This window comes from Lycium barbarum, chromosome 10 (genome assembly GCF_019175385.1).
Source record: "Lycium barbarum isolate Lr01 chromosome 10, ASM1917538v2, whole genome shotgun sequence".
NCBI lineage: Eukaryota > Viridiplantae > Streptophyta > Magnoliopsida > Solanales > Solanaceae > Lycium > Lycium barbarum.
Genome location: NC_083346.1, coordinates 89,218,475 through 89,290,563, shown reverse-complemented (window position 1 = coordinate 89,290,563; position 72,089 = coordinate 89,218,475). Strand labels below are relative to the sequence as shown.

The window sequence follows — 72,089 nt, the reverse complement described above, 5'->3', positions numbered from 1 at the left end:
GTGTCATGTAATAGTGGTGATGTGTGTCATGTAGATAGTCATGTGAACGAAAACTGCATTGAAAGATGACATTGGTTCTTTTGAGAGTGAAATGACATGCTTTGACTCCTCATTGTTCATGGATTACTCTCTTGTAAAGGATAATGTTTTATTTGAGGATGACATGACTATTGAGAGTGAAGTACCTAGTGGAATGTTTTGTAACGTTGAAAGTGTGGCCAGTTTTGGTGACTACATGGTATTTGAAAATCCACTATGGGATGATAACACTCTTCCCTATGATGGAGATCCTCCCTTGAGGAATTGTGATCTACTTATTGGGAGGGGAAGTGTTCAAAAGGAAGGTGAAACTTGTCTGCAAATTGCTAATTCTTCCTTGGGTGTTCCGAATAGTAGTAGTATGATTGACCATACTCTTGAGTTTAATAGTGAAACTAAATTTGAGGACACCCTAGATGAAGTTATTTTGCGTGACACCTTTCTTTACTATCTATTTGCATATGATGACATTCATGATCTTTTTGGGAGTGCATCTTGTGGAGGGCGGGGTCCTATTGGGGTACATAGTTGTTGCCTTGCCCGTGATATGTGGGTATCTTTTCCCTTTGACCCCGGTGAAGTCTTAACTTGGTGTGAATGGTATCATTTTGCAATTGAGGATCATTTGTATGTCCTACCAGCTTGGTGTCTTGAAACCCTTGGCTCTTTTAGAATATCCTCATTTCTTAATCTTTGGGTTAGCCAAGTTCTTAGTGCTCTACTTGAGAGCTTATTTTGCTTGAAAATGGTTGATACTTGGCTATATCACAAATTTGTACTTACTTGGCGTGGTGGTAGGTTAGTCGACCCTAACACTAACCCTGATCCGTTGAGGACTTGGTTTTTGTTTGTCTCCCTTATGGTTTTGCAAGGTTTAGATTCGAGGACGAATCCTTTTCAAGAAGTGGAGAATGATACAAGACCAACTCCATCGAGCTTCATGAAGATGGAGTCTTTGAAGATCATGGGAGGCACACATAGGATGGCCTTCAAGATATGGGAGATAGCTTGGATGGAAGACTTCAAGAACGTCACATTCAAGATATGGAAGATAGCTTGGGAGGCTATTTGGAGAATGAGGCTATTCATGCAAAAGGGACTAGTACTTAAATGCAAGCCTTTTCAAGTTTCACTTCCATGGAAGACATTCAAACAAGGCCCTTACTTCATTAAGGGTATAATTGCTAATAATGTAGTGTCTTCTTTATTTCATTAGTATAAATAGTAGACTAAACATTTCAATACTTGGCTTTTTGATGAATTATGAATATATTGAGTGTTTTAGGGTTATCTCTAGAGAGAGAAACTTGTGAGAGGCCTTTGGTAGGCTCTTGTTGAATCTTGCATTGTTGAGAGGTTGGTTGCTTGGGAATTCAATTCCCTTAAGGTCAACTTAAGAATTTGGTGTTTCTTTTGATGATAATTTAGAGGTCTTAGTTTTATATAACTTTGGTTGCTAAATTGAATCTTAAGTTGTGTCAAATTATCTATCTTTTCTTTTCTTTTTGTTTATCTTCTTAATTTCTCATTTCCACGTATCCGTTCTTGTATCATATAAGTTGGTGGATATATTTATCAACCATGTTTAACAACTCATGTTCAATTTTAAAGAGTAGTTATACTACGACTCATGTTCAATACCATGTGGAAGGATTATATTAAAGAGTAGTTATACTATAACTCACGTTCAATTTTTCTTTTTATTGAACTAAAGTTCGATTAATAGATGTTGTATATTTTAAAAAGGTCTTCTAGTAGCGTATTAACTTTGTTATGAACTATGATTTGCTCATTTGGTAAAATTCTAAAAGAATTAGGGAAGTTTTGATGGTTTTCACAACTTGTGAGGTTTTATGTTTATGAAAAAAATACAACTTAAGAAATCCAAATTGCATGTTCAAATAAAACTTCAACTTCAAATCACCTTAATTTCAAAACATTGATTTCATATCATGATTTCAAATCACTGATTTCAAATCATGTCCAAACGGGTCTTAAACCTTTACACTCAATCAAGTGTATCCTTAAAAGACAAATTTCATACTTAAAGTAGAAGTATAATAACTTCTTTGGTTCCAATTTATATGTTAATATTATCATTTAGAGATCAATAAGTTGTTACAAATTTCACAAACATTTTCTAAATATTTCAATTTTAATAATAAGAAATTGTGATTTATAGTACTTCAATGTCTCTTGGGTTTAGAAAAATAGCTAAAGGATTGATGTCTAAATTTATAAGTTGACGCTATCACACTTTGAATCTTATTACGACGCTATCACAAATCTTATTATCCTTTTTGAGATGAATAGAATATAAATAGACCTCGTGCTAATAAATTTGAATTAGCTAAGTCCCTTAAAAAAAATACACTGCAAGACGAAATAGAACCCTGAAATAGTAGGGATCTAGTAGCTTAGTTGGTTGCAGGGGCGGAGCCACCCATGCCCAAGGGATGTCAAGCGACACCCCTTCGCCGGAAAATTACATTGTACAGATAGGTGAAATTTTAATTTTATAGGTATGTATACCAGTGTTGACACCCCTTGACACAAGTTGATGGTTTAGCTCAACAATTAAGGGGTTGCAAAATTTCCCTACTATCGCGTGGTCGAACCTGGGTAACGATATAACTATATTTTTTGACACCCCTTAATGTATATCCTAGCTCTACCACTGATTTGGTTGGCTACCTGAACTTTCACCTTATTGGTGAGGGTTCGAATTCCCGCCCCCATTTCCCCTTTTCCTATCCCCTATATAATAAAAAAAAATGAAAAAGTTAAAAAAATAAAATGAAATACTATTTTTATATAGAGACTTTCGAATTATTATCCAACTTAATACTTCCTTTGTCCCAATTTATGTGATACACTTTCCTTTTTATCCGTCTAAAAAACAATGATGCATTCCCTTATTTGACAATAATTTAACTTTAAACTTTACTTTTGATGATTTATAACCACACAAATATCTTCAACTTGTTTTAGACCACAAGATTCAAAAGTCTTTATTTATTTCTTAAATTCCGTGTCCAGTCAAACTATATCACATAAATTGGGACGGAGGGAGTAATAGTTAGCATTTTATAAAGGGATAATTTCAGAGACCTCCCCTCAGGTTTAACTCTATCACACTGACCTCCCTTGTGGTTTACGATATTATGGTGACCTCCCTTATTTAGATTTTTTTGTAACAATTCCTTTAAACCATTTATCATAAATAAAAATTAATACAATATGACAGATTTGCCCTTTTAGATATTACTGTAATATCGTAAACCACGAGGGAGACCAATTAGAATATGAGAAAGAGATATAGAAGAATTCCGGGAGGTCTTTGAAATTATCCCTTTCATAAATTCAAGCCAACTATTCTATTCCAATTTTAGTAAAAACTTATCTTACCCAATCTTTCTGTTCCTCCAATAATTCTTCCGTATCTCTTTCTCCCTATCACACATCTCTCAATTTTTGTTCGTGAATTTGCTTTGATCATTGAATGTTCTTAATTTGAAATGCAGCTAGATCAAGGAAGAAGAGAAAAATTAAGACAGAGAGTTTTGAGGGAAGAATTAGATGAATGGTAGGGGATCTAAAGGTTCTGAATACACTTATGCAACCAATATACAATGGTACCAAATTGGTGTTGCTTGATCTTGTTGGAAACATTTTGGAGGAGTTGATTATGAAGTTTGGTTTCATTTAGAACTGATTCGAATCGATTTTGATATATAAAAAGATTTTTGAAGTCGAATTTTGCAAAAGGAAAAATAAGACAATGGTGTATGTTACAATATATCATTGTATGTTTATATTTATGTATATCCTACGTCTGTCGTTTATGTTATTATATACATAACATACATATAATACACAATTGACATACGTGTCACATACATATGATATACAAGTGACATTCATGGGATTGTTCTTCAATCTCACAGTTCAATATGAAATTTGATTCAAAACCTCACAAAATCTATATTAAACAGGTCAGACTTGAGATATTAGCTCCTCACTCAAGATGTTCTCAAACTTTTGGAGCAACAGCCAATTGAGAATGATTCCGATTTTGCAAACCTTAATTTAGCTCGATGCTTCAAAGTTTCATAGAAAATGGCTGACTTCGGTTCTTCATGTCTTAATCACCAAAGCAATAGTCAATCAAAATTTCAACTTTATTCAATATTTTTCAGGAACTGTTTTTACAAGTGAACTCAATTTTCCAAAAAGAGAAAAAATCAATCATGATTTCAAACCAACAACATCCAGCCGTTTCGGTTCGAGAATCATATCGACCGTAACCAACTCAAACAAGCAACAACTGTCCGCACTATTTGAAAGTTCAAATCTTTTAAATTCCTAATATTATAGATTTTATTGGAGATTGTACATATTAACGTAAACTTTTTGTTGTAATATTTTGAAAATAACAGTATTGTGAGTTAATTCTATTTTGCATATTTCTATAAAAATCACAAAAAAGAAACACCTAAGCCTGACCCAATCTTTCCCCCCCGGCCAGTGGCCTCAAAGTAGACAAGATTAGACTTCAATTTTTTCTTTAGAAAAATAAGTTATTTAAAAAAAAAAAAAAAACTGATTTTTCTAATGGGAGTACGAAAACAAATTTTATAAGTAGCATTTCAAGTTCATTGTCTCCTTCACTCTCCCCCGACCCCCGCACTCCCACCCTACCTTATCCCTTTAGTGTTTTCTTAAATTATATATAAATACTCTTGAAATAATATTTATTTTCTTAATTATCAAACACTAAAATATAAATAAAAGATTCATATATTTTTCAGGATAACATTTTCCTTCCTACCAAACACACCCTAATTAGTCAAAGTCTTTTCCTAACAAACTGCACTATTTCATATTGCATTACATTCATAGTGTCCTCTCATAAACCTTTCTACCATCATAGCCAACAAAACAATTGGCCAGCTTTTTAAAAATGATACTATGGTGTTTGCTTCAAAATTTGAAAAATCGAACCCTTTTTTCTTGTTCCAACCGAACACCAAAAAAGTAAAAAAATCAGTTTTTGCAGAAATTAATATCTTTATTGCCTCTTCTTTGGGATTAGAAGGTTTTAAAAAAGTAGAGTCACATCAACGCAAGGCTGGTTTGCTTAATAATAACGTAATGTGCATATGGCATAGGTCCAATTAATTCATGACATGTTGAAGAAGAACAAAGATTTTCTTTTACATCAATCACCTTTATTTCCACTTTAACCTTTTTTTTTCTTTTTTTTTTCTTTTTTCTCACAATATTTCCTCTTTAACTATTGAGATTAGTACTATTGTTTGGTTAGGTGTTGATAATTGGGCAGGTGACCGAAATGGGCCCCATATTCTACTGTAATTGATGGGTTTAGCATTTCATTTGATGTAAAGTTCACATGTCAAATATTCTCGAAAAGAAATCCCAAAATGGATACGAATGATTTTTATTCAAAGATGGAGGCATCAAATTCATACAGGATCTCCATTTCCCTTTACTTTTTTTAAAAAAAAATCTTTCTTCTTTATATTAATTTGATTTGATTGTGCAATTCTAGTTTAATCTCTAAGTCATTAACTTAATCTCTAAAGTTATTGATCCCTTGAGATAAAAAGTTTTCACGCTTTAAAAGTAGCTCATATAGGCCTAAGTAATTAGCATTTGTTCAGCTATTATTTTGAAGAAAATTGTGCTTCGTATAAAGCAGAAAAAAAGTTTTTTTTTTTATTTAATGAAAAAAAAAAATTGCAAGACTTTTTTTCTTTAAAATGATATTTCAACAATTGATTTGGTGTCACGTCAATGTAATAGTAGCACATATAAGGTATTAGTATCACACTTGGGATTTAAACTTGTGAACTAGAGTAATTATTTGACTTCCTTTGCTACTAATCTATATAATAGTATCTTCCTTATGTCCTCCCTTCGCTACTATAATACTACGGAGTAGCATTTTTCCTTCTCTCAAGGAGATCCAACATACCATAATTTGCATAATGTGATTTTTTAATGAAGGGAATCCAATTTGCATAATGTGATTTTTTAATGAAGGGAATCCAATTGAACTTAGTCCTGTTCCTGCTTATGGCATTAAATGATGTAATATGATTTTCTTTTATGTCAATCTTTTAGAAAGGAAAAAAAAAAAAAAGGAAGGTACATTATATCACCATTTTGGTTTAATCGTTCGAGAGGAGTTCACAAAAGTGCTAAATTTTCTACAATTACATCTATACATGGAATAATTAACTCAATAAACTTTTTGGTGCTTAGTCAACTTACATACCTTGGTAGGTTATTAGTTGTTGAAAAGGGCTAATACTTAATAAACAAAAGGTCACGGGATTGAAATGCAAATGTATAATTAGCTATTTCAACCATCTCATTCTCCAAAGCCAAGAAAAATACGTTGTGGCCATTACAAATGACATAAAGCGAAAGAATAGTCTTGGGGTGTGGGACTGAAATTCCAATTTGCCTTTGGTAAAAGCAAAATTGATAGAGAAAGATTGATGTAAAATATTCATTATCAATTAATTAATAAAATTGAGGGGTTTGAAAACTAGTCATCAGCAAGTGTAGACTAGAGAATATTCAGCTTTCCCAAAGCGACAAAAATACCATTGAGCTTCGGGTTCCACGAGTTGAGCAAATTTATGCATCTTTAAAGTATTTTGAAATATAGTTTTATATAATAGAGGTGACTTGGAACACTTCCCAGTCACGATGGGCCTGCACCAGGGGTTCGCGCTTAGCTCGTTTCTGTTTGCGGTGGCTATGGACGCTCTGACAAGCCACATTCAAGGAGAGGTACCGTGGTGCATGTTGTTTGCAGATGATATTGTGCTTATTGACGAATCGCGGAGCGGTGTGAACGCGAGACTGGAGGTTTGGCGACAGACTCTGGAGTCGAAGGGTTTCAAGTTGAGTAGGACTAAGACAGAGTACTTAGAGTGCAAGTTCAGTAATGGGAGTCAAGTAGAGGACGAGGACGTGCAGCTGGATACACAGGTCATCCCGAAGAAAGAAAGTTTCAAGTACCTGGGGTTGATCATCCAAGGGACTGGCGAGATTGACGACGATATCACACATCGTATTGGAGCGGGATGGATGAAATGGAAGCTCGCATCGGGGTGTTGTGTGATAAGAAGGTGCCGCCTATTCTAAAGGGAAAGTTCTACAAAGCGGTGGTTAGACCGGCTATGTTGTATGGGATGGAATGCTGGCCAGTTAGGAAAGCGCATGTCCAGAAGATGAAGGTAGCTGAGATGCGGATGCTGAGATGGATGTGCGGGCATACCAGGAGAGATAGGATTAGGAATGAAATGATTCGAGATAAGGTGGGTGTGGCCCCTGTGGTGGATAAGATGCGGGAAGGGAGGTTGAGGTGGTTCGTCCACGTGCAGCGGAGATGCGCTGATGCGCCAGTCAGGAGGTGTGAGAGGATGGCTGTGGTGGGCCTGAAGAGAGGGAGGGGTAGGCCAAAGAAGGCCTGGGGAGAGGTGATTCGGCAAGATATGGCGTTACTCCAGCTTACCGAGGACATGACCGGTGATAGGAGGGGGTGGAGGTCGAGTATCAAGGTAGAGGGCTAGTGGGGGGCTGCGAGGTTTCCTTTCTCGTATTAGGAGTATTTTTATCCCGCTTCTATGTGTTGATCTTGTCTATCTTTGTTATTTTATCATGACTTCGTTGCTCTTGCTATTTCTCATTTTCACATGGTTTTGATTTGCTTGTCCGTATCTGACTCTTTTCCCTTGTTTCCTTTGTTTTCCTTGTTTTCTTCTGAGCCGAGGGTCTTTCGGAAACTGCCTCCCTACCTTCCAAGGTGGGGGTAAGGTCTGCGTATATTTTACCCTCCCCAGACCCCACGTAGTAGGAGCCAACTGGGTATGTTGTTGTTGTTGTTGTACTACTTATATAATAGAATATAATATTTGATTTTACAGTGTGACATGTTGGTGTGCAGTAATATTGTTTTGTTGGAAGTGATTTGTCCAAATACTTACTTGTGACCTTCAATTATTCACGTGTTTCGTTAACATGAAGTCATAGATAAAGGAGTACTTCTCAAACCTCTACTCTACCGCACCTACTCATTTTGACATGAATTAAGTAATGTTTTGGTGAACCAAATCTTATTCTTCATTTAACTTAATTGTGGATTTTTTATTTTTTTTTATTATATAGGGAGTAGGGAAAGGGGAAATGGGGGAAGGGGTTACAACGTGGGGATTCGAACCCTCACCAACAAGGTGAAAGTTCAGGTAGTCAACCAACTCAGCTACTAGATCCCTACTAATTGTGGAATTTGAATTTAACTTCTACATGAAAATGATAGCAGTTTTTCTTCTTCTTTTTTTGTGAAGAAACAAAATATTTTATTGATAAACAATACGGATACAATTTTGTTTATCCCTTGATTCTTCTCTCCTAAATGTTTTTCATGATTCGAGGGCGTTAGTAGTGTATTTCTCGAAGTAGGATGATTTGAATTTGGATTTGGATGGGTGTGGACTTTCTTGGGATGTATTTGATCTCCATGAAAAGATATTATGGATCTTCTCGAAGTATTTATAGTCAAGAAAAATCTAACCACATATTGATCTCTCTGAGAATATCCCGAGAAGTTTATGGGATTTTGAGATAGAAAAGAAAAATCTTTTTCTTTTTGTGGATTGGATTTATAAGTTTGATTTGTGAGTTACGTCTAAAGAAGAAGTCTTGGTAGAACATAAAAGGTTGGATGGATGTACGTACTTTGTGAGACGTATTAGAGCCCGTTTGGATTAGCTGAAAAAAGTGGCTTTTAAGCATAAGTACTTAAAGTATTTTTTAAGTGTTGAAAGTTATTTTATAAATAAGCAGTTACGTATTTGGATAAAAGTTCATAAAGGATTTTTAGAAGTAAGGGTAGTATTGGAATTAACAGAAAATATAATGGATAAAAGGGTAAAGTTGTTGGTCAAATCAAAATGACTTTTAAGCCAAAAAAAAAAAATTAAGGTTGAGCAACTTCTTGGTTTTGACTTATTTTAAACATTTTTTAACTTAATTTAAACTATTTTTTATTTTTGTCAAATACTCAAATAAATTAAAAATGGCTTATAATCTAGTTTGACCAACTTATAAACCAATCCAAACGGGCTGTTAGTAGCCAATAACCTCGTACATCACATATTAATGTGTCATCCTCTCAACTTAGGTGATAATTTGGTTAGCAAGAAACAATATATTTTTTTAAAGCAACTTATTGAGTGTTGTGCATTATATTATATTATTAAAAAAATTGTGTGAGAATTCCTCAAAAACTGAATATATTACACGAACCCTCAATTTTTCACAATTCTCTTAGGAGCCGTTTGGACATGATTTAAAATCATAATGTGAAATCAGTTATTTGAAATCATGATGATTTGAAGTTAAAGTTTTGTTTGAATATACAATTTGGATTTCTTAAGTTGTATTTTTTCTCACGACATAAAAACCGCACATATTGTGAAAACCATAAAAACTTTTTCAATTCTTATACAATTTTACCAAATGAGCAAATCATAGTTCATAACAAAATTAATACGCTAATAGAAGGTCTTTCTAAAAAATATAACATCAAGTGATTGAACTTTAGTTCAATAAAAAAGAAAATTGAACAGAGTTGTATAAATAAATGCAGATGGTAAAAGTAAATTTGTTATAAATATACTACCAACTTACAAATCTTTTAATATTTGATATAAATGGTTGGTAAACATGTTTGGTAAATATATCTACCAACTTATGAATTTTTTTCTAAAAAATATAAACTTATGAGTCAAGTTTTACATGTAAAATAACTTGAAATCATGATTTAGAATCCCAAATCATACCTTTTTGAAAATTTTGGGATTTGAAATTATGATATAAAGTTGAAATTGAAATCTTGTGCAAATTGCATAAACAAACACTGATTTAAAATCAAAATATGAAATCATCATTTTATATCGCATGGCCAAACGCCTACTTACATTCAAATTTGAGCACAGTAATATAAACCAGTGCACATAAGCATTTGAAAAAATCTATCTTGATGTTGATAAATTTGGGCTTATAAGCGCTAACCCATTTGTTTGCAACAAATTTTTATATGTCGAGAATAAACTGCAACCACGAACAAAAAATGAAGAAACGAGAATATTTTATTGATAAACAGTGCAGGTACAATTCTGTTTATTCCCTCGATTCTTCTCTCCAAATTTTTCTACATGATTTGAGGGCCCTTAATAGCGTATCTCTAGAACGTTGAATGATCTGGGCCTCATTGCAATGTATTTGATCACTGGTTATTGATCCATTTGACTCATTACTAAACTAAAATAGTTGCATCGAAGAGTACCTATGCGCTATGTGTCATGCCCCAAAATCCACCCTAGGCGTAACAGGCATCCGATGCTATGAACAACACCGGAAGCACCTTATAAAATCAATAATCATCTAATCTCTTTCGAAAATCTTTTAGTAAATACGACAACCAGTCATTAATAAATTGGATAAAAGAACGATCATACTTTGATATAATCTAGCGGAAGTCAAATCAGAGACTTAGTAAATAAATGTGGCAAAATGTCCAACGAGTCACACAAGACTCCAACACACTACCCACAGTCTGACAACTGTCTACGGAGCTTCTAAGATAATAAAGACTGTCTAAAGATATCGAGACGCAACCCAAAATTAAAATACGAAAAGTAAAGATAGAATGGTGCCCCACGAACAATCATGTGGGCTCACCGAATAGTCTCGAAAACAGCAAGTTCTCTTAAGTCATAGGCGTATCACGAACCTGCTCCTCAATGATACTTAACATACCATAAAAAACAACAATGGTATGCTTGAGTACTGGGTACTCAGTGAGTGTCTAAGGGGCAATAGTTAACAAAACAAGATATGATGAATAAGATCAATAAAATGATATCAATGAAAATAACAGTTCAAACCCAGGAATAAAGTAAGTCAACAACATTAAAGAGTCATAAGAAAATCCAACAACAGAGGACACATTAACTTAACTCCTTACTATTTACCATGCCACGTATTTCACTTACGAATTCAATATCACCACAAGCCACTCATAGGCAACAAAATGTCAATCACTCGATATTCCATCTAAGAAGACACGGAGGCTAATCGTCCTCTGGACTAGCACAGCAACAAATGCACCGGGCGACATACCTCGGAGGTCAATCGTCCTCTGGACTGACATAGCAATAGATACTTTGGGCTAGGAAGCAACGGAGGTCAATCGTCCTCTGTACTGACACAACAATAGATACTCCAGGCTAGGAAGCAACGGAGGTCAATCGTCCTCTGGACTGACACAACAATACTCGTATCGATACGTTAGGATCCATAACAGCTAATCATCCTCTGAACTAGCACAGCTTTCCCATACAGGCCCAAACACAAACAAAATACAAATCATGGCATATTATCGAATCATCAATCATGGCTTAGAGCCGAATCTCACTTCTCAAGTCATCATCTCAAAATAGAGGCACTTCAAGTCATAACCGATTTAGAATCTTATTCAAATCTCTTATTCAATTTCAAGTTCAATAAACCCATTCAACAACAAAACAAGTTTAAGGTCCAAACTTTAGAAAAATAAGTTCAATCATCCAATAATGGGAAAAACGAGTTTCACAAAGTAGTATAATGCGTATAAGATTCGATGTGGGCTTGACCCTACACACGCATGACCTTATCTAAAAGAAATCATCTTTAATTCCAAAAGAACTTCCACCAAACAAGAGTTATAACTTATACAAAAAATCAAGGAAGGATTCTCAAATACAAATCGTTCTTTCACAATATAAACGTACTTCAAAAGTAGACATACTTGAAAAGATGATTTTTGAAATATAGGCATACCTTAAATCCCACTCAAATGTAATTCCCAAGGTTCTACAATCACACTACAATAGTTTTAGATGAGAAAGATTAAAGCTTTAATCTAATTCTACCCATATACCCCCTTTATAGAAAAACTAGGGTTTTCATGTCTAGAATGTGTTCTTGAACACTTCCATGAATCACTAGCGGATTCTAATCTTGTATAACTTTCTACTCTAACCCAAACTTAACAATAAACTCATAAAACTTAGAAGTCTTACCTTTTAGAAGAATTTTACACGCCTCTCTTCTTCCTCTTCTTGAATTTTTCAATGATCTAGGGTTTGGAGAGATGATTTATGATCAAGAAGAGATGAACTTTAGTGTATGATTGATGGATATTGAGTATAGACTCACCTTAGGGTTAGAGAGACTTCTTTGGTGTTCCTTTCCTCAGAAAGATAGGTTTAAAACGAAGTGGGAATGAATATAACGAAGTTAGGGCTTTAAAACGTCGTTTTCGGTGAGCGGCCACGCAATTGGAGGCCCACTTCGCGCAGCTGATCGTACAGCGAAGGCAGTAACACTGCCTCTGGTGCGCGATCGCGCACCTGAAGGGCACTTCACGTAGCATTTCACGCAGACTGTGTAACGTTTAGTAAAACGGGCATAACTACTAGCACAGATCTCCGTTTGAGCTCCATAATATATGGTTAGAAAATTATTCCAAATACCTACAACTTTCAAGTTTTGAGCTTTCTCAAATTCCTAACGCAAATACTCGAAAAATGGGCATAAGTACAGACTATCTCAGACTTAGACGAATTTAGAAGGCCTTAAAAACTTCACTCTTTGGTTTGACTTCAAAACGACCGTTTATCACCCGAATTCATCCCGAATGGATTCATATGGCTAAAATATCTACTTAATACTGGTTTTCATACATTCACACCTAACTCAAATTTACGGGATGTTACATTATGTTCCTGTTCGCTGATAAGGAAGATAGCATTGAGGTGAGGGTCTACGATGTGATACTAAAGTATGACCAGGGTAGATACATGCTAACTATGGATAGGAAGCAGGAACCATTATGTACAAAATTTCGGGGTTTTATGATAGAGTATCCTTCGAGAAGCCCTAACAGACCTTAGAGTTTGAAGACGGATTGGACTTATCTGAGGAGTTCTATTTTAAATCCGAGAAATTTAAATGTCTACATATGTTCCCTGCTTCAAGGCTTGTCGGAATATAGGCTTGACGAAATTCATAGACAAGACTTGAAGTACCAATAAAAATGGAGCTTCCATCTTTGTGGTTTTGTAGCATTGATGAAGGACCACTTGGATAGAGAACAAGAGATGTGTTGTCCCTAAATATGAATATTTGCTTTTCTTTGGTGTCTTATAAAGTACGTATTTTGCTTTATCGAATCCATCAAATCTGAGCTTTCTCCTTGTTATCAGGTCATCACATTCATTGTATGCAGCAGTATAGATAATTTTTTGCATGCAATGTTGTTGATCTTTCTCAGGGTCTTCATTATAATTGACTCTATATTTAACAAATATGACTTGTGAGAGAAGAGATGAAGGGTAGAGTTGGTCCCTCCGGGCGAGCCAATTTATTTGCAACAATTTTTTTAATACACAGAATAAACCGCAACTACAAACAAAATATGAAGAAAAAGAGATTGTATTGATGAATATTTGTGAGTACAACCCTATTTATCCCTTGATTTTTTCACCGAATTTTCTCTGTTATTCGGGGACTGTTAGTAGCGTATTTCTCGAATGTAGGGTGATTTGAACCTCCTTGCGATATATTTGATTGCTGGGTAGGCTTTGAGAAAGACAATGTTTGATGCATTGATCTCTTTGTGAATATTCGAGGAGCTAATGGGATATTCGAGATGTCTTTCAAGGAAATATGAGACAATTTATATAGGTGTGAGCTAGTGTTTAGCATAGAGTAGCCTTCAAGAAACCCCAACGGACCTTGGAGTTTGAAGATGGATTGGACTCGTCTTGTAGAGTTCTTTTTTAACCGGTAAAATTTCGACATCTACAGATGCTCCCTACTTCAAGACTTTTCGGGTTATAGATTTGACGAAACTCAAAGAGAAGTTGAAGATGGAGCTTCCATCCTTGCAGTTTTGTATCTCAGATTTTCCAGATATGGTTTGTGAGAGAATATATGAAGGGAAGATTTGGTCCCACTGGGCGTGCCAATTTGTATGCAACAAATTTATATGTGGAGAATAAACTGCAACCTCAATCAAAATAAGAATATTTTATTGATAAACAGTGCGGTTACAATTCTGTTTATTTTCTTGATTGTTCTCTTCAATTTTTTCTCCATGATCCGAGGGAAATTAGTACCGTATTTCTCCACCGTCTGCTGATCTGGGCCTGATTGCAATATATTTGATAATTGGGCAGGCTTTGAGAAAGACTGTATTTGATGTCTTGATGTGAGTATTCCAGAAATTTAAAGGATATTTGAGATCTAATGTCTTGATCTCTTTGTGATACCCACAAAACTATGGGATATTCAAGATATAATTTCAAGAGAATATGTACCTCCTTTATATAGGCGTGAGCTAATGTTTAGGGCAGAGTAGCCTTCAAAAAACACTAACGGACTATAGAGTTTGAAGATAGATTGGACTCGTCTTGTAGAGTCCTATTTTAAATCCTGTAAAATTTCAATGCCTACACCGTTCATTGCTACTCCGATGTAACTATATGTTCATATTGTTAAGAAAATAATTAAATAAATAAAAATGTGTTTTCTCTAACAAGTTAGAAGCTAGATTAGATAATCAGACACTTCAACATAGTATCAGAGCAGGCAGAGATCATGAGTTTAAATCTTATAATTTTCTTTTTAAAAGATTACATGATCACACACTTCAATATATATCATAGATAGTCACACTGAGAAGGGAGTAACGAAGATCTAATTAGGTAGGTATCAGAAAAATAAACTTGAAACGTTACTAGTTGAATTGTGCTTCTATACCAATAAATCATCTCTTCAAACTTGTTTATCTTTTGTTTTATCATAATAGATTAATAGTAAAATCTCTAATATTGAGAAAATAATAAAGGAGTTGGCCCTACAATTAAGATAGTAGAAGATAGAAGGATGCAAGTCAAGCAAGCATGAGGAATGCGTTTGCACCAGTTATCTGCGCCTTTTAGAAGAGATTCTATGTGTCACAAAGTCCAATGAAAGAATAAATCAAGGGAACAAAGATAACCTTGCTATTAACCTACTGGCAATGGCCCCATTAGGCTGTTAAATTCTGAGTGCTGCTTCTAGGAGTTCCAAATATTCCATTTTCTACTATATATATTAGCAGCCTATGAACATAATTGTTGGTTAACTCCACGTTTCCAATTATCTTTAGACAAGTGTTTTATTTTCCTTTTATTAATTTATATTATTAGTGCAATTGAAAGGGAAAAAAAAAAAAGAGTTTTTGGGTAAAAACACACCTAGGACCTGTTTGGCCATGAGAATTTTTCACTTTTTTTCGAAAAATTATTTCAGTTTATTTGAAAAATCAATGTTTGGCCATGAAAATTTCAAACACAATTTGAAATTGTATTTGAATTTTGAAAAACTCCTAAAACCTTATTTTCACTTTTTTTTTTCCACTTTCAATACATTCAAACAACCATATATTCTTTGCAAAAACTATAACCAAACACATCTCCATCATCAAAATTCCAAGTAAAGTGAAAAATATTTGGTTTTCATGGCCAAACACCTACCTAATTATTATCTTTTAGCGAGTTTCATACCTTAACTATATATTGTTTCATTTACTTACCTAAACTATCACATCCTTTATATTAAAACACACCTCGATGTTGAGTTAGCCTCCACACGCCTGTAGTCGATTCATTTCGAATATTTGGCTAACTCAGCATTTAAATGTGTTTTAATACAAAGAGAGTGATAGTTTAGTAGGTAAAGTAGACTGTGTATGTTTGAAGTATGAAAGTCACAAATAAGTAATAGTTTACTATGTTTTGACCATCAACTCCACAAAAAAAAAAAAAAAAAAAAAAAAAAAGTTCACCAACTATAGCTAGCAGATAATGACCATCAGTTCTTTTATTCAAGGACTATCAACTCTAGAATTGTTTTTCAGTTTTTCAATAATGATTGTACACTTGTACATTTTTGTGATTTTGATGGCATACATTGAGAGTTCTTGCATCTTTTGTCTCTTAATTCAGCATGAAAATCAGATTAGAATGAGCAAGAAAATATGGATGAATAAAAATGAGAAGTGTAGACTGTGAATTGAATTAAAAGACACTAACATCATAAGAGAGGGGTTTTTATTTTGTAACGAAATTGATCAATTTTTTTCGTGTACTATGCGGAATTAAGTAATTTCCCCATCTGTTAATCTTATTCATGCTAATAGAAAAAGTATCAACTCTACCCCTAAAGGAACATAATAATATAAATTATAATCAAAAGCAGAGAGATAAATTTTGAACTTTTAAAAAAAAGTATTTTGACACGTGAAGTTCATCTATATTACGCTGGAACTTCATTAATGAACAATGATTAATACAAGACAATTTGCTAACGGCTAAAGTAAAATATAATGGAGAACAAAATTAAACAACTTCAAATATAAATAGACAAATTTGAGCAGTTTTTTTAAAGGTATCAAAAGTCATAAATCAATTTTAAGTGAGTTAAAAGGATTCGAGTACAAACAGGTTAATTCAACACGCTCCTCCAAAAAAAAAAAAAAAAGAACTACACAATGATGGTCAAAAGTTATACATCTAATTATATTTAAGAAATAACATTATATTTAAAGGATAAAAATAGGAATCAGATTGTGATTTTAAAGTCGAGCAAACTAAATGCTTACCGGTGATTGAAAACAAAATTTATCTCACTCCAATGATTAGTTTCCATTTTATTTATATCTTTCGAATGATTTGTTTCCATCTTCAGTTTATCTTTCGAATTATTAGTTTACATCACATAAATAAAAACAACACACATGCAAAAACCTGAATCCTAAGTTAAATCTCCAACAACCCAAATTTTGAAAGGAAAACGGGCGATAATTCATTTCATAGCTCTTCGGTTCCCTCACACTTCACATTTGATAAATGTTACATGTTAGTGAATATACCGATAAGTTATTACTGTTGAAAAATTACAATAAAATGAATAAATAAATATTCAGGCTGAGGCGCGGATATCTCGCTCTTTTTAAGGAGATTCAAGCCCACTGCAGCATAATCTTCACCGGTCCAGTAGTATAACTCTGACTTGTCCCCTCCAGGATACAATAGTCCGTTAACGTCGTGTGACTTGAATAACTCTGGACTAGTTGAAAAGTTCAAAGCTCCACTAATAAGAACACCTTCCTTCAACATAAAAAAATACTCTCTTTTGTAATGAATTAGTTGGAGACTTAGAATACTTTTCTTTACCTCAACTCTCTCTTTCGCTACACCAATCTCACTACAGACTTATAGTATTTCCCACACTTCATGCAACACAATATTTTTCTCTTACAACTCATGGAAGAAACACCTCTTTATATAGGCGTAGAAATCATCCATAGAGTAAATTAGAGAGTACTAGGTAATTAAGTGAGGAAGAACATGGAGATTGTGGTTATAAGAGTTATGCCTTATTAGGGTAATTAGTTGGATAAATTACACCACCACTTTCTTGTCAATTTATGGCCACTGACATGACCAGAAATAATGCACTTTTAAAATTGTAATTTTGATATTAAAATGTACATACACCAACATTCCCGAACTCATTTTAATATTAAAATAAGAGAGTTATCACCAGTTGAAGGGAGACTATTATGCATCATGAAGGTATGCTCTGCATTGAACCTCCACTTAGTAATCAGTGATCTCTACCCCAGAGTCAGTAGTTTACTCCGCATTGAACTATGATCGTTTAAGGGAAATAAAGTATTACTGCTTACACATAATAATCAAGGTGTTGACATGAGCTTTAACTGCCAGCACATGACGGCCTTGTGCTATCTCGATTTTCATGTGTTTTTTAGAACAAGCCTAATTCTCACAGGAAGCGGCCTATTTTCACACTCACATAGGCGAAATTCTGTCAAGGATGCTCCTGTAACTTTAACACCCCACTCATACGAGCTACATATTTTCATTAAGAGTTCATAGACTCAACCTCCACAAATCATTACAGGAAAATTCACCCACACCTTGGGGACGAAATAACATAAATACAAAAGTGCATTTCACAACAAGTCATCCCATGATTTGTTTATCCCATTCAACTTGGCTATAGGATCTCTAGTCCCCAGGTTGGGTTTTATCATATATGACTCAGGAATTTTCGGGCTTCAATTCCATCCCCCTTGATGTGCTCTAGACCCCTTTTCTTGCTAACGCCTTAGTTCTCGAATCTGCAAGATTATCACAAGATTTGACATTATCACCGTTAATAGTACCACTTCTCAAAATGATTTAAAAAAAATATTTTTCTCCTCAAGGGTCTGGATTTACCGTTATAATAACGGTTTTGTACTCTACCAATAATTTTGGTGTTATCACAATAAATTAAAATAGAAGGAATTGATTTTCAAAATAAGATATTTGAATTAATTAATTTCTCCACCAACTCTCTTCTTCACTATCTGAAGTTGAAGTAATAAACTCAGTCACAATGTTATAATTAGCAATAATAATTTTTTCAACAAATAGCACCAAGTGTAATATTCATCAAAAAAGCCCTTGAGTATAGCAGGATTTTTTTTTATAAAACAAGCCACAAATTTTTTACCAAGTAAATATACCTAGTTTGCTTAATCAAAACGAATTGCAACAGATGTACAATCCACAAAATTGTACTTCACAATTTTCTCAACATAATGTGACTGGTTACGGAAAGTTTTATCACATGTTTTTTTATATTTGTCATTCCAAGAATGAAATTTGCCTCACTCAAATTTCTCACGTCAAAATGGCTGCTACACATATTTTTTAGTTTTATTTAACAACACCAATGTTAGAGCCAAAGATCAACAAAATGATCAACCATTGAGGCAAATAACATGTGAATTTTTCAAGATTAATACATGCACTTGCCACACTTTATAAAACATTCTCAACGATGCAGAAATCACTTTTCCTGATAAATATTTTTCTCCCTTCCTTAGCCCCCGCTATTTTGAGAATTTAAATAACAATTTATACTCTTGAAAAGTAGTATCGTCACGTCCCAAACAGACGTGAGTGACACCCACACTAGTCCTATAGTGGGCGAACCAATCCTTTAGCCCGTTATCAAGCCAATTCCAATTACCTAAGTCAATTATAAGACATTACTCATGAATAAATGGTAAAATAATCTAACAATAATATAAATAAATAACAAGTGCGGAAATCTATCTATTACATCCCAAAATCTGAAAGTCATCGTACAAGAACTCTAACCAACAATGTCTAAAGAGAAGAAATAACTGCCTAAAATAAACATAATGTCTGGGATGAAAATAGACATCTGAAATAAGAAAAGATCTTCAGGAAGCATGGCACGGATAGGAGCTCACCCTCTGATCTTGATAATGGATAACCTCAACTAGATGCGAGGTCGGAAGACGTCTCTGGCTCAAAATTTGCTCTCACAAAAAAGTGCAGTAAGTGTAGGTCAGTACAAACAACACGTATTGGTAAGTATAATAGGCCAACTAAGATTAGTATCATGCATACATACATAAAATAAATGGAATAGGCAGACAAGCACAACCAACATGAAAACACAACAAGTATCCTCGAACATTACTCACTCAGAAATCAGTCTCCAATCATCAACAAAGAACACCGCTAGACATGCCAAATGTAATGCAATAAATGATATAAATCTCCCTTGTCTGTTCACACATGCTAAATGGTAATGTTTTCCCCAAATAGCCATGACCTGTAGGGGACTCATGATGTCCATTTACCACTTGTTTCGGAATAGACCTCGGACCACTATCTCATAACTAGGCTACATCGTCACCCCCTGTCAAATGTGTCTTAAGAAATGTATATGTTGCATCCCAATCATCATCAATAATTTTCGCATAATCACATCACAAGAATAATTCAAGAATGCGTATCAAGTCAACACCAATGAAGTATAATCAATTATCACAAGTCACAATAAGACTCACAATAATCTGCTTAATGATAATATAATATGTAGCTAACTCAATTCGTCTCTGAAGGGTATATATGAACACCTCCCTTTAAAACGGTCTCAAGAATACAATTCAAGTTTATCAACTTCAATAATAGAGAATCACTTCACACAATTTAATCATACCAACTAATAACGATCACCCAAACTCCATGTCTGAAAATCTAGACATGCTTTCTCCCATAAATTCTACGACATATACAATCAACTAATCAAAGTCTAACTCAAGTAAACCATAACCTACCTCAAAGCGGATTTGAGCAACAAAATCACTTCGCAACAACCTTTCTCTTCCATAATGCCTCAGAACGTTCAAAGTCAAGAAATCATAATGCTAAGTAAGTAAATGAGCATTAACTCGATAATAACAATTTGGGAAAGACAACCCCTCCACTTATATACTTACTCAATGGTTCACTTTCCTTAGATACATATTCATCTTAATTCTAGTCTCAACAATCATATTAACTCTATTTATGAGTTCTATAATCAATTTAACCTTACAAATCTGATTTTAGCCAAAGTTCTCATTTTTGTTGGAAACCTAGGTTTCACGCAATTTCCATCATTGAATAACTAGTTCTCATCCTAGGAAGTGATAATCCCTTCTCTTAGATGATTAAACAACATTAAACATCAATAAATAGTAACCCGTTAGTATTCTGGTTTTTTTTTAGTGTTTGTGTTCTACCCTTCAATTCTCGTTAAGGGCCTTTTGATTGAAACAAGAATCTAATATGAACATTAAGCGAAGAAAGTTAGTGATTAAGGCTTACCTTTGATAGAGAATAGTGCCCTAGCCTTAGACATTCGCCTCTATGCTCTTGGGAACTATTTTTGGGATTATGAGAAGTGTGGGCACGAAATAACTACTTAAACTCATCATTAGACTGAAGTGATCTTCGTTGCAGCGACCCAAGTCTCACTATAATGGACTCATTACAGCGAACGGGTCCCTCGCTGCAACGAACCCTGGGATTTCCCATCCTTCGTTGCTGCGAACAAAGTCTTCGCTACAACGATCTCGCTGCAACGAGGCGTTATGAACCAGTGAGCACTGAAATTCTAACATTTTTATACTTAGTCTCTCAAAATCATTCTAAGGCCCTATGAACACAAGCCAACAAACAAACCAAGTTAAAAACACATCACAGAGTCACTTACATGTCACAAAACACAACATACATCACAACCAAATTATTTAGGTTCGCTCATTTCTAGCCTCGGGGAAGTACTAGTAAGGATAGAATGGTCAAAGCACGCATAACGACCAAGTGGGTCGTTACATCAGATACCAATTGAACAACCGTTCGTTCCTGAACGGACAAAAGGGAAGGAAACAAGGGGAAAGGTACCTGACTCAGCAAAAAGATAGGGATACTTATTGCGCATATCAGATTCGGTCTCCAAGTGGCTTCCTCAATAGGACGGTTCTTCCACTGGACCTTAACTAACGCAATGTCCTTCAACCTCAACTTACATACCTCCTTATCTAATATTGCAATAGGCTTTTCCTCATAGGACAAATTCTCATTTAACAACACCGAATCCTAACGAATGATATAAGACCCATCACCATAATACTTTTTCAACATAGAGACATGAAACACCGGGTGAACACCGGACAAACTTGGGGGTAAAGCTAGCTCATAGGCTACCTCCCCCACACGATTAAGAATCTCAAACGGGCCAATAAATCTCGAACTAAGCTTACCTTTCTTTCCAAACCTCATCACACCCTTCATGGGTGAGACTTTCAACAACACTTGTTCCCCAACCATAAAATTTCGATCCCGGAACTTTCGATCCGCATACTCTTTCCGCCTACTCTGAGCTGCTAAGAGATTTTCTTGAATCACCTTGACTTTATCTAGAGACTCTCTCAACAAATCAGTATCTCAAGGTCTTACCTCCAACGCATCGAACAACCCAATAGGTGATCTACACTTCCTCCCATAAACTGCCTCAAACAGAGCCATATCAATGATCGAGTGATATCTATTGTTATAATAGAACCTCGCCAATGGTAAAAACTGGTCCCAATGACCACCGAAATCAATCACACACGCTCGAAGCATATCTCAAGGACCTGATCGTTCGCTCGGACTGACCATTTTTCTGAGGGTGGAAAGTTGTGCTAAGATCTAATCGAGTACCCAATTGGGACTGTAAAGTCTTCCAAAATTATGGAAATCGAAACCCCGCAGCTTAATAATCTTACGAATGTAGATCTTGGCTAACATCTTTAAATTATAAGTAAGTTGGACCAGAATAAAATGTGCAGACTTAGTCAACCGATTAACAATGACCCAGATTGAATCAAACTTACCCAAGGTCGTTGGAAGACCCACCACAAAATCCATGGCTATCCTCTCCCACTTCCATTTAGGAATGGGCATCCTCTGAAGAGTACCATCGGGTTTTTGGTGCTCGTACTTAACCTGCTGACAATTTAAACACTTGAAAACATAATCAGCTATATCACGCTTCATCCTAGCCCACCAATAATGCTACCTTCGATCATGGTACATCCTGGTAGCACCATGATGAATAGAATATCTAGAAATTGTGGGGCTCCACTAAAATCGTCTAAATCAAGTTGTCAACTCGTGAAATTCACACGCGCCCCTTAATTCTCAACACGCCCTCTTTATCAATCACGGTCTCCTTGGACTCACCATTCTTTACCTTGTCTCGAATCTTGCATAGGCTCGGATCATCCTATTATTTTGCCTTAATCTGGTCTAGAAGAGATGACCTCGCCTCAATAAAAGCCAATACTCTGCCAGAACTGGATAAATCAAGTCTTACCAAATTGTTAGCCAGAGTCTGAACCTCCATAGCTAACGGACTCTCTGAAGTGATCAAACGAACCAAGCTGCTCATACTAGCTGACTTCCTGCTCAAGGCATCCGCCACCATGATTGCCTTGCTGGGATGAAATAAAATAGTAATATCATAATCCTTTAACAACTCCATCCACCTCCGCTGCCTAGAATTTAGATCCTGCTGAGTAAACACGTGCTGCAAATTATGGTGATCAGTGAATATCTCATAATAGACACCATAAAGATAGTGTCTCCAAATCTTCATTGCAAACACCATTGCTGCCAACTCTAAGTCATAAGTAGGATAATTCTTTTCATGAATCTTCAATTGCCTGGAATCATAGGCAATAACTCTCTTATCCTACACCAATACAACACTCAAACCCGAACGGGAAGCATCATAATAAACCACAAAATACTTACCTTTTACGGGCAAGGCAAGAATCGGTGTTGTAGTCAACAATGTCTTGAGCTTTTGAAAGCTCTTTTCACACTCATCGGACCACTAGAAAAGGTGCCTCTTTCTGCGTCAAACGGATCAAGTGTGAAGCAATGGAAGCAAACCCCTTCACAAACCGACGGTAATAACTAGCTAAACCCACGAAGTTGCAGATCTCTGTCACTGATGTGGGCCTAACCCAATCTCTGATGGCCTCAGTCTTTTTGGGATAGACTATAATCTCCTCATTCGAAACCACATGCCCCAAGAAGGACACCGAATCAAGCAAAAATTCACACTTAGAGAATTTAGCATACAACTCCCTATCCCTCAGCAACCCAAGGACAACTCTCAGATGTTTTGCATGATCGTCCCTGCTCTTCGAATAAATAAAAATATCATCAATGAATACAATAACAAAAGAATCTAAGAACGGCTAAAAAATTTGGTTCATCAAATCCATTAAAGCAGCAAGGGCATTAGTGAGCCCGGAGGACATGACAAGAAACTCATAATGCCCGTATCTAGTCTGGAAGGTTGTCTTAGCGATATCCTCAGCTCGAATCTTTAACAGATGATAGCTCGATCTCAAGTCAATTTTATAGAACACACATGCTCCCTGAAGCTGGTCAAACAAATCATCAATGCGAGGAATACGATATTTATTTCGAATGATGACATCATTTAAATGGCAGTAACCAATGCACATCCGCATAGTCTCATCCTTCTTTTTCACTAAAAGCACAGGAGCACCCCACGGAGAGACACTCGGACGAATAAAACCCTTACTAAGAAAGTCCTGAAGTTTTTCTTTCAATTCCCTCAACTTTGCTGGAGCCATACGATATGGAGGGATAAAAATAGGGTGAGTCCCCGGCTCTAGGTCAATGCAGAAATCAATATCATAGTCTGGTGGTATACCGAGTAAAACCGCAAGAAACATCTCTACGAACTCACAGACTATAAGAACTGACTCAAGTGGTGGAATCTGAGCATTAGTATCACGAATATGCGCCAAATAAGCCAAACACCCCCTCTCAACTAGTTTCTTAGCACGAACATAAGAGATAATTTTCTTTGGGGAGGGATTAAGGTTTCCTTTCTACTCAAGTCTAGGTACCCCGGGCATAGCTAAGGTGATGATTTTAGCATGACAGTCTAGAATTGCATAGTAGGGAGCTAACCAACGCATTCCCAGAATAACATCGAAATATACCATGTCTAAAATCATTAAGTCTACCCAGGTACCATAACCCATAATGGTAACAGTGCAAGATCGAAACACTTTATATACCGTCATAGAATCTCCAACCGGAGTAGACGCATGAATATGAGTATTAAGCAAGTCACAAATCGTATCAAAACTCCTAGAAAAGTAAGTAGACACATATGAAAACGTGGAGCCCGGATCAAATAGTGCAGAATCCTGTCGGTGACAGACTGAGGTAGTACCTGTAATAACTGTATCTAAGCCTTCGGCCTCTGGCCTGCCTGGTATAGCGTAGCAATGGGTACGCCCATTACTAGCCTGAGAACCTCCACGATCCCCTTGAACTATCTTAGAACCACCCCTACCAGATTGATATCCACCTCTGTCGGATTGATAACAACCCGTGTTAGGTTGAGTGCCACCTCTACCTGTCGTGTGACCACCCGCCCAGTTTGAGTGTGGTTCCCACCAAAAGATCCCCCTCCTCTAGCCGGAGCAACTGAGAGCTTGAAACAGACCATTATGACTACCTTGTCTAAGTCTAGGACAAAAACTCTTGATGTGACCCTGCTCGCCACACTCAAAGCAGGCACGATCAAGAGTAAGCCTCTAAACTGACACCGAAGAAGTTGAAAAACCTCCCTGATGTGGAACTCGGGACTGAGAGCCTCCTGTCTGGCTGATAGAGTACTAAACGACTTCAGATAAGCCTCCAACCGAGGTCATCATAGTCTTCTGAACCTGATGACTTGAGTGACTCTGGGATCCCTGTCCCTTAGAAAACGTACCACTGAAATTACCACCCTTTCGGGCCTTCTTCTTTGCATATTTACTGTAGCCATCCTGACAGACACCCTCAACAGTCTTCACGTGATCCACAACCTCCTGAAAAGAACAATCTCTAGTCACAAGCTAAAGAGCTGACAACCGAATGGAGTATTCAACCCTTTCATGAAACGTCTAACCCTCTCCTCCTCAGTAGGCAAAAGTTGGAGAGAATAACGAGCCAAAGAGTGAAATCGGGACTCGTAAGCAGCGACAGAAGGGTTACCCTGCTTAATATTACTGAACTCATCAAGCCTCCTGTCTCTCAAAGTACGAGGAGCATACTTCTCAAGAAAAATATGGTATAGTAGAACTGTCCAAGTCAACGAAGGCAAATCTGCTGACCTACACTCTACAAACTCCCTCCACCATAACTTAGCATTTCCCATGAGCTGAAAAGTTACAAACTCTACCCCATACTTCTCAACTACCCTCATCTTATGGAGCCTTTCGTGGCAATCAATAATGAACTCATAGGCATCCTCCGCCTCAGTACCATAGAACTGTGGAAGCTTCATCTTAGTGAACCTCCAGAACAAATCATGCTCATCACCTGTTATCACTGGTCCTCCCACTGGTGTAGGAAATAACTTAGGTTGTGGGGCCTCATCCAAATATGTAGCCACAGCTGCGGCATACTGTGCCCCTGGCGCCTGAGCTGGAGCACCTGCTCTTGCACCCTAATTATCTGGTGCTGCTGATAACACACCTACCTCTGCTAAACCATTCAACAGGTTCAGTACTTTGACCATAACATCTGACAGCACTGGGGTAGCAATAATATCTGGCTGAGCTGGCGCTGCTGCAAGCTCTACTGCCTTATCTGGAATTACCTGAGCTTCGGGGGACTCAGCACATTGCAGACCAGCCGCAGGAGCCCCGACCCAGCCCCTGCCCTAGCCTCCTCATCCATGAGCTGCGACCCCTACGGCCTAACCTCCCCCTCCAGCTGCGGCCCCAGCGGCCGGCGCGAGTACCTCGTTAGCTGCTGCTGCCTCACGAGTCCACACCATTTGTGAGAGAATAAAAATAAAAGTCAGATATCAATTACCTAAGTCAATTATAAGACATTACTCACGAATAAATGATAAAATAATCATAAATAATATAAATAAATAACAAGTGCGGCAATCTAGCTATTACATCCCCAAAATCTAAAAGTCATTGTACAAGGACTCTAACCAATAATGTCTAAAGAGAAGATATAACTGTCTAAAATAAACATAATGTCTAGGATGAAAATAGACATCCGAAATAAGAAAAGATCTTCAGGCGGCATGGCACGGATAGGAGCTCACCCTCTAATCTAGATAACGGATAACCTCAACTGGATGCGAGATCTGGAAGACGTCTCTGGCTCAAAATCTGCACTCACAAAAAAGTGCAGTAAGTGTAGCTCAGTACAAACAACAAGTAGTGGTAGGTATCATAGGCCGACTAAGATTATTATCATGCATACATACATAAAATAAATGGAATAGGCAAACATGCACAACCAACATGAAAACACAACAAGTATCCTTGAACATTACTCACTCAGAAATCAGTCGCCAATCATCAACAAAGAACCCCGCTAGACAGGACAAATGTAATGCAATAAATGCTAAAAATCTCCCTTGTCTGTACACACATGCTAAATGGTAATGTTTTCTCCAAATAGCAATGACCTACAGGGGACCGATGGTGTCCATGTACCACTCATTCCGGAACGGACCTTGGACCACTATCTCATAACTAGGCTACATCGTCACCCCCTGTCAAATGTGTCTTCAGAGATGTATATGTTGCATCCCAATCATCATCAATAATTTTTGCATAATCACATCACAAGAATAATTCAAGAATGCGTATCAAGTCAACACCAATGAAGTATAATCAATTATCACAAGTCATAATAAGACTCACAAATAATCTGCTCAATGATAATATAATATGTAGCTATCTCAATTCGTCTCTGAAGGGTATATATGAACACCTCCTTTTAAACGGTCTCAAGAATACAATTCAAGTTTATCAACCTCAATAATGGAGAATCACTTCACACAATTTAATCATACCAACTAATAACGATCACCCAAACTCCAAGTTCGAAAATCTAGACATGCTTTCTCCCATAAATTCTACGACATATACAATCAACTAATCAAAGTCTAACTCAAGTAAACCATAACCTACCTCAAAGCGGATTTGAGCAATGGAAGCACTTCGCAACAGCCTTTCTCTTCCGCAATGCCTCCGAACGTTCAAAGTCAAGAAATCATAATGCTAAGTAAGTAAATGAGCATTAACTCGATAATAACAATTTGGGAAAGACAACCCCTCCACTTATATACTTACTCAATGGTTCACTTTCCTTAGATACATATTCATCTTAATTCTAGTCTCAACAATCATATTAACTCTATTTATGAGTTCTATAATCAATTCAACCTTACAAATCTGATTTTAGCCAAAGTTCTCATTTTTGTTGGAAACCTAGGTTTCACGCAATTTCCATCATTGAATAACCAGTTCTCATCCTAGGAAGTGATAATCCCTTCTCTTAGATGATTAAACAACATTAAACATCAATAAACAGTAACCCATTAGTATTCTGGGGTTTTCTTAGTGTTTGTGTTCTACCCTTAAATTTCCGTTAAGGGTCTTTTGATTGAAACAAGAATCAAATATGAACATTAAGCGAAGAAAGTTAGTGATTAAGGCTTACTTTGATGAAGAATAGTGCCCTAGCCTTAGAAATTCACCTCTATGCTCTTGGGAACTGTTTTGGGGATTATAAGAAGTTTAGGCACGGAATAACTACTTAAACTCGTTATTATACTTAAGTGATCTGCGTTGCAGCGACCCAAGTCTCACTGCAACGGACTCATTATAGCGAACGGGTTCTTCGCTGCAACGAACCCTGTGATTTTCCCACCCTTTGTTGCAGCGAACTAAGTCTTCACTGCAACGATCTCATTATAGCGAAGAATCTTCGCTGCAACGAGGCATTATGAACTAGTGAGCACTGAAATTCCAATATTTTTATACTTAGTATCTCAAAATCATTCTAAGGCCCTACGAGCACAACCTAACGACCAAGTGAAGTTAAAAAAACATCACAGAGTCACTTACATGTCACAAAACACAACATACATCACTACCAAATTATTTAGGTTCGCTCATTTCTAGCCTCGGGGTAGTACTAGCAAGGATAGAAAGGTCAAAGCACGCATAACGACCAAGCAGGTCGTCACAGTATCACTTTATTCATAAAAATATAAGGTAAATATTTCTTTTACCTTTCCTCTACTTGAGTAGAGCAAGTAGAAAAAAGTACTTTACCCTTCCATCTATGAAAGAGATCTAGCGACCGAAGCGGAATGATGTTGACATCTCCTATCTTGATATTCGCGATTTTTTAAACTGTAGGTGAATCTCCCTAAAATTGTTGGTGAATATACTGATAACTTATTACTGTTGAAAATTACAATAAAATGAACAAAAAATGAATAAATAAATATTCAGGCTGGGGCGCGGATATTTCGCTCTCTTTAAGGGGATTTAAGCCCACTGCGGCATAATCTTCATAGGTCCAGTAGTATAACTCTGACTTTTCCCCTCCAGGATACAACAGCCCGTCAACGTCGTGTGACTCAAACAACTCCGGACTAGTTGAAGTTCAAAGCTCCACCAATAAGAACACCTTCCTTCAACATAAAAAATACTCTTTTTTGTAGTGAATTAGTTGGAGACTTAGAATACTTTTCTCTCTCTCAACTCTCTCTTTCACTACACCAATCTCACTACACACTTATATAGTATTTTCCACAATTCACACAACACAATATTTTTCTCTTACAACTCATGGAAGAAACACCTTTTTATATAGGTATAGAAATCATCCATAGAGTAAATTAGAGGGTACTGGGTAATTAAGTGAGGAAGACCATGGAGGTTGTGGTTACAAGAGTTATGCCTTATTAGGGTAATTAGTAAGAGGAATTACATCACCACTTTCTTGTCAATTTATGGCCACTAAGATGACAAGAAATAATGCACTTTTAATCCAGTAATTTTGATGTTAAAATGTACATGCACCAACATTACATATTCAACATTAAACAAGATTTGATCACAAAATATTACAGAGAAACAAAAGGAAAAAACAAAACAAATTTATTCCATATGCTTCATTAAATCAACGGTTAAGTTCATTAGCTCCGAAAGTTGTACGTGTAAAACGTTTTATGAATTTTATAAAGGTTACTAATTGGTGTCAGAACAATATTTTTGTTATTGTAAAAAAGTTGAGGATAGAATACAACAAGTAAACAATCCTTCTTAAAGTTCTCATGCTCACTACTCCAAGGAATTATTTTAATTTTCAATATTTGATAGTAGAAGAATAAATAGATGATAGAAACTAAGAGTTCACCAAAACGTTTAGAGAACCAGGTACTCTATATATTCCCTCAAGTAAAAAGAATAGGAAGTAGATGAGATACAATATCTACGTGGAAAACTCTTTGTTCAAGGGATTAAAAATCACGACCCACCAGAGTAGGATTTCAACTTCACTAACTGCACAACTTTAGATTACAACCTTAGTAACCTAGGAATTAAACTCTTAATCCCTCACCCCTTACATTAACCTTATTGTAAGCTACAACCCTTGACTAACTCTAGCAAAGTAACCACACTATTGACTAACTCTAGCCAACAGACTCCTAATCTTGACTCAATAGACTCCTAATCTTGACTAACTCTAGCCAAGACAATAAAGTAACACACGGTTGAAAACTTCCTACAAAGACACTTCTCCAAAGTTGTGTAGGATTAAAAATAAGAAAAAAATAACAAAGACTTAACAAACCTAGGACTTAAGACTTCTTTAGTTGTTGGGATCTGGTCCTTGAGTTTAATGAAGCTTTGTTCTTAAAAGCACCAAAGAGAGTAGTGGCGGCTACACTTGAGAGAGAATATGTTTTTTGATTTTGCATGTGAGTAGCATGTGACCATGGATAGGGACCTTTCACCTTTTACAATTGGCCTTTAGATACAGGTTTGACCTTCAGCATGCTGTAGCTGTGCTGCTGCAGTTCTGCCAGTGGCACAGTAAAAGTACCGCGGCTTTATAGCTGTGGCTCATTAACTGTACTGCACTCAGGGGACCTGATCGAGTACCTGGTCCCTATAATGTGTGTCAAATCATCAAAACACAATACGGCATAACTTATCAATTTCTCCCTTTTTGATGATGACAAACCCATAACTGAAGTTCCCCTGAGAACCAGGATCACCACTTGTTCCCTTGTGAATTAGGCTTACAAAACATGTTTGCAACCAATTTTATCATTACCTATTGAAATCTCAGCATCATATCAGGTTCCTCACTTGTTTACCTATTGAACTCTCAGCATCATATTAGGTTCCTCACTTGTTCCCTCGAAAAACCAGGTTCCCCACTTGTTCCCCCTCCGACACTTCCCCCTTTTGGCATCATTGAAAAGAGTAATAATGGTGGTACAAGCACAAAGAAGTTCAGTGAAAATAACTCAGTGCCACTGGGGCAACACAACAATGAGCAAAAACAAGAGAAACATAAAGAAAATATTGCAGAAAATCAAAGTAAATGCCCATGAAAATAGTAAGCATAATAATATCCAAGATTAAGCAGTCAAAACAGTACAGTGAATGCTAATTAAATTGTCACAAATACCAATGTCATTAAAAGGGCTAAAATAACAGGATTGGAAAAAGATTGGGGTGAAAAGAGAAGTGAGGGGAAAATGTGAAGGATCTAGGGGGCTAGAGCTTTGAGAAGTGCGTCAACTCTCGCACTGGCATTCCTCTGATATTGGACCATTTGGTCACGGAGCTCATCGATCTTCTTCCTCAGAAGCTCATTTTCAGCTGTAACTCACCATTAGCAGTTACCATTTCATTGCTGGGACCGGGTTCCTCTGCCTTTTTAGCCAACTTCACCTTCAAAAGAGCTTTTTCAGCTTGGAGTCGCTTAATATCTGCAGTGGCTTTCTCCTGAGCCTCTATAAGACTTGAAATGGTAGAATTTCTGCCAACACCAACCTTCCTAGGCACACAATCATATTCTTATAGAATCCCCAAAATAATCATTTGCTTTCTAGTGCTCACCGTACCCTCTGTTGTCTTAACATGAAAGTGCTTAAATACCTTGGTTAAGAAAAAGCCATATGGCAGACCATGCTTACCCTCCTTGGCATTAACAACTTTTATCATGTGCTCAATCATTAGAGCAGGCAGACTGATGGGGAGAAAACTATCTAAAGCCTAAATAAGGATCAGGTTTACTATAGAAACAATACATCTCTTTCAACCCTTCGAAGCAGAGATTTGTTGACAAATTCAAACAAGAGTTGATACTCTAGTTTGAGTTCCTTCTTAAATAGGTGAGCACCAATTGCAGACCCTTCCAATTTTATAATCATATTTTTAGAACCCTCGGAAGCCTCTCCTTATATTGATTTCATCCCATCAATTGGCACACCAAGTATTTCTCCCATTTTTTCTTGATCTAGCTCAAATTCAGATCCTTTTACTGAGAGGACTAACATAGATTCATTAGTGTATAGTAGATTGGCATAAAATTCTTTCATTTCCTTCTCAAAAGTTAGGGAGCCAAAGCTAACAGATGGCTCCACTTCTGAAAATTAACACTCTCCAGGAGTTCTTTCATCCCACATTAGTTAGCAATGGTAGAGTCAAACACACTGCCCAGTAACACCTTTTGTTCTCTCAAGTTGGTTTGCCTTTTTAATTCCAAGATCCACATCCTTTTCCTTTCTTTCGCGGAACCAGGTTCCCCAGATTGTTTCATATTATTTTTCCTCTTCTCAAAGGAACCAAGGTCCTCACTCACTTTGCCTTTTCTTTACTTGGATGGTGGAGATACATTCTCTTCCCTCTCAACTTCCGTAGTATCATCAACTACATTGTCTTTCTCAACGTTTGTCTTTTCTTTTTGATTCCCTTTCTTTGTGGTATTTTTCCTCAAGAGAGCAGATTCTTCCACCTCTTCCTCTTTATCAGGTACAGTCACCACATCATCAGGTGATTGTTCCTGTTCATCTCTCAAATTACTGTTCACTAGTCTCCGTTTTTTCTTTCCCACACTTTTCTCCTTATTGTCCTTGACTGCCAACTCAAGTTGAGCCTTTTCCCTCTGCTTGGTATTTGGTCACTTGAAGGCAACATGTTTTATCTAGTACATCCACCCTATTTTGCAGCATCAAAGGTTCTTAGCACAGACTTAATCACAAGGTCACATCTGAATCAATTTCCTGAGAGGAACCATGGGAACCAGGTTCTTTCTCAGGAGAGGGATCACCCAAGGGTACGAATATGGTAGACAAAGTGTTCCTAGTGTCAACAGTAGGCAGATTTTCCTACGAGGAACCAAGTTCCTCGTTTAACTCCCTTATTTCACTACCCTTTTCCCCATGAGTTCCCGCACTATCCACCTCAGTCTGTATAGTATCAACACAACCAGATAACCTTTCTACAATACTTTCTGAAATAGTAGACAAAGCCACTCCCTTTTTAGACAAATTTTCAACAGTGTCTCCAGGGAAGTTGTTACACCTCAGAAATTTTCCGTTAACGTACAGTGAATAGACTAACGAAGGGCACGACGTATACGATATTTTGATAAGTAAGAAACAACATTTGATGATCCTAATTGAGATTTCAAAGACATTTGAGGTAAGAGAAGAAAGTTGTCAAGGAAAGCAAGGGATATGTTGTGATTGTAAGTATGTTATGAATGACATTTAGAACATGGGATAAGCATTATATGTGAGAGAACGTAATAGTGAACTATGACCATGATTATGGAGGAATTGAAGTGAAATTGTGGAATGTGGATAATGTAGATGAATGATGATTGTTGCCTATAATATTGTGAACGTTGTTATGGATGTTTGGGAGTCGATATGTGAGATGAGGAAAGTAGTATAAACAAAGGAAATGCTGCCCAATTTTCTATAGCTTTAGTAAGCATGTTCTTATAATCGATTAGCTAATGTTAATACGAACTTTCTTGAAGGTAGAAACGCGAGCATCGAAGGAGAACGATCAAACGATAGAATAGCTAAACGAAAGAGGTATGTAAGGCTAATCCTTTCCTCCTAAGGCATGACTCCTATGACATGAATCTTCCTATTTTTTCGTGATTTTCCTAAATAACGGAAATTATGAGTCCATGACTATAAAGAGCTACATACGCATATAATAAAGAAAAGAGATACGATACGAGCATGATAATGATGATGATGAGTTTAAGTATAAAGAATCCTAGAGTAACATACGATGTCCATGAGGTTAATGATCCTAAGTATGGTTCCATTGATGCTTTTTCTTGTGTAGACTCACCTTAAAATGTTAGTCCCTTCAAGGTGAGATATAATGATTATGATCACTCCATAATGTAATCGGGGGTTCACGACCTTATGTCACCCTGACATAGCCATAGTTGCCTTCAAGTTCTAATGTATGTTTTGGTGATAAATGTATAATGATGCTAAGCTTATGATATGCCTATGCGATGTATAATAATGTTAAGTTTATGATGAGTATATGACGATGCGATTCCACCGTGCTTAAACGGCCGAGCATGTCCCCGCAAGGGCGGGCTGCATACGATTTCACCGTGCCTAGATGGCCGGGCATGTCATCACTAAGGCGGGCTGCTATGGTTACACCGAGCCTAGAGGGCCGGGCATGACACCAGTAATGAGCGGCGTATGATGTTTACCCGGACGTGGGTAACGATGATGATATATATACGATATGATGATACATGTACTACGATTATATATGATATATGTATGAAATGCATCCACTCTTAAAAGTTAAGCAGGTTATATCTTCATCTTATGTCTCATGATTTCTCTATTATATTCATTTCATTCATGTCTTACATACTCAGTACAATGTTCGTACTGACGTCCGTTTTCTTTGGACGCTGTGTTCATGCCCACAGGTAGGCAGAGAGGCGATCCAGACTCGTAGGAGCTACTAGCACACTTTGATAGCACCCCATTATTTCGGAGGTGCCATTGATTTATTCTTTTGTGTATACATATGTTTTGGGCATGACTGGGTCCTGTCCCGTCCCTAAGTCTAGCACTTTAGTAGAGGCTCGTAGATACGTATGTATGGGTAGTATGGTCTTACGATGTCCTTATTGTATGTACATTATTTTGATAGCCGAAGGGTTTATGTATAAAAGGGTAATTATGTTTCGAAGTGAAAAGTGGGTTTTCCGATGATTTGAGTATAAGATTAATGAATGAACGCTTGATGTGTACGATGGGTAATGGTATGAGTGGTGCTCAGTGGTTAGCCCCGGGTACCCATCATGGCCCCTAGTCGGGTCGTGACAGAAATCCTCTACCCCTTTATCACTATCAAGAGGTTTGAGTTACCTGATTTAGGAGGGTTTGCTATTGATTGTTCAACATTTTCTTGTTCCTTTGCACCAACAACATCTATAGACTCGTGATAGCGAAATACGATTTTTCAGCCACCTCACCTGGATCGTTGATACCCATCACTTCCGTGACCATAATTTGGCTAGGCACTTCGATTTCCTCATCTTTCTTGTCAAGTTCCTCATTTTTTTTGAAGAAGTTTGGAGGCGGAGAGGGTTTGGCCACTTTTTTCAGAGTTATGTGTTTCAGTTTTAAGGGGTTTTATAGAAGGGGACACAAATTTCTTTGGAGTTTGACTTTTTTGAGTCTTAGAGGGACCAAGAATCATTTGATTTTTTTGGTGAAATTGAAGGGTTTTGGTCAGAAGAATTTGGGGTTTTAGTGGGTGATTCGTGCAATTTTGGGTCTGAAGGAATTGGGGTTTTGGAGGGTGAAGAAGTAAGATTCATTTATTGAATTGTGGGAGAGAAGGATTCATTAATGGACATGGTTAATATCTTTGGCAAAGACACATGAGAGAGGATGAGAGAAGGTTGAAGGGAGAGATAGAAGAGAATAGTAGTACGTGAGGAGAGAGATAAAAAGAGATAGTTTAAATATGGAAGAAAAGAAACGATTTTGATTGGTTAGGAGAGAGTTTTTTTTTCCCACAAGCCGGATCGGTTCAGAAGATGTAACATTTTGGGCTCGAATTTTGAATTTGAGCTGGGATATGTTTAATGATATGACACTTTTAATCAATTTTAAAATATATAAGTACTGAAGAGACTACCAACCTGAGTCACAGGAACCAGGTTCCTTGACTATCTTTAAAATGTAGGCAAAAACTCTGAGAAGTGCAATGTCACCAATACTTATGTTGTCCTGAAGACGCCATGAATGTACCTGTAACAATATAGAAGTGAGTTAGATGCCACCAAAAAACACTTTTAGCATTGTACCTTTCCTCTTATCATAGCCAATTATTGAGGGAATTTTAAGGAGGAGCCACTAGTTGAGCTTGATCAAGCCCAACTCCAAACAATTTCGTTCAAAATGCTCCCTGCTCAGTGCCTTGGTGAAGATGTCTGCTACCTGTTCCTCTGTCTTGCAACACTTCATACAGGTCAACCCCTTTTTAACATTATCCATTAGGAAATGGTGTCTTACATCAATGTGCTTGAACCTTTTGTGTTGCATTGGATTTTTGCCATGTTAAGTGCATTTGTATAATCAAACAACAAGGGCACACACTCAGTAAGCACACCAAAATCCTCAAGTTGTTGTATGATCCATAACAATTTAGCACAGCATGAGGCAACAGTCACATACTCAGCTTCAGCAGTAGAAAGAGCCACAAAATTTTGTTTCTTTGTACCCCATGAGATTAAGCATGAACCCAGAAAATGTGCTATTCCAGAAGTGCTCTTTCTATCTACTAGGTAACCAGCATAATCAACATCAACATATCTAATCAAGTGGAGTAATTTAGGAACCAGGTTCCTCCATATCTTCTGGAGGTTCTGCTCAACTTGACTCGTCATTTGATATTTCTAAGGACTCAGCAAATTCCCTATCTTCACCTTCATTACAGTGTATCCCATTGTTGAGAACAAAGCATTTGCATCCAAATGCTCTTAGACAGGTCAGCTTAATCTTCCTCCCATTTAGCAATGCATAGGGGGTCTTCTCAAGCGAGGACCTGATCATGTGCCTATTGATCACATGACAAGCAGTGTTACCAAACTTAGCCCAAAATTTTTTAATACACCACTTGCTATTAGCATTGTTCTGGCCATGTCTTCTAGTATCCTGTTTATTCTCTTCATACAATCATTTTGCTGAAATGTTTAAGATCATCAGATCTAATGCTTATAGCTTGATAACACATTAGATATATTTCAAGGCCACAAACACAAGGAATGTTTCATCCTTGGTTCTTAGAAACAGAGTCCAAGTGAATCCTGGAATGGTCACATTAGTCACAGGGATATACTTCTTTCTTCCTCTGCTTTGAACCCTCATTGTTTCACAAGGATCAATGAGAGAAATATCTAGTGGTCTTAAGGTTCCTACTTTCCTTTTTTTTTTTTTGGTTTGAAGGAGAATTTGACCTACTTTTCTTTAGTACAAGCATCCGGTGCCTTGTAATCTTTGTACTTGATATTTGGCAGCACACGGACCAGGTCATTCGTAATCAGTTTGTTAAACAGTGGGAGGCTTGCATGCTCTAGTCACTTGTGCCACAACTCAGCATCATCATGTACATCACTGCTGCATTTCAAGTTGCCACCATCCAATGAACCAAAATCTACAACTTCATTTCCCTTATCACATATTTGGGACCCATATAACATACTATACGTCAAGCCATTTACATAGTAGAATTTTTCAATCGTGTGGCAGAGTGTCTTGGCATTTTTGCTAGCATACACACTCCCGTGTTGGAAGGCCTTGAGTGAGAGGACAAACTTCATTCTTTTAGTCATATGCTTCGAGCAACCACTATCCATGTACCATTTTTTACTGCCTCCTCTCACTCCAGCCTGTAAACTAAATTATTTGTTAGATTTAGGAACTCAAATCAGCTTGGATCCCTTATACTGATAGAACGGGTGAATTAAACTTCTTTTTGCCTATGCAGGCAGCACATTCTTCTTCTTTCGGGGACCATGTCCTTGTACTTTGGGCTTCTTTTCAATAAAATTCTTATTTTTTTGCAAGGACTGAAATCTAGCTTTACATGTATCCTTATAGTGGCCATTTTGACCACAATGAGTGCCCAACCATTTATCAGTCACAGTGACATACTTGCTATAGGGATTGTAGGGAGATTTAGCATTTTGAAAACTAATCCCTTACCGTCCACCCTTACTTTTGTACATAGCAGCAACCACGTCAGAGGACCAGGTCTAGTGGAGTGACTTGTCAAGAATAATTTTAACCCTTTTCAAGTCCTCAAGAAGTTGTCTATTCTTCTCTAACTCAGTAGTGAGACTCAGTTTGGTTTTCTTGAGTTCATTTTCAAGCTCAAGGTGAATCTCACTGGACTCCTGTTTTCCCTTAGATGGAGTGTTTATCCATTTTTTTCATTTGACTATGTAATAGAGAGTTTTCTTTAGTCACTTCCTCAACTTGCTCATTCAGATCTACAACAGTGACTACCAAATCATCCCTTATTTGTTCTAAACCATCAAATTCTTCATTTAGAACATTTTTCTCATTAATAAGACTATGATAGGCATCAATCAACACATTGTCTAAGGATCTCAATTTTTTTTAGAGTAACTTTTTAGATTTTTCTGCACATCAATTTTTTTTTACCTCTTCCTTCTCATTATCATCATCATTGTCAGATGTGGCCACAGTGAAAAGATTGACTCATATTCTTAGGGTGGTTCATTGTTGATAGCCAGCATGATTGTATCGCCTAGATAGTCACCATCTTCGGATTCACTAGAAGAATCTCTCTAAGCAGCCAGAGCCTGCTTTACCAAGTTGTCAACAACTTCCTTCTTGTTGAACTTCTTGTCAGGGACCTGGTTCCTCTTAGCTACCTTATCAGAATTCTTGTAGTAATCCTACTATGAAGAGGACACTCTTTAATGAAGTTTCCAGACTTTCCGCATTTGTGACAACAGTCATTTCCTTTGAAGTTCCTGCTGGAGCTTCCTCTCTTTGGGATCCCACCATTTCTTCGAATCTTCTTATGAAATCTTCGAGTGAGGTACGCCATCTTGGATTCATCACAGCATGTGTCATTTTTAGCAGCTTTGAGAACCAGGTTTTTCTCCTTCTTTGACTCTCTTCTTTCAAGATCATTTTTTCTTTTCATCTCATAGGTTTTCAGGTAACCAATAAGCGCGTCAATAGTTAGTGTTTGTAAGTCCTTGGCCTCTGTGATAGCATTGACTTTGCTTTCCCAAGAACTTGGTAGGACGACAAGTATTTTCCTGACTAGCTTGTTGGTGGGAATAATTTCCCCAAGTGAATGAAGCTCATTTATTATGGAGGTGAAACGAGTGCGCATTTCATAGATGGACTCATCCTTTTTCATTTTAAACAGCTCATACTCAGTGGTAAGCAGATCTATTTTGGATTGCTTTACCTAAGTGGTTCCTTTATGAGCTATTTGAAGAGCTTCCCATACTTCCTTTGCAGATCCACAAGATGAGACACGATTGTTTTCATCTGGCCCAATACCGCAAATCAAGATCTTATTAGCTTTGTAGTTCTTCTCAATAGCTTTTCTGTCAGTTTTAGAGTATTCCTTTCTTGTTTTTGGAACTGACTTTGAGCTCTCAGCATCTATTTTCATGGGAACAAAAGGACTATCACAGATTATGTCCCACAACTTTGAGTCCTTAGCCATAATATAATCATGCATCCTTGTCTTCCACCACCCATAGTACTTTCCATTAAACCTTGGTGGTTTTGTTTGAGATTGTCCTTCCTCGAGGTTTGGTGGAGCAGCCACGGAGAAGATCCTTTCTAGGTGTTAACCTTTTAGAAGGAACCTGCTCTGATACCAATTGATAGAAACTAAGAGTCCACCAAACAGTATAGAGAACCAGGTTATCTATCTGTTCCCTCAAGTAAATTGAACAGGACGTAAATGAGACACAATATTTACGTAGAAAACTCTTTACTCAAGGGATTAAAAACCATGACCCACCGGAGTAGGATTTCAACTTCACTAACTAAGCAACTTTAGATTATAACCTTAGCAACCTAGGAATTAAACTCTTAATCCCTCACCCCTTACAATAACCTTATTGTAAGCTACAACCCTTGACTTAACTTTAGCCAAGTAACCACCCTATTGACTAACTCTAGCCAACAGACTCCTAATCTTGACTAACTCTAGCCAAGATAGTAAAGTAACACACGGTTGAAACCTTCCTACAAAGACGCTTCTCCAAAGTTGTATAGGATTACAAGTAAGAACAAAATAACAAAGACTTAACAAACCTAGGACTTAAGACATCTTTAGTTGTTGGGATTTGGTCCTTGAGTTTGATGAAGCTTTGTTCTTGAAAGTAGCATAGAGAGCTATGGCGGCTACACCCGAGAGAGAATCTGTTTTCTGATTTTGCAAGTGATATCTTTAACCTAGTAACATGTTGTATATATATTGGAGAGCATGTGAGTAGCATGTGACCATGGATAAGGACCTTTCATATTTTACAATTGGTCTTTAGCTACAAGTTTGACCTTCAGCATGCTGCAGCTGTGCTGTTGCGGTTCTGCCAGTAGCACAGTAAAAGTACCGCAACTTTATAGCTGTGACACGTTGACTGTACTGCACTCAGGGGACCTGATCGAATACCTGGTTCCTCTAGTGTTTGTCAAATCATCAAAACACAATATGACATAACTTATTAAAAGATATTACGTTATGTACAATAGGTGTTAATTGGCTGTGTGTTTTATATGCTTGCTCCCAACTAAAGCTTTTATCTTAAATTCTTTATCATACAACTTCTTGACCAAAAAAAGACCCATCTTACCTAAATTTTTGTATTGGATAATACTAAGCAAAAACATATCTAATTCTTAATCTGTAAGAACTTTGCACTTAAAAATGCATCTTCTTGTGCATTGCCTTAAGATCGATTTCATAGTGGCTCGCTAATTATATGAGGTATAAAAAGAAGTATGCGATGTAAATAATGACACTGAATTTTGTAATAATACCTAATTGAAACATTACTAATTAAATTGAAAAGTTTAAATTTTATGCATCACTATTCACTGGAATAAAAATATATTCAAATCTCTATGATAAATATTAATTGATAGCACCTCAAAATAGTAAATACCTATTATCACATGTTAAACTACATTGATAGGGTGAAACTACTGTCAGTATAATTAACTTAAATCATAAATTTTTCAGTTATATTTTTTAGTGTAAAATTTTTCCATTACTAATATATTGAACATATAATACAGTCAAACCTCCCTATAATGATAATATTTGTCTAAAAATTTCAATGGTTGCTATTGTGAGGTGTTGTTATGTATGTATTGGTATTTGATGTTTAGATTTCATTTAGTTGTTATAAATAAAAGTACACAAAAAATTATTTTTATGTACTTTTGAAGTTATAAACGAAAATAAAATACTTGTTAATTTTAAAATCTCAATTGAATTTCATATTTCGTTAATTAAAAATTAAAAAAGACTAATAAATTAGTAATAAACCCATAATTAGTTGCAGCGTACCGAAAAAGATTTAAAATCTAAGGAACATATGCATCTAAAATTAATTGAAAATTTAAATATTTCAAGTTTGACGTAAGAATTCAAAAATTATAGGTAGTTTTGTAAACTCCAGTCTCTTAGTGGTGACATAACGCATGAATTGATTTTGAAATTTTGCAAGACAAAATTAGATTACTATGAGAAATATAATTTTTCTCTTTTTTGATAGTCGTACTTGAAATTTACTATGTGCATGACATTAGTAATGACCATAATATTTTAATATTTTTTTATACATAATATATTTCTTACAAAATACTGCTCCACACAATATTTGAGTATGACTATTGTAGAGAGGTAATATTACAAAGAGTGCATGCTACAATGAATTCCACCACTATTATAGGTAGAATGCTCTTGTACAAAAGTAAAATATAATATGAAAAATCAGTTTTGGAAAAATTCGAACTGTTATAATGAAATACAGTTATAACGAATGACAATTATAGAAGGTTGACTGTAATGGGTTAGTGATATTTTTGCTAGATTTATCAGTTAGGCATTCGGTTGATTATCAATTAGGCATTCGATTTTATACTTACCATCAAGTTATTGTGCAATATATCGAATTTTATTTAAGGTTTTTGCCCCATTCTCTGTGACTAGGGTATTAATGTATTGTAATTGTTCATACGGAAATTATGCATATGTTTGATTATTAAAGATAAATTCTATTTACAAAAATTAAGACATGGACAATTCAGCGATATTTTAATATATGAACGGCGAGAAGCGCAAATAAATTTATTGGTTTCTAATAATTTTCTTATTTATAATAATTCTATAAATGATCTAATTATAAATTATAGTAATAGTATTTCAATCATTAATGTATATAACTTGCATATACAAACTAATCTGGCGCAAGCTAGCAATGTGGGCCATGGTCTGCAAAAAGCTTTAACAGAAGAAAATGATTATAAAAATGTTTGATTCAAAAAGAAGTGAAAAAAGTCCAAAAGACAACAAAGACTAAGACAAGGCAAGCACGTGACCTGTCAAAAAGCTTCTTACACTACAGTACTGCAAAAATATTAGACATGCTCTTGTTCTCATCAATCCAATGCATCCCTTCACTCCAATCACTCAACATAAATCAAATTTTGCATTACCCCATTTCTTTATTTGTACTAAATAAAATCTTTTTTTCTGCTTTTAAAAATAAAGAAAACTGTCCACATCTCTGTATGTGCGAGTTTTTGGCCTATGTTTTGGCTTTTTCTGTTGTGTTTGTATCTTTGTGGTATAATATTACTACTAAGAATGAATAATAATAGAGGGAGATAGTGATGAATGATGATGTTCTTCAATGGATATGGTAGAAGAGAGCTTCATTAAAGGAGAAAAAGCTTAATTAGCTCAAAACATAATATTACTAACAATATTATTCCCACATGGAATTTGTTGGGATCAGTTCCCAACCATAGAATTAACATTATCAGATCTCAAGATTACCATATTTTCCAGTTTACTCTCTTTTCTTTCTCAAGAAAATTCCTTTTTATTCCCATTTGGCTCAAAGACAGCATAATTGTGTAAAGATAGCAACTTTAGCATCTTGGTATTTGGCTTTTTTCAAGAATTATAGGATTTGTGGTTGCTATGGAGTGAAAAAGGAATATATCTTTCTTTTGGGACTTTAAAAGGTTCTTATTCTGAGAGTGACCCTTTTGTGAGTTTTATGTAAAGAATGTATCTTTGTTCTCTTAATGTGTTTTGTTAGGCAAATAGTAATCCCTTTTCTTAGAAGGTAAAATTGTACAAGGCAGTAGTGGTAGAGAAATGGAGAGAAAATGGTGTATGTTGTGGCATGTGGGGCTTCTTGTTTTAGCATTGATGGAGAGTTCTTTGGCTTCTCTTTCTCCTACTGGTATCAACTATGAAGGTAATATTTCTTTCCTGGATTTTCCTTCCTCTATTATGCTAAGACTTCCTTAAATCAATTTCTTTACTAGCTTTAGTGGTTCTCTCTTTAGCTTTTATCACTATAATTTGTTCCCTCTGACCAGACTCTTATTTAGGGGTGAAAATCCTCTTCATCTACTTTTAAAGCCAGTATAAATTGAAAAAATATGATATTATCCTTTGCAAATTTTGAACAAAAGAGAATAAATCATCCATTTTTCTACCACATATCCGGGTTTCACACCAAGCAATGAAGCTCTTTCTTTAAAAGAATTTTCATAAATTCTTTTCTAATAAAAGTTTGTCATTAACCAAATTTAGAATGTTTTCTTAAATATATCATGAATTTTCAATGATATTATTAAGGATCTCATCGAAAACTTACATCAGCTTGCCAAACAAAGGCTAAGAGAAAAAAGATCTTCAATTTTTTGACTTAATGACAGACTTATCAGGGAAAACAGTGGAAAACTGTGAGTGACTGTATTTTCATGTAATCATATGCAGTTGTTGCGTTGACGGAAATTAAGAAGGCATTACGTGATCCTTATAATGTTCTGGAGAATTGGGATGTGACTTCTGTTGATCCTTGCAGTTGGAGAATGGTCACTTGTTCGTCTGATGGCTATGTTTCTGCTATGTAAGTAGTTGAGCTTGAGTAGCTTAGTAGAGTTTTCACTCTAGATAATCATCAGGCCTAATCTTTTTTCCTTTATCAGTGGACTACCTAGTCAAAGTTTATCAGGTACCTTATCACCTGGAATTGGCAACCTCACTAAATTGCAATCTGTGTAAGTTCTTCACTGTATGCTTGTCTTAGGGTGTGTTAGGTATGAAGAAAAATGTTCTAGATTTTTTTATTTTTGTTTTCCTGAAAAAGAAGTGATTGTGTTACATATTTTAATGTGTAGTAAGTGAGCAAAGAAGTATTATCCCAAGAGCATTCATATGTAATCTAACAAAACACTATGGGCTGGGATAGGGTGGGGTGTGGGGAGTTCGGGGGTGGCGGGGGGTGGGATGGTCAAGGGGCAGGGGTTATGGGCGTTGGGTGGGTGGGAGGAAACAATGAACTTGGAATGTCACTTTTTTTTTTTCTGATGAAGTAAGTTGTTTGATTGAACTTGGAATGTCACTTATGAAACTTGTTTTCTATGGTTCCATTAGGGAAGTCATTTTACTCATTTTTAAGGAACTTGTTTTCCTAACAAATACTGTATGTTTTTCAAAACATTTTGACCTACCAAACATGGGAAAACTGGAAAATGTTTTCTTCCATACCAAACACACCCTTACTGTTTCCTTCTGTTATTTTATAGGCTAAATCCGATTCCCACATCATGTTCTTTTTTCGGGCATAAGAATTACCTAATGTGAAGCCGTTTTCTTATTCATATTGGATTGATTGACCTTTTCGTGTAGATTGCTGCAAAACAATGCTATTTATGGTCCTATTCCTGATGTGGTTGGTAATTTAGAAAAGCTTCAAACACTTGATCTGTCCAACAACAAATTTGATGGAGGAATACCCTATTCTTTCGGAGACCTGAAGAATTTGAATTATTTGTGAGTTCAGGAAATTTTGCTTATATTCACTGTTTCCTAACATTCTTATCAAAACTAAACTTGAAACTTATTGTGTATCTTCACTGTTGAGCAAGACAGGCGATTAAACAACAATAGCCTCACAGGATCCATTCCTCAATCTCTCTCTAACATTGGAGGCCTTGCTCTTGTGTAAGCCATCTTGCTTCGAAATTTGTTATGCATACCTTTAAAATACCCTAAATTACTCTAATGTTCTGTTTTTCCTTGTTCATTTAATTGATTTGGCTTATCTTGCTTGTAGGGATGTTTCTTTTAATAATCTTAGTGGTCCATTGCCCAAAATATCAGCAAGAGCTTTCAAGTGAGTCGCCTTTTCTATTGTTTCAACACTAATGCTGCAGTTGAAGTAGTAACTCTCAACAATATTGAAATTGACTTGTTCATGTCTCGTCTTTTTTAATTTTCATTGACAATAATGCAGTAGTTACTATATTGAATATAAGTTTCTCACCATGATTTTCAGAGTTGTTGGAAATCCTTTGATTTGTGGCCAAAATTCTGGGAACAATTGTTCAGCAGTCTATCCAGAACCACTGTCATTCCCGCCAGATAGTTTAGGAGGTCTGTATTACATCACTTCCATTCACCTCCTGTTCCTTTCATTTAAAAGTGGAAAATAATAAAACTTAAGAAATTGTGTTTTCTGTTTTCTTCAATTTCATAGATCAAAGAGCAGGAAGTAAAAGCCATCATGTGGCTGTTGCTTTTGGAGCAAGTTTTGGTGCTGCTTTCTTGGTTATAATAGTTATAGCACTCGTTCTTTGGTGGCGCTACCGGCATAATAAGCAGATCTTCTTTGATGTCAATGGTTAGCTTATTTTCTTTTGCTTTATATACATCTAAGATAATTCAACTTCTTTTCTTTTTAGTTTGTATTACTGATTCATTTGGTTATGCACGTATCTTCTTGGATGTATTAGCTCCGTAGATTTGTCATCACTTAATTACTTTTTCAAGCATGGGCGTTTTAGTTTCTTAATATACATCTTTCAGATAAACTGTAATGGAGAAGGTTTACATTGACATTTGATTGTAAATTTATTAGTCTAGTATTTTGTAAGACCCAAATTTGCAAGTAGTAGATGTTTAACAGCACTTCTACATTTACCTAGGTCGAGAATATGTTGAAGGCCAGTTAATTCTCATATTTAGCAAATTACACAGCCCTCCCTACTGTGAAAATACTGGTCAATGTTTCTTCAAATTTGGACTTAGTACAATCCTTCTCTTTATTAGTTACTACCTGTCAATACCAAAAGATTGGGACTACAATCCTTATCTTTATGGGCACATTATAGTCCAAAAGTTTGATACATCTTTTCCCCAGTACTACTATTCTATTTCATCACTTTCCTTGAGCATTCATATTTTTCGCCCCTATCTCCAGCTATCCACTATAGCTGTATCTGAGCAATGATTTCTCAACTGCAGAGCAATATGATCCAGAGGTATGCTTGGGTCACTTGAAAAGGTATGCCTTTAAGGAACTGCGGACTGCAACTGATCATTTCAACTCAAAAAATATTTTGGGGAGCGGAGGATTTGGAGTTGTGTACAAGGGCCGTTTAAATAATGGAACTATTGTGGCTGTCAAAAGATTGAAGGACTACAATGCTGTTGGTGGTGAAATCCAATTTCAGACAGAAGTCGAGTTGATTAGTTTGGCTGTCCATCGAAATCTTCTCCGTCTTTGGGGTTTTTGTTCAACTGAAAGTGAACGGCTTCTTGTTTACCCCTATATGCCAAATGGAAGTGTAGCTGCACGATTAAAAGGTCAGCTTCTTGGTCTGCATGTTTTGTTAGTGAATAATTGCTTTGCCTGCTAGCTTCAGATCATTACTCCAACATCTATGTTTTGTGAAGTTGGACATTCTTGGGAAGGTCTTTGTTTAACTAGTTTCAATTGCGGTTGCCATTCTTTTGCACTTTTAGGTGCTTGGTAACACCTCACTGATTCAGTTTGCTTGATTTCTGGAAGTTAAACTGAAACTACTCTCTTAAAGCTGCACAATTTGCTATTAAAGAAAGTGAGCTTAACAGAATAAAGTATTATCTTATAAGAATGAATCTTGTGACTTCTTCTTCTTCAGCTACCACAGTGATGTAGTTTTTTTTTTTTTTTTTTCTTTATCTTCTTATTGCGCTAAAATTCCAAGCTGTGCCCATTGTGCTTTTTCACAGAGCTATCAGCTTCTTTTTTTTAGCTTTCTAAGTGGATTTTGCATCATTTTGAAGAAATGATGGCAGACATTGCCTTATACTAACCATGTCTTTTGTGGTTCCCAATTTTGCAGATCACATCCATGGAAGCCCAGTTTTGGACTGGTCAAGGCGGAAAGGAATAGCATTAGGTACAGCAAGAGGGCTAGTATATTTGCATGAGCAGTGTGACCCCAAAATTATCCATCGTGATGTCAAAGCAGCCAACATTCTGTTGGATGAGGAATTTGAAGCAGTTGTTGGAGATTTTGGGTTGGCGAAGCTCTTGGATCACCGTGATTCTCATGTAACGACTGCTGTTAGGGGCACAGTTGGCCACATTGCTCCAGAATATTTGTCAACCGGTCAATCGTCTGAGAAGACTGATGTGTTCGGGTTTGGAATCTTGCTTCTTGAACTAATTACAGGTCAGAAGGCTGTAGACTTTGGACGAGGGGCCAATCAGAAAGGTGTTATGCTTGATTGGGTGCGTTCCCCGTCTCTCTTGTATGTGTGCCAAAAAACGTACTGTGAAATCGAGCTCAGTCGGTTTTTTATTTTCCTGGTTCTTGGCTAAAAAAAAAAACGACCAAGCTCAGTCGGTTTTATTTTTTTTAAAAAAAAATTGGGATCAAACCGACCGACTAGGTTGGTTCAAAAGTTGGTCAATCTTTTTAGGTCAGTTTTTCTCGTGTTTTTTGGTTGTCATCGTTAGATTTTAAGTCTATTCTGTTAGTTGGAGCAAAGGTGTTCACTTTAACAAACTTAAAGGCCAAAAGATGCTCAAAGGTTATATTCAAAGAACCAAAATAGACCTACTCCCATAGATAAAGGACTTTTTGGCTAAAAATTTGCAGAATGCCATAAAAAGATTTTGTTGAAAGTGTAGCTACTGTAATACGGGCTATCATTTTAATTTTGTTTACTGGTTTGAACATTGAATCTTGTTAGTGCATTGTTAAGCATGCTGTTATTGGATTCCCTTTTTAAATTTACCGCTAATTTAATGCAGGTAAAGAAGCTTCATGTAGAGAAAAAGCTGAGCCTTATGGTGGACAAAGATTTAAGGAACAACTTTGATCGGATTGAACTTGAAGAGATGGTTCAAGTTGCCCTTCTCTGTACCCAATTCAATCCAACTTATCGCCCAAAGATGTCCGAAGTATTAAGGATGTTGGAGGGCGATGGATTAGCTGAAAAATGGGAGGCTTCACAACAAAAAGTCGAGACTCCAAGGTATAGAACCTCTGAAAATACACCGAAAAGATATTCTGATTATATAGAAGAATCGTCACTAGTAGTTGAAGCAATGGAGCTTTCAGGACCTAGATGACATCTGGTCATCGTTCTTCTCTTACACGTTCTATCCTTAGCTTCCTTGAGTATCTGATGTTGAAAATGAGGAATATGTGGTCGTTGATAGGTGTTGAATGCATGTATTGATCTGTAAAAAGAGCACAAAGGTCATGTATAATTCGGTTCTTTTAATCAACAGTTGAGTCTCATAGTTCCTCTCCCTCGCAATTTTGAGAAAATGTGTCATTTCCATGTGTAACTAAGATCCCATTAGGTCTTTTTTTACTATAAAGATCTTGAAATTTCCCGAGGGTGGAGGCTTAAGTCTAGCCACCCTCATGTACAGTGGTCTGATTGAACATTTGTTAAATCTATTAGTAGTGTACATATGCTATTCATTAGTCATTCTGCTTCTTAAGCCGTTTTAACGGGGTAAACATATGTAATTACAGCGAGTCCGGAACTTAAATGACCCAAAAAGTGGGTTTAGGAACTAAAATAACCCATAAAAAAAGTGACCAAAGTACCTTTTGCGGACTAATTTAGTGTGCAATAGGACTAAACTGTAATGTTACAGTTAAGTCCTAGTGCGCACTAAAAGGTACTTATATATTTTTCCCAACACGTGTAATTTTAAAGTTTTGAAATTTTGCCTTTTTTTCATACTTTGAACAAAGATTAGTCGTGTTTCAAAATGTCGGAATATTAATATTTTATATAAAACTTGATATCTTTTTGTGCGAACAATAATATAGGCTCAATACATTAAGTATACGTAAACGTTTGGATCGTCGTTGTAGGGGTTGTAAAGTGTCTTGAAATGAGTTTTGTTTGTTTGGAAATTTGTTATCTTTAGGTTTAAGTGTTTTATTTTATAAGGTTTTGATTTAGGCGTTTTATTATTTAGTCAAGATATTACATTATTAATAATATGTCAATATTTTTTTTGAGTTTTTTTTTTATAATTTTTTTTTGCCATTTATATTTGAAGACAATTCGAATACATTAAGAAGAATTAAAATACATTGATAATTCAAGGCAATTCCAATACATCAAGAAGGATTAAAATACATTCATAATTCAAGACAATGTTCAACGACGAGAGGCTCTTCCACTACGAGAGGTTTTTCCATCACCAGAGGTACTTGCACCACTACGACCCTGTAGATGACACAAATGCTTATCATGGCCAAACTCTTTACACGTCGAGCACCTTCGAGAGTATGTTCTATTCGGAACATCCATTTGATTGGGAATCCGAGTTCGTGTGTTAAGATGAATTTTACGGATATGCTCCTTGTTAGCAATCATTGAAAATGACTCGTTTGACCAATAAGATTGGTCACGAAGTGGGCAGAAACCTCTGGCATATGCTTTAAGATAATTTTTGACGTTGTATTCGGATGCCACATAAGTGGATACCGTTTCTCCATTGCCTCGAAACACTTGATGGCATGAGAACACGACATGTGGTATGACTGCCACTTATCAAAACTACACGTTCTCGTTCTCTCGTAAACGGTATGAAGGTTTTCTCCATGACCTTGGTAATAACCTGTCTGGACTTCATACACACGTTCAACATAGTTATACTCTACCATCTGGTGTAGCTTACATTTTTCCCTATAATGGTCGAACATTTGTGCAGGTTTTAGCATCAATTTCCCACTATCCGCTAATATGGCTCTGGCATGTCTTGTTCTAGTGGCAAACTGCTCCACAACTTGCTTGAAAGTCATCTCACCATTGCAGTAACGGGTAGTCCCCAAGCACATTTTAGCAAACCATTGAATGACTCCGAGCTGTTTGTTGTTAGCATCCCCCATCTCCTGCCTCCATCTGCATGTAATGTCCATTTCTCAACGTCGATATCCTTCAACTAATTATATACTATTGGATTCACTATCTTGATCATTTCCATCCGTATAAGAAACTTTTTTTGTTGATGCTCCATTGCAGCCACCCACATCAATTTGTTTAGTCTGCCGTTTCTAAATTTTGTTTGGAAATTTGCCTTTATGTGCCTTGAACAAAAGCAATGGTAAGCGAAGGGAGGCTGCCACCCCGACAAATTAGACATACTGTATAATGTCTTGATGTCGATCAGATAGCACGCATATGCCCATACGATCCTTAATAACATATCGCCTCAAATGTGTCAAAAACATCCCCATGTGCCGTTGTGTCACGACCCAACCGGAGAGCCGCGACGGGCACCCGGAGCTGACCTACCGAGCATTTCTTAGCATCCATCTCATAATCATAACTAGGTGGGTCACATGGCTAACTCATAAATATCATAAACTTTAAGAGACACGAGTTCAATAAATATATGCACGTCAATATAATCACCATCAACTATGTCAATATGCACAAGCCGACAAGGTTGCCAAAATGATATACAAATATGACCCGATGAGGTTATAGAGCATCTAACTATATATATCTGTCTACAAGCCTCTACATAGAGTGTATAACATCATAAGGACGGGACAGGACCCCGCCATGCTCATATATATACACAAAAGAATAATACCAACTAAACCACAGCTCCAAAACAAATGGAGTGCTCCTGTGCAATCACTGAGGAAGCAGCCTGGGGGTCTGGTCTGTCTCCCTGCGGGCATGAGCGCAACGTCCCCAAACAAAAGGACGTCAGTACTAATAATGTACCGAGTATGTAAGGCATGAGTAACAAAACAATAAAGATATGAAGATAGCATAAGATAAAGAGATCAATTTGTACCTCAGAATGCCTCTTGAGGCGGATGTCATGCATGCTTAGTCTTTAAAAAAAATATTTTCATACGTACATATATAATACCGTGCCCGGCCATATAGGCTTGGTGTTATCATCATCATCCCGCATCCGGGGTAAATCATAATGTACCCAATGCAGTGGTGTGCACATCTACGTGCCATACCTGGCAGACTATAGTGCGGCTCGGTGAGAGAAAAAACCTACATACATATATAAAGCATGCATGAGAGCCCAAATAAAACATTACAACTCTATCGGAGTGACGTAAGGTTGGTAAACCTCCGATTTCCATTATGGAATCATCATCATCATCGCTATATCTCACCTTGAAGGAGCAACTACCATAAGATGAGATCAACATTAATGAATAAAATCAATAATCATATGAGAAGGATCAATAAATTATGGGACAACTATCAACAATATCATATGAACCTCAAGAACCACAAGCTTTAGCATTTCTAGAAATAGAGTCATCATAGAGGACATTGTATGTATGTTCGTATAGAAGTGATCATGCCATAAGAAGGAAAGGGTTAGCCTTAACATACCTTTTCATCTCCTTAACTACTTAACGTTCTCTTCCCAAGCTCGTAAATCTACATTCAAGAGGATTCGTTCTAGAATTATGTCTTGAAAACACTCTTAAGTTCGAACTAGAGTAATTAGTAAGCTAGCGGAATTTGGGCAGCACTTCCCCTATATTGTCTATTTCCACCAATTTCCAAAACAACTCCCAAACAACCCTAGAAATACCAACATACCATAGTCAAGGAATTATATTCAAATTAATCTTAAATAAATCCAAAATCCCCTTTCAAATTCAACTCATAGCCATCAACTTCAATTCAATACTTTGTGACTTCTCTACTATGATTCTTTCCTCTTCAAGACTTGCTAAATCTTTAAACCAACTCAATCATATAAATAAGATGAATAACATACCTTTTAGTAGAAGAACTTCGCCTCACTCAACTCCTTCCAAGACCAAGTTCATCACAACATTGAGTAGAAGCAAGGATAATCGCCTTCTATGAATTATCTTGGGATTTTGATGTTTGATCTTCTCTTTTGATGGTGTGGAAGGTTTTGGAATGTTGTAGAACATTTAAGACCTCTCTAATAATGTGGGGAGATAAGTGTGGGAGGTGGATATGAAAAATGGGATCTTTTGGACATTAAAAAGTGTTGAAAACCGCCCCACCACTCCGTTTTGCGGGGAGTATGCGGCACCACAAACTTGATATGGGGCCGCGTACTCCCTCCACAAAATGGGGGTGATGTTGGGAAGTGAGACCATCCAAAATGGCAAGTTTTTGGCTAGTTTTCTGCACAACAAACTCAGTTTGCGGCCACATAATGGTCCTCTAACTCCAATTTTGGCGAAAATGCGTTCTTTTCTATTCGTTTGACCTCCAATCCTTATGAAACCTTCTTGTCACTTGTATAAAACTTCATTAACCATATAAGGATCCCTATAAATCCCCCTCAAGGTAATTATAAGCAATGTATATCTCAAATGACACGAAGTCTTCCTAAAAATATGACACCAATCCTAACCTTCAACAAACTTACTCCCGCCGATTCATTTAACTCCGAAACCTTAAGGTACATACTTAAAATTGTTGGATATCCTCCTTAAACTTGTAAGGTCTTCATATCCACTTTAGGCTTGCATTAGTTTACTTATAATGCAAACGACGCGAAATTTTCCAAGGTGTAACATCTTTCCCCCCTTAAGAACATTCGTCCTCGAATGTTAGACTCTTAGGGATTCTACAAAAAATTCGGCAGAGTTTCCCCTGTAAATATGCCACTACCATCCTGTCACAACAACTCAAAGTACACAACGCCTCACAGGACCAGAACAACAGTAATAATAATGGTCCCACACGACCAATAAATCATAAAAAGAAAGTATTACGCACCTGAAGACAATGGTGTCTCTGTCTGAACCTCTCTTGGGAGTGGAAACAAATGTGGATACCTGGGCTTCATATATTTTTCAGCTTCCCAAGTCATTTCTTCTTTATTACTGTTTCTCCATAAAACTTTGACCGAAACTACATCCTTAGTCCTCAATCTCCGAACCTACCTATCTAGGATAACAATGGAACCTCTTCATAAGATAATTGCTCAGTAACCTGGACATCATCAATGGGTACAACTCTGGAAGGATGTCCAATACACTTGCGAAGCATTGATACATGGAAAACCGGATGGACTAACTCCAAGTGTGAAGGTAGGTCTAATTCATAAGCTACCTGGCCCACTTTTTGTACAACCTTGTAAGGCCCAATGTACCGAGGACTAAGCTTACCCTTTTTATCAAATCTCATGACGTCTCTCATCGGTGACCCCTCTAAGAATACCCAGTCATCAACTTGGAATTATAGGTCTCGTCGGTGATTGTTTGCATAAGACTTCTGACAACTTTGGGCTGTCAATAATCGATCCTAAATAAACTTGACCTTCTCCACCGCTTGTTGGATCAAATCTGGTCCTATTAATTTGGTCTCCCCTATTTCGAACCATCCAATCGGTGATCTACACTTTCGCCCATATAAAGCCTCATACGGGGCCATCTGGATACTGGAATGATAACTATTATTATAGGCAAACTCAATAAGCGGTAAGTGATCATCCCAACTACCTCCAAAGTCTAACACACATGCCCTGGAAGGGACAGTCACACATCATATGGCCTGCTGACCATATGCATAACAAGAATCTGAACCTAAACGGCACTGTCCAGTATGTAACTTACCACACTAAGTACATCGTGGTAAAGGTGGCCTCATCTGGCCTGAATCACTCTTACAATGGGAACCCGAGGCTCTGGAACTCTGACTTGATCCAGAATAAATAGGTCGATCAAATCTCCTGCCTGCAATAGCTATTGAATAGCCCAAGTTCCTAGAATACTGCTGCCTCTGACCCCTTCTGAACGCACTAACAACACCTGAGGATCTGTCCTTCTTACTATAACCCCTATCATACTCACGCTTACTCCTCCGTTGTTGCTGTTGCTCTTCCAAATTTTGGGCATGGGCCTGAATGCGAGAAATATCTATACCTTCCTGAGGTGAGGCCGTCAAAAAATCATTAATCAAATGTGGCCCTAAACCACTCACAAACCGGTGGACACGATCTCCCATATCAGCTACCATATCTGCAGCATACCTAGCCAAAGAATTAAATCGAAGGCTATACTCTCGGGCACTCATGTTCCCCTGTCTAAGGTTCAGAAACCTATCAGCTCTGGCCCGTCGAACCTGTGGCGGCAAATAGTGTTGGAGAAAAGCATCTACAAACTCCTGCCATACATGTGGAGGTGCATTTATCCCTCTAGAAAACCCCAGGTACTATACCAATGAACATCCATATCTCGCAATCTATAAGAGGCCAACTCTACTGACTCAACATCTGAAGCATGCATTACCCGCAATGTCCTCATCATCTCATCTATGATGTTTTGCGAGTCCTCGTCAGGTTTTGACTCAAAGAATTTTGGAGGGTCTAAGTTGATGAAATCACGAAGTCTGCTGCTGACAGCTCTATCACCATGACCTGTACCCTGCCGCTGGGCATGAGTGGCTACTCACTGGGTCATCTACTAAATGGCCTCCCTCATCTCGTGGCTTGAGGCATCCGATGGAGGAACTGGGGGTGCTGGAGCTGGAGCTGGAGCTGAGGCTCCTCTATGCTCCTCTGGAGCGAGTGGAGTATGAGAGGACCGAGATGGAACCTCATTCTGAGACTCGCCCTCCTCCACATCTTTGGCGGTACGCATTCAGTCCTTCTACCTATCACTGACTCGCCCTTCTGGGCCGCCGTAGCTTTTCTTTTCACAGGCATCGCTGGAATCATAACACACGGTTAGGAAAAAGGAAACCCTTATAACATGGCTCTATCGCACAATCTAAGATGAGAAAGAAAGGTCAATCATTCCTAAATGCCCCGCAGCCTCCTGTTTATAAGTGTGGCACGCTTCACACCCTTAAACAAGACTCTACTGGACATGGCTCGTAGACACACCCTAGGAAGAACTGCTCTGATACCACTTTTGTCACGACCCAACCGGAGGGCCGCGACGGGCACTGGAGCTGACCTACTGAACACCTCCTAGTATCCATCTCATAATCATAACTAGGTGGGCCACATGGCTAACTTATAAATATAATAAACTTTAAAAGACACGAGTTCAATAAATATATGCACGTTAATCTAATCACCATCAACTATGTCAATATGTACAAGCCGACAAGGCTGCCAAAATGATATACAAATATGATCCGATGAGGTTATAGAGCATCTAACTATATACATCTGTCTACGAGCCTCTACATAGAGTGCATAACATCATAAGGACGGGACATGATCCCACCATGCCCATATATGTACACAAAAGAATAATACCAACTAAACTGCAGCTCTGAAACAAATGGAGCGCTCCTGTGCAATCGCTGATAAAGTAGCCTAGGCTTCTGGTTCGTCTCCCTGTCTACCTGTGGGCATGAACGCAACGTCCCAAAAAAAAAGGATGTCAGTACAACTAATGTACCGTGTATGTAAGGCATGAGTAACAAAACAATAAAGATATGAAGATAACATAAGATAAAGAGATCAATCTGTACTTCTGAATGCCTCTTGAGGCGGATGTCATGCATGCTTAGCCTTATAAAAAAAATATTTTCATACATACATATATAATATCGTGCCTGGCCATATAGGCTCGGTGTTATCATCATCATCCCGCATTCGGGATAACATCATAACGTACCCGCTACAGTGATGTGCACATCTACATGTCGTACCCGACCTACTATAGTGCGGCTTGGTGTGAGAAAATAGCTACATACATATATAAAGCATGCATGCGAGCCCAAATAAAACGTTACAACTCTATCAGTGGCGTAAGGTCGGTAAACCTCTTTTTTCCATTATGGAATCATCATCATCATCGCTATATCTCACCTTGAAGGAACAACTACCATAAGATCAGATCAACGTCAATGAATAAAATCAATAATCATATGTGAAGGATCAATAAATTATGGGACAACTATCAACAATATCATATGAACCTCAAGAACCACAAGCTTTAGCATTTCTAGAAATAGAGTCATCATAGAGGACATTGTATGTATGTTCGTATCGAAGTGATCATGCCATAAGAAGGAAAGGGTTAGCCTTAACATACCTTTTTCTTGACTTAACTACTTAACGTTCTCCTTCTAAGCTCGCAAATCTACATTCAGGAGGATTCGTTTTAGAGTTAAGTCTTCAAAACACTCTTAAGTTCGAACTAGAGTAATTAGTAAGCTAGCGGAATTTGGGTAGCATTTCCCCTATATTGTCTACTTCCACCAATTTCCAAAACAACTCCCAAACAACCATAACAATACCAAAAATACCGTAGTCAAGGAATTATATTCAAATTAATCTTAAATCAATCCAAAATCCCCTTTCAAAGTCAACTCATAGCCATCAACTTCAATTCAATACTTTGTGACTTCTCTACTATGATTCTTTCCTCTTCAATACTTGCTAAATATTTAAACCAACTCAATCATATAAATAAGATTAAGAACATACCTTTTAGTAGAAGAAATTCGCCTCACTCAACTCCTTCCAAGACCAAGTTCATCACAACATTGAGTAGAAGCAAGGATAATCGCCTTCCATGAATTATCTTGGGGTTTTGATGTTTGATTTTCTCTTTTGATGGTGTGGAAGGTTTTAGAATGTTGTAGAACATTTAATACCTCTCTAATAATGTGGGGAGATAAGTGTGGGATGTGGATACGAAAAATGGGATCTTTTGGACATTAAAAAGGGTTGAAAACCGCTCCACCGCTTCGTGTTGCGGGGAGTATGCGGCACCACATACTTGATATGCGGCCGCATACTACGTCCACAACATGTGGGCGATGTTGGGAAGTGAGCCCAGCCAAAATGGCATGTTTGTGGCTAGTTTTCTGCACAGCAAACTCAGTTTGCAACCGCATACCGGTCCACAAACTTCAATTTTCGCGAAAATGCGTTCTTTTCGATTCGTTTGACCTCCAATCCTTATGAAACCTTCTTGGTACTTATATAAAACTTCATTAACAATATAAGGAGCCATATAAGTCTCCCTAAAGGTAATACTAAGCAATGTATACCTCAAATGACACGAAATCTTCCCAAAAACATGACACCAATCCTAATCTTCGACGAACTTACTTCCGTCGATTCATTTAAATCCGAAACCTTAAAGTACATACTTAAAATTGTTGGATATCCTCCTTAACCTTGAAAGGGCTTCATATCCACTTCAGTCTTGTGTTATTTTACTTATAATGCAAACGACGTGAACTTTTCCAAGGTGTAACACGTTGCTCTCGTTAGCGGCAATAGCGAAAGCAAGAGGGAATATCAACCCATTGGCATACATCCCTACTGAAATTAGTAGCTTGATATCGTATACCCCATACACATGTATGCCATCTATGGATATGACTGGCCAGCACTGAGCAAAACCATCAATGCATCGTTTGAATGTCCAAAAAACAAAATTGAAAATATTACCAGCAACGAGCTTCCTCTCTACAATAGTACCCGGATTTAATTTATGTAGAGCTGCCGTATACCTCGGAAACTGCTGGAAAGAGCCCTCCCATATACCATAAATCATCTCAAAAGACTGCCTCCGTCCGAGATATCCCTTTCTCTTGCTTATCGTTTTACGATACGTTTCCTAAACGTTTTTAATGCAATCTTTGATGGGATACCTGGACAAGTTTAAACAACTAAAATTTAACAATGATATGATAATTTAATTGATGCCATAATTATAATGAACTTGGTCGAATAGCTTACCTTGGGGTTTCGGCAACGTGAACAAGTAACACTTGAACAATCATATTTGTATCTAAATTAAAATGGTCTGCTTGATTCTCTCCCATATCACAAGTTTAAGGTGGGTAGAATTTTGTGATAATCCACATACTATCATGCTTAACATTACCACGAAGCATCCATTGACAACCTTGATACTATCGTCTGCAAACCAGTCTCAAGATCTTTCGGGTTGAATCATCAACCTTAAACTCCCTCATTCTCTGATAGCTATAAATTTTGACTGCCCTTTGCAATGCATTTTTGGATTTGAACATCATGCCTTTTGCAAGGTCAACTTTATCCTTAAAAATATCGACCAATTCTTTCCACAATTTATGGTGAATGGATCATCTTCTCTAGTGTAGACGAAGGCATCAGGACGACCTTGAAGATTGTCAAGATATGGAATCATGTCAGAGTGCCACTGCATTGGACTTTCGGCCATCGGTTCTTGTTGGTTAATTGGGCTTTTGGCCATCGATTCTTGCTGGTTTGGCCGACTTTGCATCATTTCTACTAATTGTAGTTCCTGCATACGACGCTTAACATCAACATCATCATCATCATCATCGTCGGACTCCTTTGCATTCGGTATATCATCGCTATCACTCGATGATGTTTCTATATAATTAGGATAATCATCACCATCTAGTAAATGGCTCTTCCTATACGAAAAATAGGTAACATATTTTAAATACCAACATCAAAATACATATGGATTATTTAATATCAAGGTGATGAACCTACCGATAGTGTTCAATATTATAAGGGTTTGAAGAAGGAACAACTGCACCGAAATCAACATTTGGTGCCACTGCCAAATCAACTGCACCGAACTGAGGGGATTGCCCAATATTACTCATATCAGGTGTATAACCCCTAAAAATACACAAAAAAACATTACTATTACCTTACGTATAATAAATAAACATGTGCTACTACACAAAATTATAATTTAAAAATGGATATTTACCAATTTTCATCGTAATTTTGTTTAAATTGCTGGCTTAGAGTTTCTAGCGGCACTTGACCACTCAAAATGTCTCCATAAGAACTCAAGTCCGTATAAGTGTTACCATGAGTAGGTTGGACTTGAGGCACTTCTTGACGAGTGTGAGGTATCCTTTCAACATACATTTCAAGAACAATGATGTTGACTAACCCCCTATATTCTTCCGGCGCCATCAAATAGTTCCTCTACGAGTCATCATCATCGATAGTCCACTCACCATAAATCACTAAACCTTGTGTTGTAATGGTTGTTGGGTATCTGCCTACTACAGATAATTCACATTCAAAATTACTTTCATTCTTCTATGCAAAGCATTGAGTAATGTTTGGTAATCCAACGTAGTTGGAAACTTAACATGGGCTTTTGGTTTATTACTATAATGAACAACATTATTATCATAAAGCATCTCTCCATTTCAAATTAAAGAAACCTTAAGAGTTGAAGGGGGAGAAGCCATTTTTTTAAGAACTTTGGAGTTTGGTTTTTTTTCAAGAATGTGAAAAAAGATGACTTAAACTTATGAAATGGATGAGTGTTTACCTCATCCAAAATTCATATTAAATAGAAAAAACTTGAGCATTTGAAAGCGTCTGAAATTGATCATCGTGTACTGATGTTTTGCGCAATATAAGTATGTCATATAAAGCGTCTGAAATCGAGCATGGTTTTGTCACTTCAAGTATCTGAAATCTTCATATTTTGCGCATACAAATGTTGCGCAATATAAGTGTGTCATATAAAGCGTCTGAAATTGAGCATGGTGTTGTCACATCAAGTATGTGAAAACTCATATTTTGCGCATATACATGTTGTGTAATATAAGTATGTCATATAAAGCATCTGAAATTGAGCATGGTGTTGCCACATCAAGTATGTGAAAACTCATATTTTGCGCATAAAAATGTTGGGAAATCTAAGTTTCACATATTTTGCGCATATAAATGTTGCGCAATATAAGTGTGTCATATAAAACGCCTAAAATTGAGCATGGTGTTGTCACATCAAAGTATGTTAAAACTCAATTGATATGGGTTGTGCGTCCACCAAATAGTACATGAGGGACCTGGTTGTGTACCAGTTCCCTTAGGCAATACAGTACGAGAATCAACACAAGATTTTACGTGCAAAACTCCTTGCTCAAGGGAATAAAAACCACGACCTACCCCTGTAGGATATCAACTCCACTAACAGAGCAACTCAGGTTACAACTCTATCGTAAGCTAGGAATTAACTATCATAATCCCTCACCCTTACAATAACGCTTATGCAACCCTCACCCTTGACTACCCCTAGCCAAGCGCACTAATACACCTAGACTCACCCCAGCCTAGTGTACCACTCAAAGGCACCCTTTTAGAATTCTCCAGAGTGACTAACTCTAGCCACACACTAATACAAGTAAGCTAACTCTAGCCTAGTGTACAACTCAAGGGCTTGTTGAAGCAACCTTGAGAATTTTGGACACCTACAAATAGCTTTTTTTATGGAAAAGTAGGTTTACAGTTTAAGCACGAAAGAATAAAGACTCATAAAAACCTAAAGAGCATAGACTAACCTTATATCAGGATCTAGTTCTTCAGCTTGAAGGTAACTTTGTTCTTGAGAGATCTTGAGAACTTGTGTCGGCAGCTTTGCACGATTTAGATTTGGTTCTCAAGCCAAGTATGTTGCTATCATGTTCTATATATAGTAGGAGCATGTGGGGTGAAAATAGATCACTCTTCAATTTTGACCTAAAGCATGGGCCAACTCACAGTTATACTTGTGTGCAGCAAGTGACTCGGCTTTACCAGCTTTGCTGACTGTGTAAGGTGCACAGAGAGCAGACCACATACCAGGTCTCTTATCTGGTTTTAAACTAGTTTGACAATCATCAAAACACGAATGCACTTAGAACTATCAATTTCACCCTTTTTGATGATAACAAACTCATAGTCTATGTTCCCCCTGAGAATCAGCTTCCCACTTGTCCCGCCTGCGAAGCAGACCATCTTTATCAAGGCACCTACAACATATTAGCAACATAATGCACCTATTTCAACTGGAAGACAAAAATTGACACAATATCATCATATATATCTTCCAGTTCTTCCCCCTTGTTGTGAATTTTCTAACATCACACCATCACAATCATTTATTCAACATATCTTCCCCCTTAATCTCACCACATGTTGCCATGTTACCCTACAATATCATATTTCCCCCTTTTTGATGATGACAAACTCATAGACTATGTTCCCCCTAAGAACCAGCTTCCCACTGTTTGCCCTACGAAGCAGACCATCATTGTCAAGGCACCTGCAACATGTTAGCAACATAATGCACCCGTTTCAACTGGAAGACAGAAATTGACACAATATCATCACATATCTTCCAGTTCTCCCCCCTTGTTGTGAATTTTACAGTATCACACCATCACAGTCATTTATTCAACATGTCTTCCCCCTTAATCTCACCGCATGTTGCCATGTTATCCTACAATATATTCCCTCTTTTGGCATCATAAAAAATATTCATAAGTATACACTCTATGAAACATAAGTATACACGATGATAGCTTATTTCATAAAGAAAAATTAATCATTGCATTCATCAGATTAGTTTGCCCACAGGATTAAGTAATAATCATTATCCAAAAGCAGTAGTCTAGACAATACACGTATGGTAGTTAAAGAGTTAAAACATCATGTCATGGACAGAGGAAAAACAAGGAGAGCTTGAGGGACTGGAATATGGAGGACAGAACAAGGAGAGGAATCAGGGAGCACGAGTAGAGGCTTTTAGAACATTATTCACTTGCTCACTAGCATCTCTTTGATTTACAATCATCTTATCACGAAGCTCATCCACCTTCTCCTTCAAGCGAGCATTCTCAGGTTGGAGCTCAACATTTGCACGTACAAGCTCACTACTAGGGTTGGGTTCATATGTTTGTTCAACCAATGTAGCTCTCAGGCGATCATTTTCAGCTTGAAGCCGACTGTTTTCAATGGTTGCTTGCTCCTGTGCGTCAGTTAGTTCAGATATAATAGAGCTGATCCCCACACCTTCCCTTTTGTGTATGCATTCGCATTCTTCCAAGGTCCCTAGAGTGATCATCTGCTTCCTTGTTCCATTAGTAGCCTTTCCAGTTTTGACACTTAAATGCTGAAACACATTGGTCAAGAATAAGCCATAAGGAAGCCCATGCTTGTCGTCTTTGATATTCACAACCTTTATCATATGTTCAATAACAACACAAGGCAGGTTGATGGGTTGAAAATTTGCAAAAGCTTCGAGAAGCACCAAGTCTAACAACGAAGTCGTGCATCTCCCCTCAGCTATAGGAAGTAGCACTTTATTAACAAACTCAAACATAAGTTGATATTGCGGCTTCAGTTGCTTCTTATTGAACCTTTCACAAGATGCAGGGCCCTTCTTGACAATTAAGTTTTTGAAATCTTGAGAAGCCTTTCCTTTCACAGTTTTCAGTCCCTAGGTTGGGACTGCTAAGATTTCTCCAAGTTTTGCCTCATCTAGCTCTAATTCCTCTGAATGAATTGTCAGAGCCAAGGTGGAGTCATCGGTATATGTCAGATTCAGGTAGAACTCAGTCTCCTCTTGTTCAAAAACACTGGGAGCTGGAGCAACAAACAAATGTTCCCATTTCTGATGTTTTACAATCTCTAGAAGTTCCCTCATTCCATGCTTGTCAGAGATATCATGATCAAATACCTTTCCTAGCAGCACTTTTGATTCATGGGAGTATTTTCCCTTTCCTCATCTGAGTCCTGTAACCTTTTCCTTTTCTCAGAGCAGCCTGGTTCTTTTCTTAGTTTGCTCCCTTTTCTTTTGGGTTGTCGAGGTGTACTCTTCTTTTTGATCGCTTGCTAATTTTTATCAGTAGGTGTATCCTCCTTGAGAACCCTTTTTCGTTTTTCTTCTTCTTTTCTTTTAGATAACCTTTTCTCAAGGGATAGTTGTTCAGGTTACTCTTCTTCATCAGGAATTGTCACCACATCCGAAGATGATGGCACCTCCTCATCTCTTAAACCGTTCTTCCCAAGTCTTCCTTTCTTATTGTCCACCAATTTCTCTTTGTTTTCCTTTAAGGCGGACTCAAGACTAGCTTTTCTCCTTTGCATAATGTTTGGAGCTTTATAAGCAATATGTTTCCTGACTTTCCCACTTCTTGGAGTTACAAGTCCATAGGATCTCTTGATTACGGTACTTAGAATGATATCACCATCGGAGTCTATTTCCTTAGAGGAGTTGTCAGACCTTTCCTTCTCTAGAGACGGTTCTCTTAAGTGCACAACAACAGGCATAACATCTCTAATTACTTTAGAGGGGTCCGGAATCTCAACTACGGTGGGGGTAGTATGAAGTAAAAAGGATTTGAACACTCCTTGTGCTGAGAGACCAGGTCCCTCTTGCACATCCCTTGTACTTTCTTCTTTCCCTCGAACCTTTTCATTGTCCATCTCAGCCTGCATGGCATCATCAGACCCAAACACTACTTCTTTTTCACTCTCCAGTATATTAGACAATCCCACGATAGGTTATTATCTATAACTGAGATGGAGTCCTATGCTCCTTTTTTCACAACTAAAGGAATTGGGATTACCAGAGATTTCTGCACCAACTTCATTTTCCATAGTGGCACCTCCATTCTCTGAGTCTTGCATATCTTCACATATTGCCTTTTTAGCAACAGACCTTTGGATATCAATATTTTAACACTTAGAGCTCATGATATTGCTTGAAACTTCCACTCCATCATCCCTTGCGTTAATTTCCTTAGTGGTTTGAAGGAATTTGGGGACTGAAAATATTTGACCACTTCCATCCGAAGCTGGTTTTCCAGATGGATTGGGATTTGAGGATGTGTCTTTATAAGGTAAGGTGAAGAGTTTTATGACTGAGGACTCATTATTAAACATGATTGATCTCGGCCAGGGTTTTGAGAGGAAGAAAAGGGATTTGAGTTTGTGAATGTTACACTAACGAAGGGAACAGAGAAAAAGGGGTTTAGTAAGAGAGAGGCACAAACAGTAGCCTTAAATGTTTAAGACAAGGAACCGATTCTGATTGGTTAAGACCTGAAGTCTCTTACCGACCGGGTCGGTCCAGGAAAGATGTAACGTTTGGGCTTAAAATTTTGGGTGGGAATATTTTTAATGACATGACATGTTAGAAGTTTAACACACATATATAAGCATTGTAGAGACTACTAACCTGAGTCACAAGAACTAGGTTCCTTGACAGTTTTCTTTGAACCAGCAGGGAAATCGGAAGTACGCAATGTCTCCAATACTTATGCTATCCTGAGAGTAGTATGAGAGTATGCTTCTTGTTGGTCACTATCAATTGGAATGTGAAGAACTTCTTGTGATCATGCTGTCTCTTCTTCAGTGGCAGATTTTAACTGTCTTTTCCTCATGCAAGTCTTCTAGAAAAATCACTAACTCCGTTTAGGAACCCACATCCGATCGATTCCCTTAGAGTGAGAGGCAATGTGAATTGAGTTTTCTTCTTTTAATCTAGGAAACTCTTCCTTTTCCTTCCACAGACCAGATTCCTCCTCTCTTGACTTCTGTTTGGTTGTATCTTCACTTTTGAAGAAGGTCGAAGATGCTGGTCTTTCGTGATCCACACTCTTGTCAGCCTCATACTCATTCTGAGCTTTGTTTGTCATATCCTTCCCTCTACATGATGTATTCAACAGTTCTTTGATGTGGCTGCTTAGACGAGGATTTTCTTTAGTAACTTCCTCAACTTGCTCTTGTAAATCTACGATACCAACTACCATATCATCCCTTTCTTGATCTTGAGTGGTATCACTACCCTTCATTTTGAGAAGATCAAGATTTGTACTGATTTTGTCAACTCCATCATGTGCGCCTTTGAGAGCGTCCCACAGGGGCGGATCTACGTGTAAGTGAGGGTGTTCACCCGAACACCCTCGGCAAAAAATTACAGTGTATATATAGGGTAAATTTTCTGTATTTGTGTGCATATATTAACTTTTGAACACCCTCGATAAAAAATTACAGTGTATATTTAGCTTCTTCTTTTTTTCGAACACCTTGGATGAAAATCTTGGATCCGCCACTGGCGTCCCGGATATCCTTTGCTATTTCATAAGAGGAAGCTAGATTGTACTTCCCTGATCCACTGATTTGAAGAAGAATCTTTTTAGCTGCTTGATCTTTTTGCAGAGTAAAGCCATTCAGCTCGGCGAGATGAGTGACTATAACAGATCATGTCCCACAGATTTGTATCCTTATCAGTGATGAAGTCTTGCATTCTAACCTTCCACCATTCATAATGTTCAGCACTGAAGCTTGGTGGTCTTGAGATAGATTCTCCCTTCCTTTTGTTTAGTGAGCAAGCCATGTAGAGATCCTTTTCTAGGTGTTAACCTTTTAGAAAGCACCTGCTCTGATACCAATTGATGTAGGCTGTGCGTCCACCAAACAGTATATGAGGGACCTGATCGTGTACCATTGACCTTATGCAAAGCAGTACGAGAATCAACACAAGATTTTTACGTGGAAAACTCCTTGGTCAAGGGATTAAAATCCACGATCTACCCCTGTAGGATTTCAACTGCACTAACCGAGCAACTCAGGTTACAACTCTATCGTAAGCTAGGAATTAACTCCCATAATCCTTCACCTTTATAATAATGCTTATGCAACTCTCACCTTTGACTACCCCTAGCCAAGCACACTAATACAACCCAGCCTAGTGTACCACTCAAAGGCACCCTTTGAGAATTCACCACAGTGACTAACTCTAGCCACACACTAATACAACTAAGTTAAGTCTAGCCTAGTGTACCACTCAAGGGCTTGTGGAAGCAACCTTGAGAATTTTGGACACCTACAAACAACTTCTTTTTATGGAAGAGTAGGTTTATAGTTTAAGCACAAAAGAATAAAGACTCACAACAAGCTAAAGAATATAGACTAAACTCATATCAGGATCTGGTTCTTCAACTTAAAGGTAACTTTGTTCTTGAGATATCTTGAGAACTTGTGTTGGCAGCTTTGTACAACTTATATTTGGTTCTCAAGTCTGCCAAGTATGTTTCCATTATGTTGTATATATAGTGGGAGCATGTGGGGTGAAAAGAGATCACTCTTCAATTTTGACCTAAAGCATGGGCCACATCATAGCTATACTTGTGTGCAACAAGTGGCTCGGCTTTACAGCTGTCTCTGCCGACAGTGCAAGGCGCACAGAGAGCAAATTACAGACCAGGTCTCTTATCTAGTTCTGAACCAGTTTAACAATCATCAAAACACGAACGCACTTGGAACTGTCATCAATATTTTGCGCATATAAATGTTGCGCAATATAAGTGTGTCATATAAAACTTTTGAAATTGAGCATGGTGTTGTCACATCAAGTATGTGAAAACTTATATTTTGCGCATATAAATGTTGCGCAAAGTAAGTGTGTCATATAAAACGTCTGAAATTGAGCATGGTGTTGTCATATCAAGGAGTAGTATATAACATGAACGACGAACAACTAGCATTCACAGTAAAACAAGTTATTATGGATTAGTTCTATTACATGTTTTAACCCAGCAAACATATTCGAAGCAATGGGTAGGACATGAGAACTAGATGAGGATGATTTTAAATACTCAAATAAGCCGAACCACAGATACAATCAAGAATACAATAATACAATGAGAGCTGAGCAGAATTGGCGTGTTAGGGAGGTTGAAATGCTAGAACAAAGATTGAGGGCACTCAGACTCAAATGTCCAAAAAGTCCTGCTATGTCAATGCCTCGTGGTACACCCCAAGAGTTCAATTTTGCTCTTAACCGTTTTCGCGAAGAGAATAATCGGATGAAAATATATTGCCTCAGGGTAGAATATGATCAACAAGGTTACGTCAGATTCAGATCCAAGTGGGATTCAGACTGTGAGATGTCCGATGAAGATGAATCCCCGAGATCCTATTAATATTAGTAGCTAGGGTCATAAGGAGGACCCCAAGGGTACTTGGGGATTTGCAACTATATAAGTAGCTGATAGAACTTATGAGTTCACCCTTTTAAGGTTCATCACCTTAAAGTTCAACAGAACAGTCTAAGGGACCAGGTCCTTAACCTGTTTTCACAGATAGAAATAGAAAGCAAATAAGACAAGAATATTTAAGTGAAAAAAATCCTTGCTCAAGGGATTAAAAACCACGACGTACCCTAGTAGGATTTCCAACTTCACTAAACTGAGCAAATTCAGATTACAACCTATTGCAACCTAGGAATCAAACTCTGAATCCCCAACCTTTACAATACACCTATTGTAAGCACCTTTACAATAACTCTATTGCAAAGCTCCAAGTGTTGACTACCTCTAGCCAACGACCCCACTGATACTCAGCTAACTCTAGCCAAGAAAATAAAGTTACAAAGATTGAAATCTGTCCTACTATGGTGCTTCTAGACAAGCAGTGTAGGAATACAAATTAAGATCACAAAACAAGAATCAACTATCCCAGGACTTCAGATGTCTTCAGTGGCAGGAACTGGTCCCTTGGATCTTGTTCTTGTGGGCAACTTGTGGAAGGTAGCCGCCACACTTGAGAGAAAAATGTCTTTTTAAATTTTGCAAGCGTTAGGTCAAACTGATCCTAACATGTTGTATATATATAAGACCAAAGTAGAGAGCATGTGAGAAACATGTGACCATCAATAGTGACTTCTCAAGGGCTTTTAGTTTCCATCATACATACAGCTGTGCTGCTGCAGGTCTGCCTGAACAGTACAGCAACTTTATAGCTGTTAAGTACCGCGCAGTACTCTCACGGGACCTGATGGAGGACCTGGTCCTTGGATCATTTATCAATCATCAAAACTTATGAAATGCTATAACTCATCAATTTTCCCCTTTTTGATGATGACAAACTTATGCAAGACATTCCCCCCTGAGGACCAGGTTGCTTCTTCAACGCGAGCTCAAGTAGGTTGGTTTGTTCCTGTGAAACTAACAATTGACAGCAAGTCCCTTTAGCATCATTGAATCTTTCGGCGGAGTTTAGAAAGACCGAGCTCTTTGTCAATTGTCATATTTACTTCTATTCATCAACTTCTATTCATTATTTAGAGCTTCCCCCTGAGTTCGTTGATCCCATATCAATGACTTCAAAGGTTAAGCAACATTCATCATTTAGAACTTCCCCCTGAGTTCGTGATCCCATATCAGCAAGCACAATCGATACGCCATAAACATCACATACTTTTCCCCCTTTTGGCATCATCGAAAAGGACAGAATAGTACAGGTTTAAGGAAGTTCAGTGACAACAGCCCATGGCCTCTCGGGCGACACATCAGTAGCATAACCAGGAACAAAAATAGCATAAACAGAGTAAGCATTGCTCAACCAAAGTAATTGCCCATATTACGAGGGCAGAATCATCCAAAACCAAATAATTAGCAGTCAATACAACCTAAGTATGGTAATTAAAATAATAAAAGAGCCAATGTCATTAATAAAAATAGGGTTGATGGGACTTGAAAAGGAGGATTGGGTTGAAAGCACGAAGAGATTCAGCGAGAGAAGTCCTTGATAGTTGCTCTCTAATCTTGGATCATCTGATCACGCAGCTCATCTAGCTTGATTCTTAGTTCCTTATTCTTTGCTCTCAAGTTTGCGTTAGCATTTGTCATATCAGCACTGGGACCTCGTACTTGAGCCTTTGCCGCCAATTGAGTCTTCAAATCCACAATCTCTGCTTGGGGCTTTTCAATTTCTGCAAGTGCACTCTCCTGTGCCTCAATCAAGCAAGAAATGGTTGAGTTGCTGCCAATACCTCTTTTCTTTTCGACACACTCACAATCTTCCAAGGTTGCCAAGGTGATCATCCATTTTCTTGAACCCATAGAGGCTTTTTTTCCAGTTCTGATGTTAAAGAATTCAAAAAGTTACGTCAAAATAAATCCATATGGAAGCCCATGCTTGCCTTCTTTGGCATTCACCACTTTGACCATGTGTTCAATCATTATAGGAGGTAGACTGATGTCTTGAAAACTTGATAGAGCTTCCAGAAGGACCAGGTCCGTGACAGAGGCCATGCATCATCGTTCTGCCCTAGGAAGTAATGATTTGTTGACAATCTCGAACAGAAGTTGATACTCATGTTTCAGTTGTTTCTTAAACAACCTTTTTCCAGTCACAGACACCCCCTTTTTGACAATCAACTCCATAAAGGTATGAGAGGCCTCGCCTTCCACTGATTTCAGCCTATCAGTTGGGACATCGAGGATCTCTCCCAGCTTGGCTTCATCTAATTCAAAATCAATTCCATTCACAGTCACAAATAACGCATAGTTATCTGTATACACCAGAGAAGTATAGAACTCTCTTAATTCATCCTTGAACACGCCTGGAGTAGGAGAAGCAAACAAGTGCTCCCATTTTTGAAATTCAATCATTTCCATCACTTCTCGCATTCCATTGTTTTCAAAAATATTAGGCTCAAAGACTCTACCAAACAACACTTTTTTCTTTCTCAAGTTTTCCTCTTTTGAATGTTTAACTCTTTGATCATTTGTCTTTTCTTGATGAGACCAGGTTCTTCTCCTGAAACACTTTTCCTTTTCTTAGCAAGACCAAATGCATTTTTCTCTAGATTTATATCCTCACGAGTGTCTGCTACAATCTCATCTTCCTTAGGCTTCTTTCATTTGTTTATTGAGTGTTTCTTGGAGTATTTCTTTCCCGATCGAGGCGATTCTTCTTCATATTCATTCTCAGAGACTACAACCACGGTTTCCTCATCTCTTAAGGCATGTTTTATCAGCCTCTTCCTTTTTTTCATTTATTCTTTTCTTTGGCATCTTTTAAAGTCGCCTCACGTTGAGCCCTACTTCTTTGTCTAGTATTGGGAGGCTTATCGGAGATGTGCTTTCTTGCACTTTCACCACGATGTTTAGCATGACTCGAAGACCTCTTAAAAACAGTTATCAGGTTGTCATCAGAATTGGCTTCTTGAGAGGGGTTTAGGTTACCAGAGTCCTTTTCAGGGGAAGGGTCACCTAAGGGTACAACAATAGTTGATACGACATTTTCAGTGTCTGCACTATTCAGATTTTCTACCTCAGTACCAGGTCCCTTATTGGTATCTCCTATTTTTAAATCAAGACTGTTTTCTTCCTGACTTCCTACAACAATCTCTGAAGCATGTACTTCGTCATCATTTTCAGAAAAGTTTTTCTCCTCATTTTCTAAAATTTTAGATATATTCAAACCTTTTTCAGAAAAGTTCTCATTAAGACCTATTGCAGAGTCAGCAAAAGAGATAAGATTACCTGATTTTTGGATTTCCTCAGAATATCCATTTCCAACATCGATTTCTTGTTCCTTACCACCATCAACATTTTCAGACTCATGCATGACCAGTGGACTAGATTTATCAGCATTCTTGCTTTGACTCTTAATACCCATATCCTTGGTGACGTCAGTTTGACTAGAAACCCCAATTTCCTCGTCCTTCTCTTCGAATTCCTCAGGAAATTGAAGGAACTTTGAGACAGATAGAGTCTGATCACTATCTCCGGAGTTGGTCTTTTCATTTTCAGGGCATGTTGTAGAAGAAGGAACAAATATTCTTGGGGTTTGACTCTTGCGAGTCCTGGAGGGACTAGAAACCATAGACTTGGATGGTGAAATGGGTGAGTTTTGATCGGTGGAGATTGATACTACTGACGATGATTCAGGCAGGTTTGAGTTTGCGGGGAATTGAATTTTAGACGGTGAGGGGATGAGATTCATTCTAGGTACTGTAAGGGAGATAGAATCGTCTTGAGACATGGTTAGGAAGATAAAGCCAAAAAAAGAGGGTTCAAGATTGTTCAGAGAGAGGCAATAAGAATAAGAGTTAAGGAGGAGAGAGAAACAACATTTTGCCTCTACCGAGATGGAATACGAATAGTTCTGATAGATCACCAAAAAAAAAACTTTTCTTTCACACCGGTTTTACTTAGGGAAGATGTATAGTTTTAGGCTCCAATTTTGAAATTCAGGAGGGAGGAATTTTAATGACATTGTACCTTTTGACAGTTTTAAAACTATACAGGTACTGAGACCACTAACCTGAGTCACATGAACCAGATTCCTTGACATTTCCTTTTTTTTTTTAAAAGAATTGGGCAAAGACTCTGAGAGGTGCAATGTCTCCAACGCTTATGTTGCCTTGAGGATGGAATGTGTGTATACCTATAACAGTATAAAAGGAGTTAGATGCCCAAAAAAAAAATAGCACTGTACTTTTCCTCTTAACATAGCCAATAACAGAGAGAATTTTAAGGAAAGAGCAACTAGTTAAGCTTGATCAAGCCCAACTCCAACGATTTCTTTTAAAATGCTCCCTACTCAGTGTTTTGGTGAAGATATCTGCTACTTGGTTCTCTGTCTTGCAGAACTTCATACAGTTCGACCCATTTTCAGCATTGTCCCATAGGAAATGGTGCCTTATGTCGATATGCTTGATCTTTTTGTGTTGCAATTAATTTTTGTCATGTTAAGTGCAATTGTGTTGATACACAACAAGAAAAAACACCCAGTAAGAATTCCAAGAACCTCAAGCCATTGTTTGATCCATAGCAATTGAGAGTCGCGAGAAATAGCAACCATATTCTCAGTTTCAGTAGTAGAAAGAGCCACTGAATTTGTACCCTAAAGGACCAAACATGATCCCAGAATATATGTCATTCCAGATGTGCTATTTCTATCTACCAAGTATCCAGCATAATCAACATCAGTATATCCAACCAAGTCAAAATTATCCTCAGAGGGATAGGAGAGTACCAGGTCCAGCCACACTTTAAGATACCCCAATATCCTTTCAGCAGCTTTCAGATGCGACTCCTTATGACTTGATTAGAACCCTTGTTTCTTGTGGAGTTTTCAAAATCATCAAGCTTGTTGTGAGACACTCACTTAGTCCCAATCACTAATCTAGGGACCCGGTGCTTCCACATTTGATCCATCATTTGCATTTACAGACCTATGATCTCCACTTCTTTGTTTTGCCCCATGAGTGCTTGACATATCATCAACTACTCCATCTTCAGCTCCACCACTTTTAGTGTCTGACTTCCCAAATCCTTCTTAACATTGTTGATAATAAAAAATTTGTGTCTGAATGCCTTTAGGAAGGTTAGCTGGGGTTTCTTTCCATTCAGCAATTTCTCGAAAATCTTCTCAAGGAGGAAAACGATCATGCACCTGCTCCTCTCTTATGCAAGCATCAAATGCCTTGTG

General features: G+C 37.4%; 2 protein-coding genes across 2 annotated transcripts; one reads left to right on the top strand and one right to left on the bottom strand.

Moving 5' to 3' along the window:
* Window positions 1-37,121: 37,121 nt before the first annotated feature.
* LOC132613093 (uncharacterized) lies at window positions 37,122-38,944 on the bottom strand. Its single transcript, XM_060327147.1, has 3 exons — window positions 38,445-38,944; window positions 38,014-38,119; window positions 37,122-37,433 (listed from the first exon to the last, which is right to left on the bottom strand). The coding sequence occupies exons 1-3, from the start codon at window positions 38,942-38,944 to the stop codon at window positions 37,122-37,124; spliced, it is 918 nt and encodes a 305-aa protein (XP_060183130.1).
* A 3,272-nt stretch (window positions 38,945-42,216) lies between these two features.
* On the top strand, window positions 42,217-48,568 carry LOC132613726 (protein NSP-INTERACTING KINASE 3). Its single transcript, XM_060327920.1, has 11 exons — window positions 42,217-43,040; window positions 43,568-43,700; window positions 43,780-43,851; window positions 44,483-44,626; window positions 44,726-44,797; window positions 44,910-44,969; window positions 45,132-45,229; window positions 45,333-45,476; window positions 46,100-46,441; window positions 46,963-47,354; window positions 47,880-48,568. Exons 1-11 carry the CDS (start codon window positions 42,938-42,940, stop codon window positions 48,198-48,200), a joined length of 1,881 nt encoding a protein of 626 aa, XP_060183903.1. The 5' UTR covers window positions 42,217-42,937; the 3' UTR covers window positions 48,201-48,568.
* Window positions 48,569-72,089: the final 23,521 nt, after the last annotated feature.

Bases quoted from the DNA above. Each gene is read 5' to 3' on its own strand.
- LOC132613726 (XM_060327920.1), top strand. From the start codon at position 42,938: ATGGAGAGAAAATGGTGTATGTTGTGGCATGTGGGGCTTCTTGTTTTA. The intron at 44,798-44,909 runs GTAAGCCATCTT...TCTTGCTTGTAG, and splicing joins ATTGGAGGCCTTGCTCTTGT to GGATGTTTCTTTTAATAATC. The intron at 46,442-46,962 runs GTCAGCTTCTTG...CCAATTTTGCAG, and splicing joins TGTAGCTGCACGATTAAAAG to ATCACATCCATGGAAGCCCA.
- LOC132613093 (XM_060327147.1), bottom strand. From the start codon at position 38,944: ATGAAAAAGGATGAGTCCATCTATGAAATGCGCACTCGTTTCACCTCC. The intron at 38,120-38,444 runs GTAGCTAAGAGG...TGCCTATCATAG, and splicing joins ACTACAAGAATTCTGATAAG to TCTTATTAATGAGAAAAATG. The intron at 37,434-38,013 runs GTGACTAAAGAA...TTTAGTTTACAG, and splicing joins TGAATGAGCAAGTTGAGGAA to GCTGGAGTGAGAGGAGGCAG.